The following is a 72,089-nucleotide window of genomic DNA, read 5'->3' on the forward strand; positions in this document are numbered from 1 at the left end:
TTCCAAATATTCCTGCCTAGCCAGCAAAATACTGGAAGGTTCATAGTCTCTGTCCCTGTTTTCTTACCAAGACTTGGCAAATGATGGGTCTTTCTATAAAGTCAAAAATTAAAAACCAACCTGACTTTTAGGACCTGAGGAGTAGGGAAGGGGTTGTTGGCTAGAAAATTAATTTCTTTTAGATTCCTTGAGTTATAAACATGCCACATAAAGTTAGCTATAAGTATGTCACAGTTTTGTACAGAACAACAGTAGGAAGCTAGCAGAATATACAACAGTTGAACTACATTATGGGCTTCACTAGTTTTCCAGACATAAATGAGAGCTTTTTTTATGCTTTAAATAACTCCCGATTATTTTAGAGAACAGCCATTTCTTAAAGTTTGAACTGTTTCAGATTTGTTTATTTTTCTTAATTAAAATAATACAATGCATATTTTTAAACAAAACAGCTTCTTTTACAAAACTCACTGCTTGTGAAATGGCACACATTATTAGATTCACCCAAAATATATCACAGGAATTACCTTGTATTTGGCAATAGCTATATTGCTGGCTCTTTCAGCCTGATAATCGTGAAAGGCAACATCAAATAATACAAGCTATCTTTCTATCAATATATCCCTTCCTTTATGTTGAAGATTAGAATTAGAAAAAGAAGAATCAGACTTCACAGTCTCCCAGCTAGTACATTAAGAACTCAGCAGCTTTTTTAGCACATGGAAACCATAGAGGAAGCAGGAATTTTCCAGAACTTGGAAGACTTGTGTAAAGCCTCCTGACCTCTGATCTACTCTACCTAGAAAAATAGGAGATGACTGTCAGGAAGCTGGAGAGAAACTCCAGTCTGTGTACTTACCATTTTTATTGAGGAGTTGATGACGCTCGGCACACAACGACCCTGAAGATGCTGTAACTCTGACAGTGAGTGTGCAAGTTAGCTTTGCAGCCTGTACTTCCTTTTTCGAACTGTGTGGTCTGTCCAGTTTTCACACGTTGATATGTCAGATAGTATTTGCATGTTATCTCAGTCCTCAGAGCATTTGTATAACTGGACAGGTTTATTCAGATACTACACCTTTGTAATATGAGAATAAGTATAGGTAAAGTTTTGAAGTCTAAAAGACTTCATATATATGTGCGTGTGTGTATATATATATAATTATATACAGTTTATGTCAATCTAGATTTATGTGTTATGTCTTATTAATTCAATTTATTTTTGGTATTATTTATTAGCTTATAAGGTGATTTACACTGGTACAGCAGATATTTTATAAGAGCCTGGTACCTGAGCTCAAGTAGTTGATTCCTAACAATTCTACAAACACTTCTCTGAATACGTTCTGTGTCCTATTATTTTTACACTTTTATTATTTTTGTTTTGGGCTACAATGGCAGTGTGAAAGTCTTACTCCTGCTTCTGTGCTCACTAGTAATCCTGGCAATACCAGGGACCATATGCAGTACTGGGAATTCAACCTGGGTTGGTATTTAAGGCAAGCATCTTAACCCCTATAGTATCTTTCTAGTTTAATATAAATTTTATTTATTTATTTATTTATTTATTTATTTATTTATTTATTTATTTATTTATATTTTTCCAATCTGGACTTGACTTTAGTCTGATATTAAAGTAAATTCTTTTTTTTTTTTTTTTTTGGCCACATCCAGCAGCACTCAGGGGTTACTCTTGACTCTGTGCTCAGAAATCACTCCTGGCAAGTTCAAGGGACCATATGGGATGCCAGAAATCAAACCCACATTCATCCTGGGTCAGCTGAGTGCAAGACAAATGTTCTACCTTTGTGCTACCACTCCAGCCCTGATACTAAAGTAAATTAAAAGGCAGAAGTTCACCTGTTGACTGTTTCAAAAGAGAAGTAAATTGATTTAGTAAATTTTGGCTTAGAAATTTTTTTCCCCACTACCGGCTTAGAAATTTTTAAACCTTGAAAGTACTGTATAACCCTAACAGAGGGGCTCCAGATTTTTTTTCACAAGGTGCTGAGTTTACACTAATTAATATACTGTTATACAAACTACTGGGGAAATAGATTCCCTATTTATTAAACTGTTTTTCTAAATAAGTATTAGCTACACATATGGGTAGCCATTGGACAGAAAGGGAACTGAGGGACCAGAGCAATAGCACAGCGGGACAGCATTTGCCTTGTAAGCTGCTGACCCAGGACAGACCTGGGTTTGATCCCTGGCATCCCATATGGTCCCCTGAGCACCACCAGGAGTGGTTTCTGAGACAGAACCAGGAGTAACCCCTAAGCACCAAAGGGCAAGCCCCCCCCCCAAAAAAAAAAAAAAGAAGAAAAAAAGAAAAGGAACAGAGAGGGCAAATTTAGGAGATAGAAGTCTTAAAAATGGCTTAAAGTTTATCAATATAGCAGAGAGGTGTGAGCCTTAAACATTGTGCAGTATTTGGTAAAAAGTGCCAAGTGAAAAATATTGAAAGAGAGAGATTAGGGCAAGTACTCTATGGGCAGCAGGACTTTTTAAGATCACAAATTTAGGCTTTAGATTAGAGGCATTCATCAGCTTCAGACTTTTCCACACTGCAGTGGAGATAATCACACTGCATACAGCTTGGGGATAAAGCAGTTTATAAACGAATATACATACTAAAATCACCAGGGATTTTAAATACATACTAAAAATTCTAGCTGCAGACTTAATATAGGGATTACTGTATTGCCATGTTGTCGGCCCTTGTTGGATTCTGATTCCCCAAGCACTGCCAGGAGTACTCCTGAACACAGAGCCACGAATAGTCCCTGAACACTGCCAAGTGTGGCTCAAAAAACAAACAACCACTCAAGCAAACAACAATTTCTCCAGTTCCCAAGCTACACCAGGCCATTAAATAAAAAATCTTTAGAGTTGAGACCCAGGCATCAGTTTGTTTTGAAATTCCCCAGGTGATTTTAAGGTTCAGATATTTTTGAGGGAGGCCACACTCAGTGACGCTCAGGGGTTTCTCCTGGCTATGTGCTCAGAAATCGCTCGTGGTAGGCTTGGTACCCCGGGGATCTAACCCAGGCCCGTTCTGGGTCAGCTGCGTGCGAGGCAAACAATGCCTTACCTCTGTGCTATTGCTCCTGCCCCACAGATTTTTATTTTCTAAAAGGCTAGTAAGTAACTTATACAAGGGAGTTGGTAAAGAGATCACCAGACAAGATTTATAGACATAGTCCTCATCCTCCAACATTGTTCACCACTGAGTTTATCAACATATTTTCACCATATGCTAAATGATAATGACTTATTTTTGGTCATCTTGTGATTTTTTTTGTGTACCAGTAAATCGGATAAAGAATTGTTTAATACAAGTTTAGCAACTTCATGTACTAAAAAATTCTCTGGTTAATATAGCTTTAAATTTCAGTTTATTTTTCTGAATTCCAGTTCAGTTTAAGCTTAGTTTTTGATGTAGGTTAAGATAATTTTTAGGGGGCCGGGCGGTGGCGCTGGAGGTAAGGTGCCTGCCTTGCCTGCGCTAGCCTAGGACGGACCGTGATTCGATCCCTTGGCGTCCCATATGGTCCCCCAAGAAGCCAGGAGCAACTTCTGAGCGCATAGCCAGGAGTAACCCCTGAGCATCACAGGGTGTGGAAAAAAAAAGATAATTTTTAATTATTGAAACAAATTAATCAGTTTTTCAAAATCGTGTTTAAGAGAAGTTCTTTTATGTGCATGTTTTTTTCTTTGTACTTAATAAAGGCAGATAAGGGAAGAGGCTACCAAGCATACTTCATGATCTATCAAATAATATATATATATTTTGTGAGAAATATGAGCACTTTAAAACATATTTAGATATCATATGAGTTCATGTACAGTAAAGTACATTAAGTAGGAAGTTCCCAAACAGGAAGATGAAACAGGAAATGCAGAAAAGATGAAAGACAATATAGAGATAACATTTTTTTGTTTTGTTTTTGTTTTGGGGTCACACTAGGTGGTGCTCAGGTTTTACTCTTGGCTCTTCACACAAAGATCAAAGATCACTTCTGACTGGCCTTGGAAGACCGTATGGAATGCTGGGAATGAAACTCAGGTAGGTTGTAGGCTAGACAAGCACCATGTCCTCTACACAATCTCTTTGGCTCCTATTGATACAATCTTAAGAGGATGTTATATTTTTTTGTGATTTGAGTGCTGCAAATATTCCTGTTTGGAGCGAAGGGAGAATGCAAATGTGGTAATAACTCTTTGAATCTTTGGTCACGCATTGTCTCTTATAAATTTGCATTCTACACAGACCATATTAGGTCAGAATAAGTCAGAGTGAGTTGGCCTCTTGGTACTCACTGAAGACCACAGCTACATGAAGAATGAGTTCTAGACTTGACTGGTGGCTTGCCCATACCAAGTTGACTTTTTTTTTTTTTTTTAGTTTTTGGGCCACACCCGCTGACGCTCAGGGCTTACTCCTGGCTATACCCTCAGGAATCGCTCCCGACTTGGGGGAGACCAGGGCATCAAACCATGATCCATCCTAGGCTAGTGCATGCAAGACAGATGCCTTACAGCTTGTGCCACCACTCTGGCTCCCCAACTTGATTTTTAAAGTATGTTTTACATACTTTAAATGATGATGAAGAGAAATACATACAAAAATATTTAAGGACATGTTATCTACTATTATTTAAAACACTACCAATGTTGTATATATCAAGGGGTTTGTTTGCTTGTTTGTTTTTTGTTTGTTTTGTTTTGGGGCCACACCTGGCAGCACTCAAGGGTAACTCCTGGCTCTGCACTCAGGAATCACTTCTGGTGGACTCGGGGAACCATAGGATGCCAGGAATTGAACCTGGGCTGGTTCAAGGTAATTGTGCAAGGTAATGCCCTCCCCACTGTGCAATCACTCTGGCTCCCTATATATTAAGTTTTAAAGCAAATTCAAAATGAGTTAACAACCCCATCAAAAAATAAGGGGAAGATATAAAGAGAAAGTTTTGCCAAAAAAAGAGATGGCCAAAAAGCATATGAAAAATGCTCTGCATACTTTATCACTAGGGATACACAAATTAAAAACCATAATAGGGTATCAAATCACACCAGTGATAATGGCAAACATCACAAAAAACAAAAGCCACCAGTGTTGCTATGAGAGTGAAGAAAAAGGGACCTTCATTCACTGCTGGTGGGCATGTTGACTGGTCCACCTTTTGGGAGAACAATATGGGCACTTCTCTAAAACTAGGACTTGGACCATTTCTTGGCATCTACCCCAAGGGCCCAAAAAGTCTAGTCACAAAAGACATTTGAACTCCCATGTTCACAATAGGCAAATCTGGATAGAATCCAAGTGCCCAAGATGACTGGATAAAGAATCTATGGTACACGGACACAATGGGATACTATTCAACTTAAAAAATTTGCTGCTTCATGGAGAGTGTCTTGGTAAGTAAAGTTAGTTATGAGAAGGACAGATACAGAATAATCATCTGTGTCACAAGAAGGATGGGGCACTGGGCCAGTGGTGGAGTTGAAGTAGGCTCTATGGTGAAGATTGTGGTGGTGGAATCTCTTATGTATGAAATCCTGCAAATAACAGATTGCTAAGCAACAGTGCCTAAAATAACAAATTTCTAGTATAGTGGGTGAGAAAAGCTTTATATGCAAAGATCCATAAAGGAAGAAACATATGATCAACTATGTTAAACACTCAACATATATCACTGGACAGGACCCCTGAGGAAAAAAATAAAAGATGAAGATGAGCTCTCACCTCTTCCAGGATTCTCACCTCTTTCAGCAGAGCAAGTACTGTTTGCTTGCTGCTCTCTTCCTGAACAACTGCATCATGAAATGAAGCACTTTGATATGTTTGCATTTAAGGTTCTCCTATTACCTTGAGCTTGGCAGCCCAACTATATCTGATACTCCTCCAGGATGAATTACTTTTCCTATTTCCTTCTATATATAAGATAGTTGTTTTGAGGCTGGAAAGGTGGTACAGTGTATAGTACACTTGCCTTGCATACAGTTGACCCAGGTTCAATATAAGGCTTCGCAGATGGTGTCCCTCACTCTCCTGAAATGATTAAGTGAAGAGCAATGAGTAACCCTAAATACTGCTGAGTGTAACCTAAAAATAAAAAGATAGTCATTTTTATTTTAAATATTTTTGGTTTTGGACCACACTTGGATGTACTCAAGAATTACTCTTGGCTCTGAGCTCAGGAATCCCTCCTGGTAAGATTTGGGAACCATTTAGGGTTCCAGGGATCAGCCTGGATGGATTTCTCACTCAAGGTAAATGATATGGCATGTGTGGGGTGATTTTACATAATCTCTCTCCAGACTCCAGTTTTAATTTTTAAAATCCTTTTTAAAATCCATTTTTTATGTCCTGATTATTTTCTTTATCTTTCCTTCCTTCCTCTTTCTTTTTCTTTCTTTTTTCCTTTCTTTTCTTCTTTCCTTTCTTTTTTCTTTTTCAGAACTTGATAGTCACAGTAAACACTTCGAACACTAATTCTATGTGGATATAGCCTCTCTTGCAGCCCTTTGTTTTGGGGGAGAAACCTTTACTCAAATATTGCCAGAGATGAGGAGATGATGGATACATTGATGCTCTTTGATGATAGAATTAAAGCACAAACATGTTAAGTGATCATGAAAGTTTCCATACCAGGACATTGGTCAGCTCAAACATACTTGTCTCTTTTTATCAACATGCATTTGAAGTGTTCGGCAAAGAACAACTCAAACTCACAAAATAGATTTGTAGAAATATCAGGAAATTCTAGTCTCCCTGTTGGGCTAGATATGAACTAGCTAAATGAAAAGAAGCCGGAGGAAAGTAGGATAAGAATAAACAGGCTCAAAAAAGTTGTGCAGGAGGAAACAGGCAGTTCCTTGATAATGGCTTATTTCTCCTTCACTTTTTGTTTGGAAGACAAATGCATTTTTTCTTGTCTTATATTTTTAATAAAAGGATGTAAATGATCTAGAAGGAATAATTTGCCAACTTCAGTTAAAAAAAACAAACAAACAGATAGAGAGCTTTATATTAAAACTCAAGAAGGACAGGAAACCATTGGATTTTAGAGTTTAATCCAATCCCAGAAAAATATTTAGTAAAATCTAAAAGAATTGCTGAAATTGTTAGAGAAATATGACCAAGAAGCAGGTAGCTTCCTAGAAGTCTGAGGGAGACACCTCAGTTTTACTCTGCATGCAGACACGATCTGGCTATGTCCAGATCTGGACAAGCCTGGAATTCAGTTCACTGAGCTTTTATACACTACGTATGGGCTATGTGCTTTCTAGGGAAGCAATTTTCATTCAACATATGTAATTGTTCCTAACACACACAATAATTAGTGCAATCCTTGATTAGTACTATTTGCTTCAAGTTCCACACAGACATTTACTAATTATTTCTGTGTTCCTGTTCCTGCTCACACAACTTGATCAGACTCATTCAATTGTTCTGTTCCTATCAGACCTATGCATTCATCCTTGCCCAACTCATAGAATGGGTCACTTAGAGGTCCTGCCATTAAATTTCCCACATCAAAATAGAAAACTGGAGATAAAAATTCAATCTTAAGCCCATGCTTAAATCTTTTATCAAAGCAATTAACTTGGAGAGCAGATGTTAATAGGAACATTTAAAGGTTAGAGAAGAACCTATGTTATATTTTAATTTACCTCTTACTTTCTTTGGTTGTTTGTTTTGGTTATGATTTATACCTTACTCTCTCCAAACTTCTATAGGATCTATGGAAGAGGGGCTGAAAGGGAGAGACATTGGAGTCCTTGGGGAGAGAGAGGTGTGTACACTGGGGATGGGTGTGGTCTTGGAAGTAAGTTTGTGAGAAATCACTTATTGTAAACCACAAAACCTCAATTAGTTAAAAACAAAAAGGGACTAGAGGATCTAGAGAATCTTACTATTTTTGTCTCATGGCTTTGCTATTCTCTATTCATGATTTCTCATCTCTATAGTTGTTATATATTTTTCTCAGGGGTAGAGTCCAAATTGCAATCCTTTTATCTCACTGGTCTCTGAGATAAAAAGATCTAACTGACATTACACAAATAAAAACCAGTGGATTCGTCATTATTCATGAAAACTTGTGAATAATAATTTGTACTGTATTAAAGAAAAAATAGATCCTATCTGATGGATGAATTTTATTTTGTCACTGCCATATTCATTTGTTCATTATTTCTAGTTTCCTTCCTAAGGGGAAGTTTAGGCCAAAAATGTGGGAAAATAATCATTGTCTTGAAATTTATAGACTCAGAAAAGGCAAAGATGACAAAGATGGCAAAGATGGATGGTTCCATTAATCTATGAGAACTTTTTATCCACCCAACAATATATTTATTTTCCTCACCTATTGTCTGTTTTCTATTCCTCTTTCAGTGGAGCAAAAAAGTGGATGAAAACTTACTTTTCTTCTTTTGTTATTTTTAGGTAAAATTTCAAATGCATTTCAAATAATTTTAAAATAAACTTAAATATTTCATATTTATTTTTTCTGTTGTTGCCTTAATTTTTGGGGGGGCCACACCCAGCGGTGCTCAGGGGTTACTCCTGGCTGTCTGCTCAGAAATAGCTCCTGGCAGGCACGGGGGACCATATGGGACACCAGGATTCGAACCAACCACCTTTGGTCCTGGATTGGCTGCTTGCAAGGCAAACACCGCTGTGCTATCTCTCCGGGCCCTGCATTATCTTGTTTTTCCATTTGAATAATTATTCCAACTTTGTTATTTAGAATATTTAAAAATATTTTCTTAAGTCTATGTAAATACAGAATTATTTAAGACCTAATTTAAAATTAACCATATCTATGTGTAACCTAGTGACAATTTTCTTTTTTGGTTATATGACACACTTGTTTAGATTTTCAATTTTATACTAGCTTTTGGAACTTAATGCTACTTAGTAGAACTCTAAGGAGACCTTGGCATTATTTATAATGTAGCTATGAAAAATTTGTTATAGGAAGCCTCTTTGTAAAATATTTCAGTGTCATCCTTTTTTCTTTTGTTTTTATCAGTTTATTTGATTTACTGGGTACCATGTTAAAAACAATCACTGATCAACAGATAAAAGTGAAAAAATCGTTATACCATACCAAAAGAATTAAGTTGAAGCCTAAATTAATACCACATATAAAAGGTAAATTAAAGGGCAGAGTGATAGTACAGCTGTAGGGCATTTGCCTTAAAATTGGTCAATCTGGGTTTATCCTGGGCATTCCATAGGCTTTTCCAAGCCTGCCAGGAATGATTTCTGAGTGCACAGTCAGGAGTATCCCCTGAGCACCTTCAGGTGTGACCCCAAAACAAACAAATAAACAAAACATGTAAAAAATAAAATATAGTGGCAAGTTAATTTGTGAAAATTATTGTATCTTCGATCCCATGCTGGTATGCTTCAAGGATGGAGAAACCCTGAATCTCTTAAACCACAGGAATTCCCTTTCTTCCCCAATGCTTCCTGTGCCTATGCAAAAAAAAAAAAAAAAAAGTGGGGAGAACGCCAAACCCTACCACTCCAGCACCCATACTTTTTCTTGTTTTGTTTTGATTTGTTAATTTTTTACTTTATTTTCCTTCTCTTCTTTTCTTCCACTTTCTCATTCTTTTTCACTCTTGTGGTTATTATTTAGAGATTTTTATTTTTATTTGCTGGGTCCATTCTTTTTCTTTCTTTTTTCATTTTTTTTTTTTTTTTTTTTTTGGTTTTTGGGTCACACCTGGCTGTCTGCTCAGAAATAGCTCCTGGCAGGCACGGGGGAACATATGGGACACCATATGGGACACCAGGATTTGAACCAACCACCTTTGGTCCTGAACTGGCTGCTTGCAAGGCAAACGCCGCTGTGCTATCTCTTCGAGCCCCCATTTTTCTTTTCTTTATTTTTTTTCTCTCTTCTTTCTTTTTTTGGTAGTTGCCACCAAATTTTTTTCTCCCCTTTTTCTTACCCTTTTTATCTCCAATGACAGTGGAATAACAACAAGCTGTAAAGTGGAGACCAGTTGCACTAGCATACTGGGGGGTAGAGGAGGGAGATATGGGATGCATACTGGGAACCGAGGCAGAGGGAGGACAGCACTGGTGCTGGGAATGCCCCTCATTCATTGTCACTATGTACCATAAATGATGCAGTGAAAGATTTGTAATGCACTTGGTCATAATAAAAATTAAAAAAAAGAAAAAAAAGAATAAACTAATATGAAGAAGAAAAAAAAAGAAAATTATTGTATCTTCAATGAAGTCATTAATACAGTGGCAGAAGGTTTAGTAAGCTCTTGTTGTTAGCTGTCTATTCTCTTAAATTGGTGTGTTCCTATAGAGATAACAGCATCAAACAAACAATGTTGTCCAGAAATTCAAAGCACTATTTCTGATATTGAAGCTTTAGTGGAGTATGTTTTCAGCTGCTAGCTCTCCTAGCATTAGGAGAATGGGGGTAGGTGGCAGCACTCATTCCAAAATAATGTTCTGATGACATCAGCTTAAACACTGGTAAACCTGGAGTTTAGTCAGATTGTATCTCCATGGAGGGTTGTAGAGGAGTAGTGAAGCAGGGCTATAGACAAAGCAGTGATTTTGGGTGATGGATGCAGTAGGCATGGCTTCAGCAGGATGGGAGCTTGGCCCACCCTGTCCTCCCAAGATTGCCAGCTTTCTGCTACTTGGCCAGTGTACCCATGAATTGTCATGGCTTGGTTTATATCTCTTTCAAGAAAAGAGTGAGTCTATAGAGCTGGCCTGGGATGAACATTGCCATAATATGATTCTTAAAACAAAAGATAAATCAAATCAAAGATAGAAATAACACATGAACCAGATATGGTTAACTATCTAATAGAATTTAAAGCGTGGTCTCAAAAAGGTAACTATAAATTCAGGACATCATTCCTAACAGCAAAAATGTCATAGGAATTCAAGTGTCCATTAACAGAGGCTTGTCTAAAAATATGGTACACATACACAATTAAATATTAGTCAACTTTTAAAAAAACAAAACTATTTTTAATAGTTTGGGGTGCTGATCCTGGTGCCATGTGTTGTGGCAGATTGAACCAGGACTTTGCATATCTAAGGCACATATCTAAGGTCTTATCTTTTACCCATAATGAAATTCTTGAGGATGTTTTACAAAGTGAAATAAATCATATGCAGAATGACCAGTGTTCTATTAATCCATTTATACAAAGTATCTAAAACAGTCAAATTCATTGAGATAAGAAACTAGAATAGTGACCAGATCTAGGAAGTAGGGAATAAAGAGCTATTGTTTTAATAGGTACAGAGTTTCAGTTTAGGATAATAAAGTTCTAGATAAGGATAGTGAGGATAGTTGTACAATAATAGACTGTACTTAATGTTACAGAATTTTACCATTAAGTATGGTTCAAGTGGTAGATTAAATGCAATGTATAAAATTACTTCTCTAAAAATCCTTAATGAACAAATTGATTTATTTAGAAATGAGTACTATGCCTCTGGTATTAGCCTCAATTTTTAAAAAGGATCTTTCAGCCATTGAACGTTACAAATATTATAAGAAAATTTGAAAGACTTTTAATGCATAGCTATACACAAAATCAATAGTAAGAGTTACTATTTGTTGTCTCTTAGGTTCCAAAGTCAGTATCAACCTGGAAATTCTGTGATGTAGATAGATCTAATTATTTCTAAAGATATTTCGGGTTTAGTAACTTGCGTATTGTTTAGTGACTTGTTTGGCATATGGTCACCATTCACTTCTCTTGAACTAGTCAACAATATCCACAGAAGAGGTTAATGAAGTGAGGAGGGAGAGATAGTCCAGGGATAAAGAGTTAGATATTTGTCCTGCAATTTACTTATGTGGGTATGTGAGAGTGAGACACTTTATTTTTACATAAATCAAGCTAAGCTTAATCTTTTACCCACTATTCACTGGGACTGTTTTTCATACACAATAATTGGGAATCAATTTTAGCACAGCTGCTGAGGAACTATAGCAACAATCTTAGTTGTTAATTAATGATTATTTATAATAAACTATTAATTCATTTATACAAGATATCGAAAATTGTCAAATTCATAGAGAATAGATAATTTATAGATAATAAAAAGCAGAATTGTGACCAGGTCTGAGTAACTAGGAATAAAGAGCTATTGCTTAACAGGTACAGAGTTTCGTTTTGGATGTTTTGGATAATAAAGTTTTAGAGATGGATAATGATGATAGTCTTACAAGAATGTGAATGTACTTAATGCTACCAGCAGGATAGCAGGATCCTGTACCAACAAGAGCTGACATTGTGAAGCTATAACAACAATTTACTTGATAATCTTCATGTACTACTGCATACACCATCATTGGGTCTTGGGAAGACAATGGCACATGAGGATGCTGATCCCTACAGACAGCATGAGGATGCTGATCCTTACCACAAATGTTTATAAATCAGCAGATATGGCTTTACTTTATCTCAGGTGATTAGTGGAATGAATAAGAAATCTAAATTTTAAGCATAAAAAAGGAAAAAAAATTAGTTGTCCTCCAATTAGTACCAAGGGAACATGAATGCTCATCCAACTTCTCCAATTCTTTAGTAAATGCTAGGTTAGTGTAATGTTCTGAACATAGCTCTGAAGGTTAGGTACTTGAGAGGACTAATTTCTCCACATGCCATGCCCTTGAATCTGTGCTATGCCCCCCCTTTAAGACCACATGGTAGTGGGTGGCAGTTACATTGCACTCAGATTAAACTACCACATTTTATCTTGGGAATCTACTTTCTTCCAATGACAATTAGGCTGCGGCATTTAATGGCAAGCAACCAAGACATCTCATCTCTCTCAATTTCCCCCAATGTCTACTATTTTCTTCTTATTTTGGTCTTCACACTTTCTTCTCAATGCAGATACCTGTAGGGCAGTTTCTGGTGTCTCAATGGTGCACCCTGCTGGAAATGCTTTGGGAAATACGCTAATGTGGGAGGAAGTATGAGAAACTTTGCTAGAAGGGACCTTGATAAATCTCTGAGCTGATCCTGAAACTTCTGCTCAAGGCTCAGCTCTTTATGACAGTTGCCACCTGCAAGGGTGCAGAGACTTCTCAGTGGTTAATGTGAGGAATCCCTCTTGAGCAGATGCCTTCTATCAAAAGCTCAACAGTGAGTAGTCAAAGAGCAAAGTACAGTATTTGGTTGTCATAAATACTAATTCTTTCTGAATTCTGAGAACAGGGAACAGGAATGGTCTAGAATGCCTTGGCTATTACATTTTTAAGAATTATTTATTATATTTAATATATTTTAACATTTTGTTAAAATAATTATATATATTTTAATCATTATTATTTAAAACATATTAAATGATATATCTATATATTTTATTTTTGGGCCACACCCGGTGATGCTCAGGGCTTACTCTTGGCTATGCGCTCAGAAATCACTCCTGACTTGGGGAACCATATGGTTTCACCAGAGATCGAACCCAGGTTCATCCTGGGTCAGCCATGTGCAAGGCAAATGCCCTACCACTGCGCTATCACTCCTACATTGAAGTGATATATATTTAATAAAATAAAAGTGCCAGGTGTATGAAGTTTTACAACTCTATCTTCATATCATAGCTCACATAAAATTCATCATGGAGAGATAGAATAGTGTAGTAAGGCACTTGCTCTGCATGCAGCTGACCTGGGTTTAATTCCTGACACCACATATGGTTCCCTGAGCACAGCTAGGGGTATGCGCTGAGTGCATGTAGTTGTGACCCCAAAGATAACATACAAAGAAAAATATTTTACTCTGGATCCATCCAATGATTTTATTTGTGGTTCAAAGAAATTTGTAAATTAGTTAAATTTCTTCTTTTTAAACTATTTGTCAATAAACCATTTATTGCTGCCTCATCAATCATGTGCATTCTTGATAATTGTTGGGAAGTGAGAAAATGTATTTAAAATTTATTTATAAATTCATGAAATGGTTAGTATCAAGAAAAATAATCAGTGGAGTGATGATAATGTTGACTTTTAGTTATAGGTTTAGTATGTTTCCTTTTGCATTTTGGGCCTTTATTTTTTTGATGGTTATCAAACTTTTTCAAAAATCCTCAAGCTTTAAGTACCACACTTTCTAATTAATAAAAATACATGGTCCATATCATATTTCTAGCCAGCTTCCTATATATGCAGATTTACCTTAGATAATTTATAAAGCTCAAAGACAATAGAAATAAAGAGAAGAACAGGTCTTCTGTAGGAAGCCACTGGGGCAGGGGTGGGGGGAGGGTGGGGATAAATCAGGAACGCTCAGTCAATAAAAGAGGGAAAAGTGCCATAGAGGCAGGCAGCAGGGTAGAATAGAAACTAGGGACATTGGCGGAGAGGAGTGGACACTGGTGGGGGATTAGTGTTGGAGCCTTGTATGCTTTAAATTTAATCATAAATATCTTTGTAATATTGTAATTCATAATGATTTAATAAGTAAAAAATAAATTTATAAAACTAGAGATGACACTGGATGTAGGATATTGCCAAACTTTTTTCCTTAGTGAAAAATAGAGGCAGTTTCATATGATTTAAATAAATAGAAATAAATAGCTTTTGGTTGTAAACACACTTTTTTCTTGGAGATAGTGTTGAGCTGGAGAGCTAAAACTAACGAGAGAAGAGTGTTGTGCCTGTGGTAGGTGCTCAGGATTTGCCAAATGAACGCTGAATGCATGCACGTATAGACGAATGACCAAACAAGACGCAATTATGCAAACAAGAGCAAATTCGTACAGACCAGACTTGTGGTAATGGAAATAGCGGAGCATATTAATCATACAAAACACTTTGGCACTGACTTTAAAGCCTTTTAACTAACATTCTCTTTTTAATTTAATTTTGTTTTGTTAGAGAGAGATTGGCATTGCCTGTGGGAGAAAGCAGTGCTGGCATATTTCACTGCTGACTCTCCTCATTAGGGCAGAACAAATGAAAACATCATAGGAGCTTAAAGAGGAAAAGAAACATTCTGGATCAAGGAGAAAGACGACTTCAGATACTGGTAAGGTTTTTAGAAGACGCTTTTCTTTTTTGGCAGTGAGCATTATCTCAAGGGGCAGGATTATATATAGGTTGATCCAGGAGTCTTTTTTTTCTTTTATTGGATTCCAAGAAAGCCAACAACTCTATTCTCCATTTGGCTGCAAATTCTAGGAAAAAAAAAAACAACAAAGGATGGTAAAATCTTAACAATGACTAAAACGTCAGCTTTGGATCTATCTACCCATCTTCTGTTCCTCCCCTTTTGTGCTGCACCATGTCGTGCCAGACAGAACAAGGTGCTGGGAACAATATGAAATCTAAGATAGAAAATAATTTGAAATAGAGGAGCCAATCATTTTATGTAGATGGAGTACAAAGATTTAGTGCTGGAGAAGCAACTGAAAAAGGTGCTAAGGGAACACAGATATAGAATGGATTTCTGGCAAGACTGAAAGAGTGTTAACTTATGAGATATCTCTTGGCCCATTTCCATAATAAAAGTTTGCAACTTTGACTGCAGAGTAGGTTGGCAGAGTATTAGGAAAGAAAACAACAGAGAGAAGAAGAAATAGAAAAAGGAATGGAAGAAAGAAAGGAGGAAGGAAGGAAAAGGAGGTAGGATTACAAGTTAAGCACGATCCACTACAGAGACTGTGGACTGCTTAACTTGGGATAGACAAGTGATTTACTTTGGTTTAGGTTTTTGCTCTAAAAAAAAGATAATCAAGTAGAACTAATAAACAATCAGGCTGAGAACCCTTGTTTAAGAAGAAACAGAAACACCCAAGTGAAAGAGAAAAGTGGAAGTAGAATTGGTTGAAGAAGAAAAAAAGTTGTAGAACACATTAGTTTTAGCTAGTTGTATATAAAGAAAGATGATGTGTGTAGTTTCAGTTTTAAGATGGGCATAGGTCAGAGAAGATGAAACTGGACATTCTGCAGAAAATTGAATGCCCAGCAGTTTCCTTATCCAGATTGATGATGGTCTAAGGTCTAGGTAAAACCTTTTCGCATTTAATAACAAGATTAATTTATTTTTTTTGTAAAAAAGTAAAAGTAATATCTGAGAATATTAGCTGTGAAATGCAGTGCAAACTATTTTCTTAATTGTTAGTAAAATTAAAACTGCAAAATTTAATAGATTAGGGGCTGGAGAGATAGCATGGAGGTAAGGTGTTTGCCTTCCATGCAGAAGAATGGTGATTTGAATCCCAGCATCCCATATGGTCCCCTGAGCCTGCCAGGAGCGATTTCTGAGCATAGAGCCAGGATTAACCCCTGAGTGCTGCCGGATGTGACTCAAAAAAAAAAAAAAAGATTATTTGTGGAAAGTTGAAAAACATCAAAGCTTGTGCTCAAGAGATTGCACAGTAGTAGGGCATTTGCCTTGCACGTAGCTGATTCAGGACCGACAGTGGTTTGAATCTTGGAATCCCATATTGTCCCCTGGGTCTGCCAGGAGCGATTTCTGAGCGCAAAGTCAGAAGTGACCCCTGAGCTCGGCTGGGTGTCACCCAAAAGTAAAAAATAAATTAAATTAAATAAAAAACATCAAAATCAATATCAAGTAGTTTTATTGTTACATGGGAAATTCTATGTTCAAGTTCAAAACTACAGACTGAAAAGTGTACACTAACTTAAGGGAAGCAATAATATATGAACAATGTGGTTGAGAGAGAAGTGGCAATGGGCTTTTTGTTTTTTGTGGAAAGAGATAGATTACAAACTACCCTTTGCTGTATCTGTTGTCTACAAAGGGCATCTAATGTCCTTATATATACCATGTGCACTCACATAGTACGTTCTCATACTATGAATACATACATATATATGCATATACATGTGTATAGATATGCATATGTATGAGTAAATATGTGTTTGGCATCTGTTAATTCTGGAAATTTTTGGACAACATATAATGTAACATAATGTCCAAACATGTATATTTTAAATAATACTTATAAATCTCTCTTTTCACATAAATATTTTCCAACAATTACAATTTATTGCTTTTTATAGTTTGGTTAAATATTAAGGTTGATATAATGGCTGCACACCAAATGATATATAAGGGGTGATGTGTCCCCTTTCACTGCTCATTTCATTTTTAACCTCTAGTTACATGGATATTCTAGCAGTTTGGTAAAAATCAATTCCTTAATAAATTTTCACTGTAAGTAACTCCATGCAACGCTTCAAAAAAGACATTGATGACATCAACTAAGTAGTTCTTACCTGAGGAGTGTATTGTTTGCTTTTTTCACAGGCCAGTCCCTCAAATTCAGCTGAACAGAGACACTGGCACTGACCATCCATTAGTATCACGGTGCCTGCATTCTGGCATTGTTGGCATTTTCTTACATCAAATTCATAGACATAGTCTTTAATGGCTCTTTCCAAATTTTCTTTCTTTTGGTGGGCATCTTTCATTTTCACTGGGATCAGATTATAAATAGGAGATAGCTTCAAGAAAGCAAAATATTCAAATGATTCAGATTGCAAGAAAGCAAAGTAAAATATCTCCTGGATATAGAAAATAACTAAGAAAGCAAACAAGCAAACAGACAAAGAAAACAAAACAAAGCTCTGGTAGATTTTTTATTACTGATAAAGCTTGGAAATATGCTTCACTTAATTATTTGCACGTAGATTCATTACTTCAACAAAGACTTATTGTATGATTATTATTTTGATCAGGTCAGATATAATGTTAGCATTTTAGGGGCAGGGAATTACATGTATCAGTGGTGTGAGCTGTTTCCTGTGCTGGGTACACAGCCCTTTGATACATCTTCCTGGTCCTATAATTTTAGTGATTAAGACTAAACTAGTGGTGACTCAGAGCCAGTTGGGGAGGGTCATCTTGATGGTGGTGGTGGAGTACAGAAACTTTGTACCTCAATACTGTAAACTTTAATACAATTGCAATATTTCCTAAACTATATAAAAAATAGTAAGTCAGAACTAGAAACTTCTTGTTTTTTTTTTTTTTTGGGTTTTCGGGTCACACCAGGCAGCGCTCAGGGGTTACTCCTGGCTTTATGCTCAGAAATCGCCCCTGGCAGGCACAGGGAATCATATGGGATGCCGGGATTCAAACCATTGTCCTTCTGCATGAAAGGCAAATGCCTTACTTCCATGCTATCTCTCTGGCCTCAAAACTTTTTCTTTTAAAGACTACACTAGTGGGCAGCAGAGTAAGCTCAATGGACTGAGTGCAGTTTTGTGTGTAAAAGGCCCAAGTTTGACTCCAAATTCACCTGGTCTCTTCAGTGCCACACAGTCTCCTTCCAGGAGTACCAATGCGCACCCCCCAGACAATTGACTTTACTAAATCTAGTTATAATAAAATAAATCTTGTGACTAAATATAGTTACAATAAAAGAGATGGATATTCAAATTATCTTATTTATTTTAAATTATTTTAAAATGAAGACTATGATATGTGCTATAATAGGACAGAGGCTTATAATAACTTTAAAAATAAACAGTGTTTAGATATTTGGCAGGTTAATTTATTGTCGAATTATTCTGTGAATTGATCGGCACACCTTATCTCCCATTTTAAAATGTGGCTGGGTTTGCTGTTTCTTTTCAAAGAGGAGATCTGTGTACAAGTCTTATCTAGACTATTCCTAAGGAGACTCATGGTGTGCTACATTTGAACCCTCTCACTGGCCCCCAAAAGTTCGTTCATTCATTCTTTCACTAGTTCATTCGTTCATTCTTTCGTTTGTTCCTTCCTTCCTCCCCTTCCTTCCCCGTCCCTCTTTCCCTCCCTCTTCCTCTCACTCCTCTTCCCTCCCTTCCTCCCTTCATTTCTTCCTTCTGCAATGCCAGTCTTAAACCCAATTTATAACATGCAAGGCATACACTTTATGTTAAGTCACATTCCTGTTGGTATTTTTTCTTTTGAAAATCTAATCATTGAAAAATATTATTTTTGTTTGGGCCACACCAAGCAGAGTTCTGGGCTTACTTGTGATTTTGCACACAAGGATCACTCTTGGTGGGTCTTAGGAGACCCTTTGGGATGCTGGGGATGAAGCCCATATCAGTTCTATGAGCAATGCAAGTATACTACCTATATAGTTCTTCTGGCATAAAAATGTAAGTGCCTAGACAATTTGGTACTACTGTGGAACAATGGTTTCTAGCCACTGCTCCAGAGACTGGTGCTGGCTTAAAAATGTGAAAAAGTTTGAGAGTCATTGCCTGAGAACATCTAAAAGTGACACCAACCATATGTAAAAATCTTGATTTTAGGGGCCAGAGTGATAGCACAGCAGTGGGGCTTTTGCCTTGCATGCAGCTGAACCAGAATAGATGATGGTTCAAATCCTGGCATCTCATATGGGCCCCCGTGCCTGCTAGGAGCTATTTCTGTGTGCAGAGCCAGGAGTAACCCCTGAGTGACGCTGGGAGTGACCCAAAAAACAAACAAACAATCAAAATATTGATTTTAATATGGTTGACCATGCCTGGAACTGGACAAAGATTGCCTTTTCAATACGTTATTATATAAAACAATCTATTCTATTAAAAAATATCTAATATGATTGAACCTAAAAAGCAAGGTAAAAAGACAATGAGGATTATATGTAGGAAAGTATTTTCCAGATTTACGGGTAGTGGTGAAAGACCAACTCAGATGCAGAAGTACTATCTATAATAATATACAACCAACTGCATCAAAATAGAAATTTGCATTCCATGTGATGCAGTGAGAAGGCCTAAAAGAGAATTGCCGTGATATTCTTATCCAAATGCCTGACTTCAACCTACTCTTACTTTGACACAATAACATAAGTACTCCTAAAAAGATTCCAGGTTAAAAAGGTAAGTTTGAGGAATTGTTACAGACTGGAGATTAATACCACATGATGACTCAATGTAATGTGGGCTTCTGAAAAGACGAGCCAACAACAACAACGAACAACATCAAGGGAAGTACTGGTGACATTAATATAGGTCTGTGACTCCATTTATGCTCATTTTCTGATTTTGGTAAGTGCCCTGCAGTCATGTAGGTTGTTAACATTTAGGGGCTGTGAGATGCAGGCTATTTGTGAACTTAGTACTATTTTTGCAATTTTACTGTCACTATTTATAAACTTTTACTCTAAAACTAAAATATTTTTAAATCAAAAGTAAGAGAGGACAACTGTTATAAAAATTACATTAAGAGGGCAAAAGTCATTATGAGCTATGCTATATTTATTCGGAAAAAGGAAACATATTGCCAACATTCCCATATTGTCACAAACAACGTAACTACTTTGTGGAGTTACTTAGATTGAAGACAAGAAATTCATCTTGTTTTACTCTTTAAAGAAAAGCCAAGGCCAGATCGTTTATGATACAGAAATAGAAGGTCATAGAGAAAACATAATTGGGATGAAAAGCATAAAGAGTTTTCAAAGAGATAAAGATGAAGGCCATGAAATGGCATTGGTTTCAGAGGATCCTCAAACTTTGAAGCCAAAAATCTCATAAGAAGACAAAGAACAATAAAATTTTACCCCTTGTTTTCCCAAACAGACACAGCTTCTATTTGTGTATTTTGAACCTCTATTAAGTTTATTTTTTTATTTTATATTCCCTCTTTATCGGGGAAGGAGGTCACACTCAGTGTTCAGGGGTTAGTCCTGGCTTTGCACTCAAGAATCACTCCTGGAAGGCTTGGGGGATCATATGGGATGCTGAGGATGGAACCTGGGTCGGCAGTAGGCATGGCATATGTCCTACCCACTATGCTATCACTCTGCCTCCTCAATATTTCCTCTTAACTTTCTACCCTGTCCTATAAAAATAAAATTAAAAAAACAAATAAACTATATATACATATATATATACATATACATATATACATACATATATATGTATATATATATGTATATTAGTTCCGGGTGATGCTCTGGGATTACTCCTGGCAGTGCTCAGGGGACCATATGGGATGCTGGAGATATAACCTTGGTTAACAGCATGTAAGACAAATGCTGTACCCACTGTGCCATCACTCTGGACCATAAATAAACAATATTACTTAATATTGGTTGAATTTAAATATTAGAGTTGTGAATTAATTCAATTCTATGTGTCAAATGTAGTTTTCTTTTGAGTGCTTGCATCTTTTTCAGATGTAGTTAACTATTCATTTGATATATGATTATATTTAATGAGGAAAATATTTAAAAAAAAACACCTATTTGATTATGCTGAGTGAAATAAATCAGAAGGAGAGAGATAAACACAGAATATTCGCACTCATCTGTGGGATTTAAGAAAAATAAAAGAGTGTGGCAATAATACCCAGAGACAATAGAGATGAGGGCTGGAAGGACCAGCCCATGATATCCCAAAGACTAAAAATGCAGTTAGAGAAATAACTACATGAGCAATTACCATGACAATGATAGAGAAATACAATGCCTATCTTGAAAACAGGCAGGAGATAGGGGAGGAGGGAAATGGGGATATTGGTGGTGGGAAAGTTGCAATAGTGAAAGGGGGTGCATTTTATGGCTGAAATTCAGTTATGAACATATTAGTAACCATCGTGCTTAAATAAAGAAATTTATTTTTTTTTAAAAACCCCACTGATTTGAAAATAAATTTTCTTACTTTTTGATTTATGAGCACAGGAGCATCGCTTAAGGAAGTGGCCCATTTTACAAAGTCGTTCACATCAACTTCCTTGGCTCCTCTGAGAAGCTTCTCTTTCAGTTCAATTGCATATTTGCCTGTTCCTCCTTTTATCAGCAAAACAACATCATCTATGAGGCCTTCACGACTGATGTTTACTGAGAAAAGAGAATGAATGAATCACATCTCTTGATATTTTTGTTGTTGTTTTGGGGCCACACCAGGCGGCGCTCAGGGGCTACTCCTAGGTCTGCATTCAAAAATCACCCCTGGCAGGCACTGGGGACTATATAAGATGCCGGGATTTGAACCACCATCAGTCCTGAGTTGGCAGCGTGCAAGGCAAACACCTTACCACTGTGCTATCTCTCCAGCCCCATATCTTGATAATTTTAAACATATTTTACATGTTTTCGACATTTTTAAAAATGTAAAATATTATTTTGCATTAAAATATGATATATTAATAATTAAAATATAACTGAAAAAAGTAAAAGTATAATGACAGAAATACTAGATAAGTTTGTTTGCATTGTTACTATTTCATGCATTGTATATAATGCAAAATAATTACCACAATTAGTTAATTGCTTATTGACATGGTCTTTGCCTCCCATAATAACCATACTGTTTGTTATAGTTGTTATGACAACATATATATTTTACTTTCAAAGAAAATTTCAAGCATTTAATAGAGTATTAACTAAAACATTTGTTAAACCATGTATTAAATGTTGCTCATAAATTTATATCTAGGGAAGCCTCAGCAGGCAGCATGGGGAGCGGCGTGACTTCATGCCGCAGACTTTTTGGCCAAGCTTAGGGAAAGATGTAGGGAAAGATGTAGGCTGCCCCCCACAGCCTTCTTTCCCTTCTTCCCAAACCCCAGGGCTTTCCCTGGCCACCTGTTCAGGGTGCCAGCAAGGTGGGTGCTGGGGAGGAGTTTAAAGGGGACCCCATGCCTCACCCAGCCTTCATCCTGCACAAGTGGGTTATGCCTGAGGAAGTCAATGGTAACTTTCCTTCCCACTACCAGGGGTCTCAAACTCCGTACAACATTTTGTGACCCTGCCCTAGAGGAATCTTTATTTGTTTTGTTTTGCTTTGTTTTATTTGTTTGGGTCACCCCCCCCAATGTTCAAGGCTTACTACTGACTTTGCACTCAAGGATCACCCCGACTTTGCCTCCTGCGGCCCCCAGGTAAATTGAGTTTGAGACCCCTGCGACTAGTCCCTATTCTCAAACCATGCGGGGACAATTGCCCCCGCTCGAAAAGTTTATACAGATAACAGAATATCATAGAGTTTAATCCACTTTGCATTATACAGAATGTAATATACTGTCCTTCCCCCTTTGGGTCACCACCTTTAGGCAAATTTCTAGTACTTTATACACTCATCCCACCACCTATTACCCCACATTTAACCCTTTATACCATCAGTTCTTGGCTCCTCACAAGCAAATCATTATTCCTACTCAAGCTAGCTGCCAAACAGCTCCCAAAGTGGAAAAATAGAGTCTCAGACTTAGAAGAAACCAATACTCTGGTGCTATTGATCTACTTTCAGTGGCCTCCTTTCCTCCACCTCCCTTTATTTCATATATGTACTTGCTACCTTACTGGATTTCTGAGAAGTCCCCACTCAAAGACATTTCCTGATATGGAATGCTGGGAGCAATTTTGAAGACTCCAGAAGACCAACTCACAAGCCAAAGTCATGTCCCAGACTTAACATTCCCCCGACTATTTCCAAAGAGATAAAATGGACATGTATATCTATCTCCCTTGAGTATCTTAAGTGTATTCCCTTATAACTCTTATTGAATATTCTCTTATATAGTGACAATTTCACCCCCCCTTTTTTATTTTGTGATTTGTTTAATAGGGAATTCTGTCAGAAGAGCCTCTCTGTTTAGAGTTCATGTTAGAGCCAAATTACTAGGATTGTTGGACTTGTTCCCTTGGCCCCGTATGCATCAATAATACCTTGTGGCATTGTCCCTCTTTTGCACATTAAAATGGGAAAATATTGCATATGCAAATAAGTTTTTATCTAATAGAGATGGGAACACAAATTTTGTAATGCAGTGGGTCCTTACACCCTGAACATAATGACCTGGCTCAGGCCTCATAGGAATAAGCATTGCCCATACACCCCTGAACCATGGATACCATCTACAGAAACATCCACAATTGTCTATAACATTACTAGGAAGCAAACCTCTACCAAGGAAGACCTTACCACAGCCCTGGCATGAACTTACTCAAAAGAGGGTTCTCTTAACAACCAGATGACATAGTAACAGCAACAACCTGCTTGCAGGGCAGGGTTCTCCGTATTGCCCACTAATGGCATTGCCCACTAAAGTCATCCTGACTTCGATGAAGAAGATGCACAGACACCAGAATCTTTAACTACAGAAACCTGACACCAACAACAGCAAATCTGCAAAAAAATTTTACCAGGACCACAGAGAATGACTCAGGGGTTGGACAGCCTAATATCCTGGAGCCCTGATTTGGTCTTATGCCAGAAAATTTCAGAGGTAAAGTCTCCTTGTAGTTAGGCCAAGGCTTTTCCCTTCCATTACCCCCACATTTTGCTGGGCCTATGCAAAGAACAATTGCCATCCACACCATTTTTACTGTATGTTTTTAACTCTTGTCCTTAAAAAAAAAAAAAAGAGCTTACTAAACTTCCTGCTAGTGCTTTAATGAGTTCATTGGTAATTCAATAATTTTCAAAAATGTACTTGCCACTGAACATTTTCTTTCCTTTCTCTCCTATCTCCTTAGTTTTTCTTTCAATTTTCTTTTTTTTTTTTTTTTTTATCCCCTTCCCCCTTCTTTCAATTTTCTATTTCTTTTTTTTTAAATCATGTTGCTTTTGGTCTTCCTAATACAACTGTATTATGGTCAGTTATGTCAACTGTGATGCATTTTCATTAATAAATAAAAATATTAAATGAAAATAAAATTATATATAAAAATTTACTTCTAACTTTTTTTTTGTTTTCTTTTGGGCCACACCCGGTGACACTCAGGGGTTACTCCTGGCTATGAGCTCAGAAATCACGCCTGGCTTGGGGGACTGTATAGGACACTGGGGGATCAAACCTAGGTCTGTCCTAGGCTAGCGCAGGCAAGGCAGGCACCTTATCTCTAGCGACACCACGCAGGCCCCTACTTCTAACTTTGTAAAGATAACTCTCATTAGTAATCAATTGTAAACTGCAGTAATATTTCTAATATAGTTAATTCAGCTAACTTGAAATAGAAAGTTTATCTCATTTACATTTGGGGAACTAAGCATTACTTCTGTACATACCACAAAAATTTTAAATTGCAGTTTACTTTCATGTTATTATAATTATAATGAAAAATAATTATGTTTTGAATAGGTTTCTTTTTAGACTTCTTGAATGTAAATGATCAAAGTATAAAGGCTGGGGATGTAACTCAGAAGCAAAATATACACCTTGCATGCATGGACCTAGGCTTGATCATGAGCATCTCTCTCTTTTTCCCGCCTACTGCCCACACAGAGAAAGAGAAAAGAAAAGAAAAAGAAGAGTTGGAAATAACGTACAGTGGTTAATGGGATTTCTTGCAATACAATCAATCTGGGTTCAGTTCCCAGTACCACATATGGGTCTCCAGTTCCATCAAGAGTGATCATTGAGGGGCCGGAGAGATAGCATAGAGGTAAGGCATTTGCCTTTCATGCAGATGGATGGTGGTTCAAATCCTGGCATCCCATATGGTCCCCCGTGCCTGCCAGGGGTGACTTCTGAGCATAGAGCCAGGAGGAACCCCTGAGCAAAGCCGGGTGTGATCCAAAAACAAAAAAAAGTTTAAAGGCATCGAGTTTAAAGGCAGAATGAAGAAAGTACCAAGCAGCCTGCTGTGACCCAAAATCCAAAATAAGAAAAAAAATTAATTAACTAGGAATGTGACTCAGTGGTAGGCCAACTGTTTTGCATATATGAGACCTGGATTTAGTTCCTGCAACTCTGCAGTAAAATAAAGAAATTAAAGTGATACAAATCATAAGGCCAAAACCAAAGTTTCATTCCACTATAAATTCTTACATATCTCTTTCTTTCTCTTTCTTCATACAAAACATTTAAAGTTTTTGTGTGACTACTTTATGTATTTTCAGAACTAAAAAGGAATTTCAAGATAGTTTTGTCAGATTTTCCTAGTTTTATGAATGAGAAAATAGGAGACTAAGATGAAATTACTAACATGAAACTATGCAGTTAACTTAAGAATAAAGTATTAAAATCATGACATTTAACCACATTTCATTTTTTTTTCACTTCATAGGTGGTTTATAATAATGACTGATGGTTTGTATGTTTTTTTTTTTAAAATACCAACATGCACACTTTATTGCCACTAACAGCTGATTATTTAAAGGTGATTCTCAGGGGTTGAAGAGATAAACAGGACGTAAGGCACTTATCTTACACATTGCTAACTTGGGTTCAAACTATTTTAAATACATATGGTCCCTTAGAACTACCAGAAGGGGTTCTTGGGTCCTTGAGCACAGAGTTAAGAGTAATGCCTGAGAATTGCCAGGTATGGCCACAAAACTATGACTGAAACTGAAACATAAGGTGGTTCTCAAATATCTGCATTTCTGAAATTGCTTTCAGATATGTCTGATCAGAATAAAAATTGAGAGTACAGAACTACCTCATTTTTGCAAATTTGTTGAAGACAAACATTAGAAATATTTATATATGCTTATGATAAAAATATTATGCACTGATTAAATGGTAGTATAGATTAGGGAGTTGAAGTCAAACTATATCTTTTACTATTGGTCTACACTCTTTGCCACACAAAATATACTCATCTGAAGTGAATGGCTTGCCCAACACAACACATTGTACAACAGGAGTACCAGTGACTACATTCTTGTCTATAGATCCTAAGAAGATACCTTATGATAAAGTGAGTTTTAAGCACTTTTAGTTTGTTTTCAATGAAGATAGTTGACAATAAATAGTGTACATAAAGAAAGAACTAAGCTCTTACTGACCTGTTGCCTTGACCGATTTTGACTTGGGGAGCCATGTCCTACTTACCAGCGTTACCTTCACCATCCTTTAGACAAGAGCTTCGGCTAATATTTCCTGAGATTTCAACTTTACTAGCCACAGTAAAGTCTGCATTAAATCCAAGGCACTTCTGTATATCTCTTAGTTCAATACCTGTTTAATGTATTTAGTTGAAAATGATTAGATACTATCAATCTCACACATAAATTCCAGTTTTGCTATTTTGTAAGAAATATATTTTGCATGCCTAGATAGCATTACTAAACTCAAGAACAAAGTTTTGTCTGCTTTGTTTTATCCATATATTAATATTGAATAGTATCCTCCTTGACTTTACTTACTAACTTGATTGTAAATGACCTGTACATTTACTTCATATTTAAGAAGACATAGAGGACAAAAGAGATAGCATAGCAGTTAAGGTGTTTGCGTTGTATGCAGCTGACCCAGATTTAATCCTCAGCTCCATATATGGTTGCCCAAGTCCTGCCAAATGTGTTTCCTTAACACAGACCTCCTAGGAGAAAGCCCTGACTGAGCACTGCCAAATGTAGCCTCCAAACAAAACTAAACCAAACCAAAGTTAATAGGTCATTGGTAAAGTAGAGTGGTTTTTGTAAAATCCTTTACTTATGATACCACAGAAAGGAGGAGATAATATCTAATAAGGATTAAACCCTTATATACACCAACCAAAGGTTTTGTTCATATGATTTTTTATATTGTCTTTATGAGGTAAATTCTGTTATTATCCTCATTTTAAATAAGAATATAAAACCACAGAGCAATTAAATAACCTGGTAATGGTGTCCAGTTAATAATTTTAAACCTAGTGCTATCTGGCTATTAAACACTTCTCTCTATTAATTTTATAATATTTGATTGGATTAATTATTATCCTTGGTGCTATTTTAAAGATTCAGTTTATTAGTTTGCATTATGCAGTTAATTCAATATTTGGATATATATATTATATATATATGAATTTTGTTTTGGACCTATAAATGTTATTTAGTCTTAGAAACTAGTGAAAGTGTGAATGCTCCTGCATTAAGAAAAATCTTGGGGGGACGGCGAGGTGGCGCTAGAGGTAAGGTGTCTGCCTTGCAAGGGCTAGCCAAGGAAGGACTGTGGTTTGATCCCCTGGCATCCCATATGGTCCCCCCCAAGCCAGGGGCAATTTCTGAGCACTTAGCCAGGAGTAATCCCTGAGCATCAAATGGGTGTGGCCCGAAAAACCAAAAAAAAAAAAAAAAAAAAAAAAGGAAAGAAAAGAAAAAAAAAAGAAAAATCTTGGGCCAGAGAGATAAGCATGGAGGTAGAGCATTTGCTTTGCATGTTGAAGGACGGTGGTTCAAATCACGGCATGCCATATGGTCTCCCAAGCCTGCCAGGAGTGATTTCTGAGCATAGAGCCAGGAGTAACCCCCGCGCACAGCTGAATGTGACCCCAAAACCAAAAAAAAGAAAAAGAAAAAAAAAGAAAAAAAGAAAAATCTTAACATTTACTCAAGTAAATAATTTATTATCTGTTTTTCTGATTTAATGAGGGAATGATTTTTTTTTTTTTTTGGTTTTTGGTTCACACCCGGCAGTGCTCAGGGGTTATTCCTGGCTCCAGGCTCAGAAATTGCTCCTGGCAGGCACGGGGGACCATATGGGATGCCGGGATTCGAACCGATGACCTCCTGCATGAAAGGCAAATGCTTTACCTCCATGCTATCTCTCCGGCCCCGGGAATGATTTTTTAAGAGTAAATATCACTGTCATTAGTTTATCGACCATGCCAGTTATTTCTTTTATTTATATTTTTCAAATGTCTTTCTATTTTTTCTCTCTACTTCAAACCTCCTTCCCTGTTCCTTTTCTTTCTCCCTCTCCCCCACTTACCTCTCTCATGCAGACACACAGACACACACACAAACTTGTTACAGAAGCCAAAATATTTAATAAAGATTCCAGGATTTAACAGTATTTAAAATCAAGTATTTAAGAGCATTTAGGTGTTTAAAGAATTTTTTTTGGCCACACCCGGTGACACTCAGGGGTTACTCCTGGCTGTGCACTCAGAAATCACTCCTGGCTTGAGGGACCATATGGGACCGTCGATGGAATAGAACTGAGGTCCGTCCTAGGCTAGTATGGGTCAGGCAGGTGCCTTACCACTTGCACCACTGCTCTGGACCCTTAAAGAATCTTTTGAAACCACAATTATTAAGAGTTTGTGAATGTCAGATAAAATTTCCCATGAGAAGGGAAGAAGGAGGAAAAAAGGAAGATAATGGTAGAAATCTAGAATTCTTTATTTCCAGATTTCACCCAAAAAAGCATGAGGATTTAAAATTTGAAAATGGGGGTGAAAAGAGCTAAATGATTCTTAAAGCTTTGACACTGACTCACTGAGGGAAGAGGTCTCTATGTCCAGAGTCTGGACACCTCAGATTGAGTGACTGATTATTCTTTTCGAAGATACTGAGATCTACTCAGATTAGGCCAGAAAGTAGGGAAGTTTAACTGAACAGGCCTGTCTAAGATGAAAAGTGTAAAAATTTTCCCTATAAATAAAGATGTAAAGTTTTTCTCTAATTTTCACAAATAAGTTATATATTATAGGATTCTTTGTGTTTTGATCACCCTTGTAAAGCCTTTCATTTCTAATTTTTACATTACTCAAGCTACAGTTCTTTTGGGTTGTTATCCATCCCTCAGGCTGTTATATATTGCCTACCAGTTAGGACTCATCAAAACTTCACCATTCTAGCTCACAGGACAGTGCCCCCACAGAGAAGGGTAAACCCAGCAAAAGCACATTCCACTTCTCTGGATCATGTTTATGCCTGTCCTAGACAAGACTGGAATCAGGGCAAGTGGTCCTGATTATTTCATGCTTGTTCCATCCACCAAATGCTTAACAGTGTGAGACTTTTAAATGACAGCACACTTTCCATTTTTTACCTTAACATAATAAGGGGCTATAGAGAAAGACAGAAAAAGTTTTGACATATATATTATTTACATATAATATATAATGTATATATATATAGTCTGAGAAAAATACTCCAGAACTAGAAGAGAAGATATAGACTATATTCTCTTCAAAGAATAGTGATAAAAACTTATAAAATAAATAATGAAAACATATTAATAGAAATTTACACCTACATTATTCTTAAAAAGCTTAATAAATGTTTTAGGGCAAGGTAATGTAGCACATACACCTGTCTAGTACATATAAAAGATATTGGCAAGATATCAAGGCCCTCTTTCCAGTGATTTTTGTTTGTTTGGGGGGCATACCCAAAACAAGGTGCTCAAGGCTCACTCCTGGTCCTGTATTCAAGAAACATTCCTGGTGGGATCAGGGTACAAAATGGAGTGCTGGAGAAAAAATCTGGTCAGCTACATGCAAGACAAATGTCCTGACTGTTGCACTATCTCTCCTCCACTCTCTTTCCAGTGGTTTTACACGTGGCCAAGAACCTACTGAATCTACTGAACAATTGTCTTCTTAGGATTAGAATTATCATATATGAAGTCAAGCTAAAATTCTATCTTAAATTTAATATGCTATACTCTTAGATACTCACATTACTTCTTCCTTGAAAACTCAGAACAATATTACCCTTTCAATATTGAAAAAATGCTTCGGAAGAACACTGCTATGAATATCAACAAACCAGTCTACTGATAGATGCTAGGCTATGTAACTTATTTGTTTCTACCTTCTACCAATTTCTAATCAGCATTTAAAAGCAGCATCGCATCACCAAACAATATTGCTATAATACAATTTATATTTGCAGCTATTTTTTCTAAATGTTGCTGAACATCCAAATCATCAGTAAAGGTGGAAGTCAATTTGCCACTTGATAGAATCTTAGATGCAAAGGTCAGGAAGAGAATTCTCTCTAAAGAGCAAGTCACAGGATTGTTCTAAAGCCTTCAATCATTGAAAAAGTTCAGTAGTATAAATAAAGGTTAAATATTATCAAAAGTTAGACACTCTCTTTCTAGATATACCTTTCCTTTTCATGGCAACTTTATCCAAAACATATACTAATTCATATTGCCCTCCAAGAGATCCAGAACTACTGTAGTGGGTTCCATAGATTTCCAAAAATGCAAAATATTCTCCCTTTTCATATGTAGCTGGAAGAGCTTTTACATCATCCAAGAAAGTTGTTGTCAGCATGACATCTCGATTTCTCATCACAAATCTTCCCAGATGAACTACCCCTTTCACATGCATAAATCTTTTATCCTTTATTAGAAAACAGAAGAATAGATATGAGTTTACTACTATAATATCAAATTAAAAACAAGTGTCATTTAGAATTTCCATAGGCAGTAGTAGTTTTCAGAAATAACCAAATAATTCTTTAGCCCAATAGATAGGACTAAACTTAAAAAGTACCACCTAGAGGCCAGAGAGATAGGTCAGGGGTCAAAGTGCTTTCCTTGCATGTGGCCAATTCTGGTCCTATTCTTGGCACTGTGTATGGCTCCCTGATCATTGCCAGGGGAGACCACTGAGCACAATTAGGAGTAAGCCCTAAACACTGCTGAAAGTGACCCCAAAGTCCCTCTGCTCACTAATACGAACAATACCAAAATCATTTTGGAGAACTATTGGGGAGTTTCTTTTATTTTTTATTTTTATTTTTTGGTTTTTGGGCTACACCCGGTGACACTCAGGGGTTACTCCTGGCTCTACACTCAGAAATTACTCCTGTCTTGGGGGATCATATGGGATGTCAGAGATCTAACTGAGGTCCATCCTGGGGTCCGTCCTGGGTCAGTCGCTTGCAAGGCAAACACCCTACTGCTGTGCCACCACTCTGAACCTGGGGAGTTTCTTATAAAGTATATACACATCTGCCTTACAGCAAGCAATTCCACTTCATATTTTCCTTAAATAAATGAAGAAATTGACTACACACACATACAACATATACAAGATTTTAAAACAATTTTAGTTATGATACTTAAATGATATCTTATCTAAGTGATATGATATAGGTAGCTTGCAAGGCAAATGACCCACTACTGTGCTATCACTCTGGCCCCCAGAAGATTTAAAAATTACTCAAAGAAATTTACATAAAATTAATAAATATTGTAATGTATTCTCAAAAATATTAACTTGCTAAGTAATATAACAAACTAACAGCATATAACAGTATAAATAAATATCAAAAATATTATGCTGCATGAAAGCATATATGTTGTATTATTACTTTTGTATAAAATTCCTGAAGCAGAAGAACAAAGCTATGGACAGAGAAATCCAGTCAGTAATTATCTCTTGGTGGCAGAGAACATACTGCAAAAGATTTCAGAGAATTTTTTTTTGGGGGCTACACTTGGCAGCTCTCAGGGGTTACTCCTGGTTTTGTTCTCGGAAATCGCTCCTGGCAGGCTCAGGAGACCATAGGGGATGCAGAGGATCAAACCTGGTCTGTCCTAGGTCGGCAGCATGCAAGGCAAATGCCCTACCACTGTGCTATCACTCCAGTCCCCAGAGAATTTTTTTGTTTGTTTTTGTTTTGTTTTGTTTTTTGGGCCACACCCGTTTGATGCTCAGGGGTTACTCCTAGCTAAGAGCTCAGAAATCGCCCCTGGCTTGGGGGGACCATATGAGGGGAATCGAACCGTGGTCCTTCCTTGGCTAGCGCTTGCAAGGCACACACATTACCTCTAGCGCCACCTCCTGCCCCATCCCAGAGAATTTTTGATGTAAAGTTTTACACCATGTTTGAGAAGGTAGATTCAATAGTCAGAACTCATGTGTATATTTGCTTAAATAGGCATATTATTATTCTAACGGACACCTCACTAATTAATCTAAAATGCTATCTAGAGAAGGAAATGGAGACATTAACTATGAGGCCTAATCTTCTTATTTTGCAAATGAATCGTTATTTGCTTCAAACCACACAATGGAGAACTGACAGCATTAGTACTAACAACCAAGACTTAGGTCTCTTTTACTTCCACCATGCCCTCTCAACTAACTCGGGACAGGACAGATTAAATTTTAAGACTTTAAATCAATGTATTAAACAACAATTAAATTAAATGCTTTCAGGCATGACATTAAATCTTGAAGCAGAAAAAAATGAAGCAGTGACAAGAACCTCATTTCTGTCATTCATTTCTGCTTCAACAAAAGTTAAAATGCAATTGGCATTGATTTTGTAGATCAGTCATTCTTTTGAGATATTCCTATCATAGCTTTGTTGAACACATATTGATTACCTGGGAGTTAAAAGCTTTCTAAGCAGCTTAAATCCTTTCTTTTTAAGACATGTGTCTCATTTACAAGGCCTATCTAATCATTATGCCAGCCAAATATGTAATTTCAAATATGCCTCTTCCGGTTTCTCTTCTTTAATTTTTGTTCAAGTCTTATTTCCTCAACAAAGGCTGAGCTTCCTTTTATAGGAAGGCTGAGCATACCTAATGGTGCTCAGGGACAATTCCTGGGTTTGTGCTCAGGAATGACCCCTGGCACTGTTTATAGGACCCTATATACTGTGCAGACTTAAACTGAGGTTGGCTAACTACAAGGTTACCTTCTGTAATACCTCTTGAGTTTGAGCTTCCTTTTTAATACTGTCACCACCCAAAGCTTCAATTTTTCTTGTTATCTTATTTCATTTTATTTTATTGTACTTATTACTTCAAAAGACAATATGACTTCGTTTTTTGATATTAAGATTTTTGGATTTTGGGCTGCAGAGATAGCACAGTGGTAGGGCGTTCTTGCATTCAGCCAATCCATGATGGATGGTGGTTCAAATACCAGCATCCAATATGGTCCCCTGTGCCTGCCAGGAACAATTTCTGTGTGCAGAACCAAGGAGTAACCCTGAGCACCACCAAGTGTGACTCAAAAACCAAACAAAAACCAAAACAAAAAAACCCAAGATTTTCATTTTTATCTCTGTTTCCCTACTAAATTTTCAGGTCCTCATGGAATGTTTCCCTAATATATTTTATCAGGGAGATAATAGATAGACTAGCAGTGACTGATCACATAGTAAAATCACAAATATTTTTGACTAATGTCCAAATATTATATATATAAGCTAGGTGTACATACATGTGAATATAAAGACAATATATATATATACACATAGAATAATTATAAAATTAGCAATAATATATGCACTGAGAGAATTATTATTATTATTTACTTTTTTAATTTGTACCACACCTGGCTTAGTTTTGGATTCTATTCTTGGAGGAAATCAAATGACTATATGTTGTTGTACGTGGTATATGGGTCTTTAGCATGCAGAGTATATACTGTAGGCCTTTGGGCTAGTTCCTTGACTTTTCGCTTTTTGTTTCTTGAATGACACTCAACTATACTTAGAGCTTTTTCAGTTCTAAGTTCAGGAGACATGGTGCATGGAAGCAAACTCAGGCCACTGAATGCAAAATGTGCTCTAGCCCTTTGAGCTATTTTCCTGGTATTGAGTTAAATTGGTGTGTTCTTAGTTAAAGTGGACTTGAGTTAACCTGTATTGTCTTAAACTGGGAAAAGAGTATGCTTCCATGTCTGCATTACTCTAGAGATACCCTCTGTGATAAGTAGTCATTATTCTAATACAATATGAAGGATCATACTCAAATTCTCCTTTGTAATTATAAAGATCCTATAAACAGAACAATTTGTTACTAATTCTGAGTAAAAATAAAACCTAGAATTATTTTCTTCAGTTATCATTCTTCTTGTCTTTCTATCTAGGTGTCTACGGAGGGTTTGTTGAGTGTTCTTTTCTTCCTTATGATCTTCAACAGCTCTATACATTTAAATTTTAAAAAGAGAGGGTAGGTTAGTTTGGAATATTCATTTATAGTCTTTAGATTAAGAGTTTAGTCTTACCTTTTGAGAAGAATATGACATTAGCATCCTGTAAGTTTCATTTTTAGAATATGAAAATCGAAATTTACTTTGCAAACTGAAAGGATTTGTAAAGTTGGTTTCTGGAAGAGAGTCTTCAGAGTTAGAAAGCTTTTGAATTGCTTCAGTAGGTGTGAATTTTACAGTTAAACCTGCATTAAAATTTGATATCTTATCTCTGATGAGCATTTTGAATGATTGAACTTGTTCTTCATAATACTCAGTCCTGAAATTTTTATCAGCTTTGGTCTAAAATAAAATAACAAGGTACATTTAAAATATATCCAGAGTAAATAATGAGAAACAAAAAATCAAGAAATTATTTGAAATGTGCAAAGGAATTAAGAGCGAAGGCAATAAAGCCAAAGTTGGGTTTGACTCCAGCATATGAGGAGTCATTGAGGTCATCCTTTAATAATCTCTTTTAATTGACTTTATCACTAATTCTAATATGAACCTTTGTGTAAGAAGTAGTTTCACCACACTGATACAAACTAAATGATGGATGAAGATTTCATGAGGTAATGCATAGAAAGGACAGAAAAGAGCAAGTTTTCAAAAGTTAACATATTAATAATTGAAACTCATAATAGATGCATATTATACATTATTTTCGCATATTTTTTAAATAAATTCATATATACATATGTGTAAATAATTTCTTTTAAAAAATAATTGCTGTGGGCTGAAGCTATAGAACAGTGGCTGATCCGGGATAACCCGTGTTCAATCCTCAGCGCCCCATATGGTCCTCTAAGCGCCAGTAGGTGTGGCTCCAAAACCAGTAAACAAACAAACAAAATAATTGTAAGCTTCAATAATTCTTGGCCATAACTTTTGACTTTTAAAATGGCCAGTTAACTTGATCTACAGAGTGAGCACTAATTAAGTTTGTATCTGTAGCTAAGTCTCTTATTATTTATGTTTTTTAAAAAGAATTGCCAAGAGATGGTTCACTGGATAAGGCACTTACTTACCTAGCACAAGGCTACCAACCACCAATTCCCATCCGGCACCACTCTATCAGGCCTTTAATTGGCACCAAAGAATTATTCAAGTCTATAATTCCCTGTAACCCTGCTTTAAAATAAAAAAGCTCAGAAATGAAACTCATTTGGGTCATTTGAACTGGTATAAAATTATTTACACCTTCATTACTACCACTTTGTATGACCATTAGTTTGCTATAAAAATATTGCGCTTGATTATGTGATGTTACTCGTATCTCCCTGGGGGTTGCAGTAACATACATCTAGGCCTTATCCAGGACTTTGATCCTCTGCACAGCTTACATCTCCTTACCTCAGCATTACTAGGTGTAGCCCGAGTAACACTAATCACTGCTGGGCCCTAATAATAGGAGTTACTGAGCCCTATCATTGACTCGCTGAACCTGGGAGAGTAGTGCCAGTGTGATCATTGAATCACTGCCTGGGGGAGTAATGCCAGGAGAGGCCCCAGGGCTTTTAAAGCAGTGTTTGGGAGCCTCTATCCAAAACAAAATAAGAACAAAACAAGTCAAGTATGTATTTTCTTCTGAGGATGCTTACTTCATACGTCAGAGTTGCCACATTCCAAGGTTTCCGGTAGTACGTCAAAGTATTTCCATCTCGAACTCGGTCACACATACCATGGTAGTACTCATTGTCAAAAGGGGTAGAGAGTGGATCCATCCCTAAAATATTGATGCTGAAAATGAAGAGAGAAACATCAGATATGAAGCTAGCAGGAGCTCATGCAAGAGAATGCTCTGTAGTTAGGGAGAGAGGCAGGTACATGCGGATCATGTCCTCAATGCCCAGCACACTCACACTCACTCAGACACACACACACAAACACACACACACACACACACACATGCGCGCGCACGCAGAAAGCAGGTACATGAGGATCATGTCCTCAATGTCCAGCACACACACACACACACACACACACACACACACACACACACACGCACGCACGCACGCACGCACACCACCATCAGGAGAACCTATTCATTTGGACTTGTTTCTGGCACAAAGCATGTTCTTTTTAGCTATGTGGGGAGCTGTTGAAAGCACAATGAAAAAAATGCATTAAGATAGGAGAAAGGGACCCTTTGGTTCCCCAAAACTAAATTTCATTGCTGTAACTCTTAGCTATCTCTCTTGAGTGGACTAAGAGCCAATGTTGTTATACCAACCACTGTAACCTGGGAACACAGCATCTCAAGGGGGCAGCATAACAACATATGCACCCAATTTTCAATATGAATAAATCTGGGGCTCTTTTCCTTCCCATTCTCGCTACACTTCAGCCCTTTCCTTTATCAGTCTGACAATTTATCAAGAACCACATTCCTCTAAGTTTATATTATTTTTTAATACTTACCAAGAGAAATACAAACATTTCAGCATTCCTGCAAGGCATTTTCAAAAGTTCTACATTTTTTCTTGCAAAAAATGTTTTTATTTGGCAACTTTTGATTCAGAATCAAGAATTTTGTTTAGCTTCAGGAATGTAAAATTTGATTCATAGGTTTAAAAATAATATGAGAAAGAAGAAGTTCATTCTTGTGAAGCTGATTTTTAAAGAATGGAGATATAATTAGATTCAAGTTAGGGAGCTAGATAAACAAACACCAAGTAAAAAAAAATGTCCAGGGGAAAATACAGGTGTGTCACATGAGTACCAAATTTACAAGAGGAAAAGATTGCTCTACCATGGTGACCAAAAGAGTTTTTGAATTAGTATTTGGTAGGTATAGGGACCAAACTTAGCAGAGCTTGATACAGCCAGATTGGTTATGTTCGGAGTCACCAGAGTTACATAAAACACTGTACTGTAGTTACTCTAAGTAAAATGTATTATACAGATATCTCACAGTAAAATGAGTTAAATTTCTTTTTAATTAATTGATTAGTCCCTATATCTATTGAAGAGTATTACTTGTTGCTAGAGAGATGTAGTACTTGGCATTAATTTTATTCCTGTTTCTCATTTTTCTAGACATTTCATTGACATAAATAAATATATAAAAATAAAATAATTTTAAAGTGTTTCTTTTTGTTGTTGTTCATTTGTTTTTTTGGTTTTTGGGTCACACCGGCAGTGCTCAGGGACTACTCCTGGCTCTACGCTCAAAAATCGCCCCAGACAGGCTCAGGGGATCACATGGGATGCCAGGATTTGAAACACCGACTTTCTGGTTGCAAGGCAAGTGCCTTATCTCCATGCTATGTCTCTGGCCCCCCAAAATAAAATAATTTTTATAGTGATATTACTCTATTCTTTGATCTGAGTTTCATATCAAAAGACAGCCACCTACTGAAGGATTTTAAGGGCTGGAGCGATAACTCAGTGGGTAGGGCATTAGCCTTGCTTGTGGCTGACTTGGGTTTGATCCCTGGCACTCCATATGGTTCCTTAACAGTGCCAGGAGTGATTTCTGAGCTCAGAACTATGAGTAACCATTTAGAGCTATCGGGCATGGCCCCCAAACAAACAAAAAGTTTTTTATAGTCTTCTATCACAATTGATTAGGAAATCCTTCAATATGGTTGGTAAAAAGTTGGAGACTGCTTTAAGTACGAGTGTTAGAGTATAATTGTGTACCAACATTTGGAATTCCAGTGAATGAAATGGAGTGAAGATGAGTGAAGATGGAGTGAAGATGGCGAGATGGGTGAAGGGTATACTCTTAAAGAGTGGGAGTTGAATGAACATAAGGAATAATTAAGAAAGGAAAATGGGCTTCAAAACTTGAATGCCATGAAGCCATCAGGCTCATAGGTTTTGTTAAAATTATATACATTGCTATTAAGGATTTACTGTTAATTTGGTGATGGAATAGTCATACTAGCTATAATTTTAAAACTTGCCAATTCCCTACAGGAAACTTTTTTTGAAAAAATCCCAGTTTGACAGTTCTTATTTTGCAGAACAGCAAATTGACCTGTTGGCTGAATCTATCTGGAAAGTTACAATGCAATTGATCCACAGTCTAAGCACAGTAAGGAAGAAATGTTTCAGAATTTTGACTTGGTTCCACTACTAGAGAGACAGCCAGTCTAGTCTAGAATGAGCCAATTTTTTTCCCCTTTTTGATCCAAGAAACTTGAAAACTTCTCATGGATGGAATGTCATCACTTGGGAAATAAAAAGCATGTGTTCTTTGGCAAAACACAGTGATGCATGTTTTTACACCTGCATCTAGAACCCACAGACACTTCCAATTTACCAGGTGAATGGAAGATAAAGCTGCTGCCACAGAAGTGGAGTTATGCTTCAATCACACAGCAGGGCATTCCCTGCAGAGTGTACACCATTGCAGCTGGTTTGCATTTAAGCTTTTTCAATGAATGCAAGATGGGTTGAGGATTTCCCTAACCACTCCTGGAGATTCTCAGAATCTACAGCATAAGTAATTGAAACATTTATAAGACAATTGAAAAATCTGAGGTAAAAATTTAAATGACAGAGTAAGTCAAATGGAAAAGAGCTTAATTTAATGACCAGAAGTGCTTGCGACTTTTATATTTAAGAGAATCTGCATGTGACTATGGAGGTATGACAGACTAAATTTTGTAGAAGCAGTTTTTAGGATGTTGCTGTAATTAGGATGCAACTCAATAACTTTTTTAAATTAATATCTTTATTTAAACACCTTGACTACAAACATGATTGTAATAGGGTTTCAGTCATGTAAATAACACCCCCTTCACCAGTGCAACATTCCCACCACCAATGTCCTGAATCTCCATCCTCCCCACACCACCCCCACCTGTACTCTAGACAGGCTTTCTACTTTCTTCCTTCATTCACATTGTTATGATAGTTCTAATGTAGTTATTTCTCTAACTGCACTCATCACTCTTTGTGTTGAGCTTCATGTTGTGAGCTGGACCTTTTAGTCCTCCTTTCTTTGTCTCTGAGGATTATTGAAAACATGTCTTGGGGCCGGGCGGTCTAGAGGTAAGGTGCCTGCCTTGCCTGCGCTAGCCTAGGACGGACCGCGGTTCGATCTCCTGGCATCCCATATGGTCCCCCAAGCCAGGAGTGACTTCTGAGCGCATAGCCAGGAGTAACCCCTGAGCGTCACCGGGTGTGGCCCCCCCCCCAAAAAAAGAAAACATGTCTTTTATTTTTCTTAAAAACCATAGATGAGTGAAACTATTCTGCACCTATCTCTCTCCCTCTGACTTATTTCACTCAGCATAATAGATTCCATGTACATCCATTATAGGAAAATTTCATCTCTCTTGACAGCTGCATAATATTGCATTGTATATATGTACCACAGTTTCTGTAGCCACTCATCTGTTGAAGGGCATCTTGGTTGTTTCCAAAATGTGACTATTGTAAATAGCTCTGCAATGAATATAGGTGTGAGAAAGGGATTTTTGTATTGTATTTTTGTATTCCTAGGATATATTCCTAGGAGGGTGTGCAACTTTATAACTTCTACTTCAATATAGGTCCTTGATCTCTTAGTGATGAAGATGTACAGTACATAAATATGTAATATTTGTGGTACTAAAGAATGCTTTCTATATAATAAAGCCTCCTATGCTCTTAAATCCATTATTTGAATAATAAATAGGAGTCTCCTCTATTGTTTTGAAGTTATGATATTGATTTATGGGGTCTGCATTAATATGGGGTAAGTGATATAGGTAAGAGAGAAAGATAAGTTGTGCTAGTGGAAAAAGAAAAGCTTAATTTAGTTAAATAAATGTGGGCTTTAGTACTGCTAGAAATTAATGTGCCAAGGTCTTATTTCTTTCATTTAGTTTTTGCCTGTACAACAAAAACATCCCTGGCCATAAAAAATTTTACAGGTTCTTGTGAGCTCCTATAAAGAAGGACTATAAATATAATTGTAAAATGCGCATAGAAAGGGCCAAAACATGCAAATGAAAGTTGTCAGAAAACTTCATTAAAAAGTAGAAATGGATTATTATTCATTTAATGGGGAATTTAATAAAATGTTGATGGATTAATTCTATCAGAATCTACTTCAATTTCCACTCAATCCAGCTGACTGTTCCTCCTTCACTGTGCTTAACCCACTTTCCCTCTTCCTGAGGGCTCAGCTTAGCAAATTCTCTAAACCCATCCTGTCTTTGGAAAGGATGAGGGATTTCAAGAGTCCTGGACATTATGAACATTATGATATGTTCTCACAAACGATTCTAACTAATACATTTTTCTGAACAAATAAAACCAATACATTAGGATGATTATTTTCAATTAAGTGGGTCAAAAGTTGGGCATAAGACATCTTTCCCGGTGAGTGCTGCCTGTATGTGTCTGTCTCCTGTCCTGTCGCCTGAGCCTCTTGGGAGTGGGCTGTAAAGAGGCTCCAGAAAGCTTGCTCTCCCAGAGGCTCATTCAAGGACAGGAACACCAAGGAACTGCTTCATAATGTGAAAACCAGCAATAAACCGTACTTTGCAGAAGTCAGGTCCCCTGTTTGTGATGTCAGGCTGGGAAAATCTACAAAACTACGCCTGCCCAGTGGGGCCTGACCATGAGAAATTGTGAATGCTGCCTGTGTGTGTCTGTCTCTTGTCCTGTTGCCTGAACCTCTTGGGAGTGGGCCAAAAAGAGGCTCCAGCAGAGCACGGCTGCTCCACTTCACTATGCGGCCGTGCACACATTCTAAGGAAAGAACACCATTGAAACAAGAAGAAAAAAATCACACTAAGAGCTGTGCTGGATTACTGAAGCCTAGCATTTCTCCCCAGAATGTCTTCTCTGTTGTATGCTTGGGCCTAAGATTTGATCCTGCGTGAGGCTTCATCCACGGAGGACACCCCTTCTTTGGAGGCAAGTCAACCCACCCATAAAGGGCAGAGCCAGAGGAGCATGTCCACGTATATCATTTAGCCAATGAATACCACCACAACACATAGAAAAACCCACAATACAAGTGTAACAATGGGGAAACAACGCAGGCCAGCATCAGACATTGAGAATGAAGATGACAGTTCTGATGACCAGAAAATGACCAACCAACTAATCAATCCCTCAGATAAGGAGTTTAGACAAGCAATATGGAAGATGCTCAAAGAACTCAAAGAAACCATGGATCTAGTTGAACACCAAGAAAGTATGAAGACAGAAATCACAAAACTCCAAACTGAAATAACAGGTCAAATAACATGCCTGAAAAACTCAGTAAACGAACTGAATGACAAAATGGGTAAGCTCTACACCAGGGTAACAGAAGCTGAGAATAGAATTGGTGCTGTGGAAGATGAGATAAATAACAGCTTCATATAGCAGGAGCGATTGGAAAAAAAACTTAAAGCAAATTAACAGACAATGGATAAATTAGTCAAAGAATGGAAACAGATGAAAATAGAAGTTTATGATAAGATCAACAGAAACAACTTAAGAATCATTGGAGTCCCAGAAACCCAGGAAGAAAATTTCCAGGAAGAATCAATGGTCAAGAACATCACTAAAGAGAAACTCCCAGAGCTAAAGAATATATGCGATCAAATCCTGCATGCCCGAAGAGTACCAACTAAAAGAGACCCCATAAAAAACACCCCAAGACACATCCTAGTCACAATGACGAATCCCACAGATAGAGACAGAATTCTGAAAACGGCAAGATCAAAAAGGGAAATTACATTCAAGGGAGCATCCTTGAGATTTACAGCAGACCTGTCACCAGAAACACTCAAAGCCAGAAAGCAGTGGTGGGACATAGTGACAAAACTCAATGAAATGAATGCTTCACCTAGAATACTGTACCCAGCAAAACTCACTTTCTGGTTTGATGGAAGAATACATGGTTTCACAGACAAAAAACAGCTCAGAAACTTTACAGACTCAAAACCAGTCTTAAGAGAAAAACTGAAAGACCTAATTTAAGACAAGACTGACCAAAAGACACACCAAATTTCGATATAAAGATGGCATTAAATTCCAAGACAATTCTTTCTCTCAATGTCAGTGGACTAAATGCACCAGTTAAGAGACACAGAGTGGCTAAATGAATCAGAAAACTCAATCCAACCTTCTGCTGCATACAAGAAATGCATCTGAATATTCAGAACAAACATAGACTCAAAATAAAAGGCTGGAGGAAAATTATCCAAGCAAACAACACCCATAAAAAAGCTGGAGTGGCCATACTAATATCAGATAATGCAAACTTTATACTCAGGAAGGTTGTAAGGGACAAAGATGGACATTTTATATTTATCAAGGGGTATGTAGAGCAGGAAGAAATAACTCTCCTAAACATATATGCACTGAATGAGGGGCCAGCAAAATATTTAATACAATTGTTGACAAATCTGAAAAACAATATGAGTAACAACACAATAATTATGGGGGACCTCAACATGGCTTTGTCAACACTGGATAGGTCAACCAGACTGAAACCAAACAAGAATATACTAAACCTAAGGAGAGAAATGGAAGAAAGAGGCCTAGTAGATATATATAGAACACTCCATCCCCAGAAACCTGAATACACATTCTTCTCCAATGTACATGGGACATTCACCAGGATAGACTACATGCTGGCACATAAAACATACCTCCATAATATCAAGAGGATAGAAATCTTGAAGGCTACTACCTTCGCTGACCACAAGGCTCTGAAATTATATGTGAATTCTAAAGGGACACAGAAAAAACTTTAACACCTGGAAGTTAAACAGCCTCATACTTAATAACCAGTGGGTCTGAGATGAAATCAAAGAGGAAATCAAAACTTCCCTGGAAACAATTTAAAATAAAGACACAAACTATCAGAACTTGTGGGACACAGCAAAAGCAGTACTGAGAAGAAATTTTATAGCTTTGCAAGCACACATCAGGAAGGAAGAAGGGGCATACCTGAATAGCTTAATGACGCAACTCATAGAATTAGAAAGTGCTCAACAAAAGGACCCAAAAATAGGGAGACAGAAGGAAATAACAAAGCTGAGAGCAGAAATCAATGAAGTGGAAACCCAAAAAACAATCCGAAAGATCAACGAAAGCAGAAGTTGGTTCTTTGAAAAAATAAACAAGATTGATAGACCACTGGCAAAACTAACAAAGAAAGAGAGAGAAACTTGATAACTTGTATTAGGAATGAAAAAGGAGAGATCACTACTGATATGGCAGAGATTCAAAGGGTAATTAGAATCTACTTTGAGAAACTCTATGCCACTAACAATGAGAACCTGGAAAAAATAGATAAATTCTTGGACTCTTATAATCTTCCACAGTTGAATGAAGAGGATGTAGTATATATAAACACCCTCATCACTATTGATGAAATTAAAACAGTAATCCAATGTCTGCCCAAACACAAAAGCCCAGGCCCAATGGATTCACTAATGAATTCTTTCAAACTTTCCAAAAGGAACTACTACCAATCCTGGCAAGACTCATGAAATCAAAAAAACAGAAACACTTCCAAATAGCTTTTATGAAGCCAACATCACCTTGATACCTAAACCAGACAGAGATGCTATGAAAAAAGAAAATTACAGACCAATATCGCTGATGAATGCAGATGCAAAGATCCTCAACAAAATCCTGGCAAATAGGATTCAATGCCTCATTAAGAAGATCATCCACTATGCGTAAGTAGGTTTCATCCCAGGAATGCAAGGATGGTTTAACATCCGTAAATCTATCAACATAATACACAACATCAACAAGAAGAAAAATAAAAATCACATGATCATATCAATAGATTCAGAGAAAGCATTTGATAAGGTCCAACACCCATTCTTGATCACAACTCTCAGCAAGATGGGAATGAAAGGAACCTTTCTCAATATAGTTAAGGCCATCTACCACAAGCCAGTGGCAAATATTATCCTCAATGTAGAAAAACTAAAAGTCTTCCCTCTTAATTCTGGCACAAGGCAAGGCTGTTCTCTCTCAACACTCCTATTTAACATAGCACTGGAAGTCCTTGCTATAGCGATCAGGCAAGAAAAAGATATTAAGGGAATCCAAATAGTAAAGGAAGAAGTCAAACTCTTGCTTATTGAAGATGACATGATACTCTACTTAGAAAACCCTAAAGACTCTACCAAAAAGCTTCTAGAAACAATAGACTCATATAGCAAGGTGGCAGGCTACAAAATTAACAGACAAAATCTATGGCCTTTCTATACACCAATAGTACTAAGGAAGAAATGGACATTAAAAAAATAACCCCATTCACAATAGTGCCACACAAACTCAAATATCTTGGTATCAACTTGACTAAAAACATGAAGGACTTATACAAAGAAAACTATAAAACTTTGCTCCAAGAAATAAAGAGGACACATCATTCAGAGTCTTTGCCCCAATCGGTATCAGTTGTATTCCTACTTCTCTGAGCCTCTACACTTCACCCCTATAATTATAACCACCAAAACCCTCTCCAGAAATCACCAACTGAGTGATTACGCTGGGTGGAAACTACTTCTGGTCGGGAACTATAACCTTAGTCTCTTCAGACCTTTGCTCTTCCCTTTATTTCAGCCCACCTACTTTCTTCTCTTTCTCCCTATTTTCAAATCAATAGCCCTGGGTCTGAAATTGTTTCCAGATTCTTAGTTTTTGTCCAATCTGATGCCAGTTGACAGTATTTTAGAAAACTGTTATTTTTATAAGTTAAAACATTCATATACTTATTTATCTACCAATACTAACCAAGAATCATACACTGAGATTATAAAGATAAAGAGCACATTGCATTGCCAGGAATTGAACACTGGACGAGGAAATAGTATTGTTTCTAGAGGTAATAATCTGCCAACAAATTCATCCAAGTACCTTTTTTGTTTGTTTGTTTGTTTGTTTGTTTTTTGGCCATACTCAGTGACTCTCGGGGGTTATTCCTGGCTCCACACTTAGAAATCGCTCTTGGTAGGCTTGGGGGCCTATATGGGATGCTGCAGATTGAACCTGGGTCCATCCCGGATTGGCAACATGCTAGGCAAATAGTGCTATCAAACTGTGCTATCACTCCAGCCCCCACCCAAGTATCTTTATAGGAAACATCTCAGAAAGGGCCAGACCAATAGTCAACGATGCATAAGGTGCTTACATTGCACTCAGCTGACCTGAGTTTGATTCCCAGAACCTCATATAGTCAATTGAGCCCTGATAGGAGTAATTTCTGAGTATAGAACCAGGAGTAAGCAAGCCCTTACCATAGCAGGGTGTGGTCCCGAAACAAACAAGCAAGTAAACAAAAATATGAGAGAGAGAGAGAGAGAGAGAGAGAGAGAGAGAGAGAGAGAGAGAGAGAGAGAATAACTGGTGGGACTCTGATATATATATATCCCTAGAAAATTCCCTGTCTATGAAACAGAACAAAATAGCACTTCAGTCTTAAGTTATCTTCCTAACTCCAAAAGTACAGATCTCTGAAAATAGTCTCTATACAACCCTGAGCTTTAAATGACTTGAGATGTCTCATTTATGTTCACCTGTTCTGGCTACCTAGGGTTTTATGGTAAACAAGGGAAAATTTGGTACTCAGCAGAGCCAACATTTCAATTCATTGACATCTGGCATCAGAATTATATTCTATTTTATATGGGTGAATCCCAGAATGCTGGAATCTCTTGAGGACTAATGACCAGGTATAAATGCAAGAGACATTTCAATGGAAATTCAAATATTTAACCAAATTCTTAGAACTACTTCTGGCAACTCCATTTCAAATGTTAATGAGTCACACCAACATTGTGATGGTTTTCCAGAATTTAGTAAATGAGATGATATTGAAAGTAAAAATCACATCTCGATTGTCCAAGTGAGGTCATCTATACCACACTGTTTGCCCACACTCCCAAAATACTTATTCAGCACTTACCTTTCAAGCTCAAAGGCAATTCAAACAAAACAGACCCAGAAGCTACTCTTTGTATCAGCTCACATACTCTACCCTGCTGACAAGGCAGGGGGAGTTGGAGGTCCTTTTTAAGTGTCTTCTCCTTGCAATGTTCAAGTGGTGAGGCCAGAGTGATAACATAGCAGGTTGGGCATTTATCCTGCACCGGGCTGATCTAGGTTTGATTCCTGGAACCCAATATTGTTCCTTGAGCACCATCAGGATTGACTCCTGAATGCAGAGATAGGAGTCAGCCCTGAGCACCACCAGATGTGACCCCCTCCCGAACTCCCTGCTCAAGGAAAATAGAATCAGTCAAGTGGACTACAGACCCAAAGCCTGCTGTCCTTGCCAGCTCTGACTCTTCCACTATCTTGCCACGGCAGGGGGGCCGAGGATCCTTTTCACAATCATCTTCATCTGAAAAATCTCCACAGTCATTGTCGTCATTACACAGAAGGCGCTTCTTTATACACCTGCCTGCAATCACAATCAAGAAAAAAATGTGTGTCTCATATCCAGCAGTCTCTTTCTTTCTGAAATACTCAATCACAATTTGATTCTGCAGTGAGAGAACATATACATTCAACTTCTTTGTAGAGAATAGAGTAAACAGGGAAGCCTTTTACATTTGGTGGTGGGTCTTGGGGGGGGGGGATATCCATCAGTAATCAGGGGTTACTCTTGGCCATGGTTGGGGGACCACAAGCAGTGCCAGAGAATGGATTGGGTCAGCAGCCAGGAAGGAAGTCAGATTGTATCCAATATTATTATTTCTCCAGCTCTTCCTTTTCACTCTGAAATCTTGGAAATAGTGTGTGTATCTTTGCAGCAGGTTTCTTTTCACACAGTGCTCACACTTGCCCACAATGAAAGAAAGCATAAGGATTACCTGTATTGCACTTGAAGTCATTCCCACAATCTTCCTCTTCCTCTTCACAGGCCCGAGTGGGTACACATTGCTTTCTGTCTCCCACGGCATCAAGACACCTTTGCCCATTAAATTGTCCAAAGGCCTCAATGCTCCGTGAACGAAACTGTACAAATTAGTGAAAGTATTAGATATATTAATGCCATGCAGCAAGATCCCAAACTGTATCGACACTATTGCAATCCTCCAAACCTTAAGTCAATGCAGAAAGTATATAAAAAGCTGGGAAGCCACTTAGACACAATATGCTCCCATAATTGGCACATGTATGTTTCAGCCCCCACATACAGTGCCTGCACACACATGCTACCCACATCTCCCCTCTTGATATTTATCCTTTTATCCTTTTATGCTGGGATGTATATTGGCCCTCTCTTGGGTACTTTATTCTCTTTCTCTTTCTTTTCCTCTTTTTTCTCTTCCTCAGAACCTCCAAATAAAACCTATTTTTACTTCAAAAATATGCTCCCATGACACTCATGTATTAGTAGACAGTGTGGCATTTAGATTTTTCAGGTTTTTTTTTAGCATATTCATTGAGATATCTGTTATTCTTGTTTTCTCAATTTAGAACTTAGTTGGGTTGCTTCCTATCTCATGATCATTTTTCTCGATACTGGCATTAGAGTTTCTTTTTGGGGACTCAGGGGTGAGGAATGCTTACCATTTGTTTGAGGCAAGGGTTGCATTCTGACCATGCGCTCCAGGGGCTCATTATGCAATTTATGGGCACTGGAGTGCCGCTGTTTCCTTCTGTGGCATAACTAAAAGAGTAAAACATGTCAACCTCTGATGACAATTTTATGCACTTGCTTTCAAAATGTCTTCACAAACTTTGCCTCTTCCAAATCATAGTACTAATTCTTTTACTCTAGTTCTCATTTGATACTTGATCACATACCATTTTGTATTTTTTAACAGCTTATCTTTGTTATTGCTCAAGTCCCAAATTACATTGTTTATTTTTCAGTCTGAGAACAATGGTGCTGATGGGAAAAACAAGCAAGCAATCTTGTTAAGTGTTTCACGTTAATCGGCTTTAAAATTTGAACTAGCTTATGAAGTAATTAAAGTTAGAAATCTTGTTTCAGCTGCTATGTGGATGAATGGAGAGAGTATGAGGGTCAGTGGAGGACAGAGGAAAGGGACAGATCTAGAATGACTTCACTCATATGTGAGCTGTAAAGAAACACAGTAAGGGAATAACAAATGGTCAAAAGTAACAAGTCTAAGAAATGCTCTATCAAACTGATGTCATCACTGTATAGGGTTTAGTAAGGTATACAGTTTATATATGTATATATATATATGCTAAAGTCTTAATTTAGTGTAATATATACTATGTATAGTATATATGGGAGATATAGTTGGGGGCATTTGGTGGAGATGGTGTGTTGAACATTGTGTGCATGAAGTTCTATCATTAATGGTATTATAAAGCATAGCACCTAAAATTTTAAAAAGAAAAAAAAAAGAAATCTTATTTTGCTTTGCTTCCCAACACCGCCCCCACACCAACGAAGTCTGGCAAAGCCAGAATGGCCTGGCTCTCTTGCAAATTTAATTAAGCCAGCTGGCACCACCATTTCTATAAGAATCACCTCATAAATCAAGTTTTCCACCCCTGCATTTTGTATGTCTTCTACTGGAAGTATTACCACTTCATGACTTATTTCTCATCTTTTTGAGTTTCAACATCATATATTTTGGCACTTTTGGTCTTCTCTCCCACTCCAAAGTCAATGCTGAGAAGTATTTTTTTGGTCATTTAACTGGCCTTTCTCTCTCAATAGACCATTGGATAATTCCAGTTACAACATTGTTTTTCTCTCACACAGTGACAAGAGAAGCCAATTCCTAGCAGCTTCTATTTGAGGCCAATTGAATATCTTTCCCATTATTAAATAGTACCTGCTATTTCTCTTTCATTTGTCATATACCATGTCCCAAAATATTTGACATTAATTATACATAAGCAAGTGAAAGAACAAACAAAATAACTCTCTGAATTTTACATTTTTTCCTGGCATCCCATGTCCCTTCTATTATTCACAATAATACTTCCTGCTGTAATCATTTTCTGAATATATATGTATATATATACATAATATGTTGCAATCTTACAACCCTACAAATCCCTTTATGAACACATTGTCTTAAATATGTTCATTTTTGAGCCATGTTTCTGGGAAAATTAGTTTGCACTCTGTTTTGTTTCTTACTTACTTTGCTGCTCTCTGCTACAAACTGATGTCTTCACCCCAAGCCAATGATTATTACATTTGGTTCTTTTCACTCCTTACTGTTATCTTCCCAGCAGTCAAAACGGTTGGCCATTCTCACTGTTTAAAACATTCTCTTCCCTGCAATGATCAATAATATTCTTCTTTTCTTTCTTTTGTATCTTCTGCTCATTTTTCCTGTTTACTGTAATAGATTCTAAAATGCTGTTTTCCCTCAGTGTCCCATCCTTTGAATTCTTCTTATCCTCTACACTTGGCCCAGAGCTTTGGCATCCAATTATATGCTAATGACATCTGAGATAAGGCTAAGTCCAAACAACTCTCCTGAACTTTAAACACTTAGAAATTATTCTCAACTGAGCTTATGCACTTGGATGCCTTTATGGCCCATTGAGAAATTTGTAGCATTCCCAAGCAAATGTAGTCTTCCCAAAAACGGTTCCTACTCCTGCATTTATTGTCTTAGGAATTTATGCAATCATGCTAAACAGAGGCTTTAGGGTAATTTGTGTTATCCTGAATTACCTATGTTCATCTCTCACTTAAATTTGTTGATCATAGCATGGTAAGTGACTCACAAATCTGCAAACCTTTCATGTTTTCCAGATATTTCTCTGACATACCCACATTGCCTCTTTCTTAGATGACAATAATTTCCTTCTAGTTTAGATGGTAAGGACTAGAGATATTTTTAGAAAATATAAACTTGATCATATGTATTCCATTCTGGAAACCTTTTAGTAACCACCCATTGTTCTTAAGATAAAGTCCAGATTTTTAAGTATTTATAGATATAGGCAGAATAATGATTCCCAAAGATGCCTCTGACTCAATAACTCAAATATGTGATTATTTTACCTTCTACAGCAGAAGAGACTATCAGACAGATATTATTTATAGATGATTATATTCCATTATCTAGGTGGGTCTATTCCAATTACTTGAGTTCTTAAAGGTAAAAATATGCTTCAGAATTATGTGAAAAATGAAGAAACAGAAGAAATTCCAAGCATGGAAAAAAGACTCCCGCCCACTGTTGCTGGCTCTAAAGATGGAAGGACGCCAGGAGCCAAGGAATGCAGCAGCCACTAAAAGCTGGAATAGGCAAGAAATTAATTTTCCTCTGAACTTCTAAAAAGTTCAGTCTTGTATTTATGGTCCTGCTGCCCCCGCCTTAATTTTTGCCCCAGTGAGATCTTCAGACTGCTGACCTGTAGATCTGGAAGATAAATTTGCATTGTTTTCAATGACTGATGTGTAGAAAATTTTTACAGTTGTAGTAGAAAACTAATATACACAATTGAGAACATTCTGATTGGCCTATCTCATTCCTAATTCCCCCACTTTATGTACTTCATCCAATACCAGCCACATTAATCTTGAATTCCTAGGCTAAATAATCTTTCCCCATCTTGTCAGATTATTCAACTCAATTTTTTTTGGGGGGGTCACACCCGGCAGCGCTCAGGGATTACTCCTGGCTCTATGCTCAGAAATTGCTCCCGGCAGGCTCGGGGGACCATAAGGGATGCCAGAATTCTAAACCACTGATCTTCTGCATGCAAAGCAAACACCTTACCTCCATGCTATCTCTCTGGCCCCTATTCAACTCATTTTTTTTCTTCTTCTTCATCACATTAAAATTCATCATCCCTAATCTCTTCATGTTATTTATTCTTTTTTTCTTTTTTTTGGTTTTGAGCTAAACCTGGCAGTATTCAGGGATTCTTCCTGGCTCTGTACTCAAGGATCATGCCTGGCAGTGTTTAGTCCATATGAAATGCCAGGGATCAAATTGGAGTAGATGTGAATATAAGGCAAATACCTTTGTGTTCTCTCTCCAGTCCATTATTTACTTTTCTATGTAAATATTCTTGTCATATCCTGTTATTTCCCACATCATAAGCACCTTTATATTGTTTTATTCTATTTTATTTATTTACATATAAGGATTAATTTATCAAATATTTAGCATTTTCTAGGCATAGAGAATATAATAGCATGCGAAAGAGTAAAATAAAATAAAAAATAGAGTACAATCCCCAACTAATAGAATTCTTTTTAGGAGCTTTTGGGGGCATACTTGGAAGTATTGAGGGGTTAATCCCGGCTCTGGACTCAGAAATAGCTCCTGGCAGGCTCAGGGAATGCCAGGGATTGAACCCTGGTCTGTTCCAGGTTGGCCACATAGAAGGCAAAATCTTACCACTGTGCTGTTGTTCTGAACCCACTAATAGAATTCTTTAATTTACTGATAAGAATATTAGTGAAGGACCACAGTGATAGTACAGTAGGTGGGTCAATTGCCTTGCACTCGGTTGGCCTGGGTTTGGTCCCTGAAACCCCATATGATCCCTTGAGCCTGCCAAGATTTATCCCTGAATACAAAGCCACGAGTAAGCCCTGAGCATCACCCTAACCCTAAAAACAAAGCAAAACAAAACAAAAATATCAGTGAACTAAGACAATTTTCAATCTTGCTCAGCCTGTATGTTAAGTATCTGAAACACAGTAGGTACTTTGCTAATGTTTTCTAAATGCAAAAAAAGGAAGTCTTTAACAATGTGTGCCTAATTGGTTTATATTTCTCTAGGTTATGGTTTCCTATTGAGCCACCTACATCATATTTGTACAACTCTTTATTTGATAAGGCAAGCTTTGAGGCATGATTTTTCTAAGCCTAGTTACTGCCTACCCACAACATTTATAAAACCAGGAGTCCTGTAAGAGAGTCCATTACCTAAAATGACAAGTTAAAAATGTATGCCAGATACTTTGAAGTAAAATAAAGCAATATTTACTAGAAATATTAGAGAAAATAACATGATATAACAGTGCAATAAAGTACAACCCAAAGATTAAGGAAGATGATCAGTGAATTTAGCTCCTTTCAAATTCAACAAATCTATTTCTGTCCCCTTGATTAAGTAGGCAGTTTCTATTTTTTAGCTTAAGGACTTTGTATGTAGAACACTCCCTACCTGTCTTTTACTCTACTGAGCTATTAGGCTTAGTGAAGGAGTATTTGTAAAGCACTTTCTGGATACTTAAATGAAGTGCCTTTGTCAAGAAAAACCTATCCAAAAATGTTCCAATCTCTGCTGCAAATTCTCTAGACCAAAGTGTTGTATATCAACACAGCAGGAGGTCTAACTCTGGGCCAGCAATGCATTAAATGAAGAGTCATTGATGTATGCCTGACTTCAACACTCTGTTAGAAAGAGATGTTCCTAATTTTAGGGAAAAAAGTCAACCCCAGACACTGCTCATAGTCCAGAATACTTTGTCATAAATCTGGGCAGGAAAACAATTGCTGTGGAAATGAATACTTTTTGTCAATAAATAAGACCACATGACTCCTTGGAGTGGAAAAATTTAAGCTAACTAGGATTGCATTTATTTTTTTTCTTTTCTTGGTGGTGGTGGTGGGTGGTAGTGGTGGTGGTGGTGGTGGAGGATTGCATTCTTAATCCATGTTTCTGTGCCTTTGTTTAGTTTATGCAATTCATGAAAACAAAAGATAATATAAAAATCGTGTTCAACATTGATTTTTTGAGGACGTTTCTTGATTTCTTGTTTTAGTGAAAACCTTATATGTCTATCTTTATGATAGGTATGCTCTGTTGTTAGGAATTATTCTATTAACTAGGTGACTTACCATCTTGGCCTACATTCTAGTGAGATGTACTAAATGAATAATCAAAAGTATAATATGTGGTATAAATTTAGAGATATGAAATATTCCTAAGGAGAACCAGTTGCAACTCTAATTTTTTGGGTCTTCCCAGTTCAGGTGAAGGCAGATGAGTAAAGATATCATCATGTTGGCTCCAACCTCATTCACTATCTGACAGCATTTGTGTGGGACCCATTAAAAAGTTAAATGGAATCCAGTCTTCTCCAAAATTCAGAAATTGAAGAAATAAGTGATATTATTTTAGTTGATAGAGTGACTGAAAGTGGTTTTCTGCAATTAAAAAATGACTAGAACTGGAACAATATTTAACTATCTGCCTGAATGTATTTAGAGAGAAGCGTTGTAAGTTTCTAAAAGAAGAATGCTCAGTCATGGGGAAATTAGTGCAAAAATTTAGAGGTAAGATGTTGGAGGCATAACAGGTATATCAAATTAGACTGAGTGAAGAGAAGAGTGGCAGATATGCTTTGAGAAATGGGCAGGACACAGCTCAGTCCTTAAAGCCTTGTGAGAAGTTTACATTTGGTTCTGAGCTTCATGGGACTCTCTGGAACAGGACTTAATGCTTAGGATACTGCAACTTAGATTTATGTTTTTCAAAATATTGCTCTGCTGGATATCAAACTGAACATTGTGTGTGTATGTGTGTGTGTAGACAACAATGAATGCATGACAGAAATGAGAGATTTAATACTATCACTACTTTATATTCTATGCAAGTGGAATTAACATATTAAGAGTCAGTTTGGTTCTCTCATTTTTTTCCGAATAGTTTAGTGAAGAGTGATGCTGTTTGAGGATGAAGTCATTAATGGATGATTTCTCCAGATGGAGAGAGAAATAGAATTTCAAAAGGAAATATTAACTAAATAATTGGGCAGTGAACTTAGGGAAGAGGTGGGTACCCTATCCAATTTGAATGTGGTTATAATCATACCTTGAGACTGAATGTGAAGGAGCATGCCCAGGAAAGGTATTTATATTTACATGGCCTGTTTCCTTTCATGGGAAAAAAGTCACTCAGAACCCCTAAAAAAATCTACATTCTTCCAAGTGGGCAAACAAAAGTGTTCTCCAATTGCACCTCCAATTAAGGTTCTCCATAGTTCTTCAATTGAGGCTACTATGTACATCCCCATTATTTCTGCACACACCCTCCAGGGGACAATATCTCCCACTTTGGAAAAGAGGGCACTGGGTAGGGAAAAGTACAAATACATGCATATGATAGTGTTTAAGCATGTGAGATAATTCATGAGCTGACTCAATGAAATAGGCAAATCAGAATGTTTGCAATCACCATTTCTCACCTATGAAATTGGTAACTATCAGAAACTTGGCCTAGAAGTCTGCTGGTTTGACTAAGGGGAAAGGCACCACATACTCTGCTGGTAGAGTAAACAATAATACTAACTCCACTGGGCCATGGGGAAATTTGAGCAGTTACAAAAGTGACTTTTGACCCTGTAATGTCAGTTCTGGGAATTCCTGAGACACAGTTATCCACTGGCAAAAAAGGTCATATAAATAAGGCTCCTCATTGCAACACTTTGTAGAACTGAATGTTGGAAATAACCCTTATGTTCAACAATAAGAGAGGGGTTCTCTGAATTCTATATAGGTACATAATAGAAAATTGTGTGTAGGGGGTGTGTGTGGCGGGGGATAGGGAAGTTCTTTCCATAGGAGTGTACAAGAGTTTCTAAGGCATATTGCAAAGAGTAAATGAGAAAAAAAAAGCCTTACAAGATAGTGAGTAAAAGAAAAGGTCAAGATTTGATTCTAGGGGCCGGTGAGGTGGCGCTAGAGGTAAGGTGTCTGCCTTGCAAGTGCTAGCCAAGGAAGGACCGCGGTTCGATCCCCGGCGTCCCATACGTCCCATATGGTCCCCCCAAGCCAGGGGCAATTTCTGAGCGCTTAGCCAGGGGTAACCCCTGAGCATCAAATGGTTGTGGCCCGAAAAACCAAAAAAAATTTGATTCTAGATAACTGCTTTATCTACATTAAAAAATCATGAAAGGACACACAGAAACTTTAAAGGTGACTATCAAGGAACTTAAGGGTGGGAGGTGGACTAATACTCCAAATACTTTTCACATCAAACACAAATATCATGAAAATTATGAGTGTGGAAAACAAGACTCTTAAGTGTAACCCTTGTATTTTTTGATCCTTGGACCATATAAATATCTTATTACTTAATAAACGAAAAGTAAAAAATAATGATACTTGCATTCACAGAGCCCTCAGGCAGTCTGCTTTTAAGCACATTGTATTTATTAGCTCAGGGATTTCTCACAGCTGGTCACATTTTTATGCCCATTTTAAAAATGAGGAACAGGTTTAAAGGAAGAAAGGAATTTGCCAGGGTTGCTAGCTAGTCAGTTGTGGACCCTGGAATCAGACTCAGGGCACCTGTCTCCAGAAAACACCTTCGACTAACTCAGTGATTTTTAACATTTATTGCTGCTTGAGAGGCACAAAAGGTGAGATCCCTTCCTGATCTTTCTCAGGGGTACACTTATATTTGGAAATGAGTCATCTCCAGACCTCCGCTGCTCCCTCCGGTGGCAGTACTATTGCTGTGGCTTAAGATGAAATGCCTGTAGCCAGGTAACATGCTCTAAGGCTCTAGGTGAGACCCTACCCCTTTTTCTTCTAAACCAGAATGCCTAGAAAATTGTGGCTGACCTGGGTTCAATCCCCTGCATCCCATATGGTCCCCTTGAGAACTGCCAGGAGTAATTCCTGAGTGCAGAGCTAAGAGAAACCCCTGGATATTTTTGGGCCACTAGGTGGCAAGGGCAAAGGTGGTATGTTACACTTATTAGATTTGTTGTTTACCAAATAATCATAGATATAATTATTTCACTGACACAGATTTAACTGTGTTCCTACAAAATTATGAAGTTCTAGCTCATTTCTTTCAGGATATGACTTTTCAGAGGTTGTAGATATAAAATGAAGTTATTAGAATAGTCTTAATCCAACCTGACTGGTGTCCTAAAAAATGGGGAACATTTAGATCCAGGCTAATAAACCCAGAGGGAAGATGATGTTAAATTGACTGTGAGATGGAAGATGACAGAGGTGGTGATGAGTGCAATCTCATAGCCAACCAGGAATGCCAAGGATAGTTGGCCTCTACCAGACATTTGGACTGATCGTACCCAGAGACTCAGAGGAAGTATGGCTCTGCCAACACCTCAGCTTTGGATTCCAGAACTGTGAGACATTCATTTTCTTCTGTTTAAAATCCCCCAATTTGTAATACTAAGAAACTAATACAACCACCCTCTTATAGATGAAGGCAATGCAAGGTACAGAGAGCTTGAACAATTTGCTCCAATTACATGGTTGGTTAGAAAGGAATGGCACCCTGACCTGAGCTCAGGGAGCCTCACTCCAGAAGAGCACTTAATTCCATCAAAGCCTCTCAGCTATTAAAATACAATGAAATCTATTTGGTGACAGCATGGACTGAACTCAAGGTGATTAGGCTGTGTAAAATCAAACAGAAGGTGAAAGCAAATGTCAGATGACCTCAATTTATCAAGAAGTAAGCAAAAAATACTTACAAAATATTACAGATATAAATCACACTTTGAGAAATGTACAGTGCCAGGGCAAGGTAGTAGGTAGAAGGGTGGGTTACAGTATGAGGTCCTAGAATGTTGGTCAAAGTTGTGATGTTTTACATACATACATTCAAGAGTGAAACTATCCCCCATCTTACATATATAAGAAAATGGTAAACCCATAACATTAAAAAAAAGAAATAAATTTGATCCTTGCCAGCATTTGAACATATCATGCTTACGTTTAAAAAGGAAACTTAAACAATAATTTGTGAACTTCAATTCTTTGGCAGGACTATGTGTCTCACTTCTTGATCAACCCGAACATTCTGTTTTGACCCCAACCTTGTATTAAAGGACAGAATCTGGAGTGGTCAGAGCAGGACAACCTCATTCCCACCACACCCCCAAGTTGGCAGGCACATGAAGTCCAAACCAGTTTAGTAATACAGCTGCTCAGAGCTGAGGGTGGGGGGTAAGTCAGGGAGCTCTCGTCCTCCCGGAAACAGCTGAATGTGGCCAGGACCCAGGGGGTACAGGCATCAAAGCGGTGGATGCCTTTTCCACAACCTCTCATTTTTAATCAGCAGGAATCCCAATCCAGGAATGTGGACTGTTTAAATTATTATTTTTTTAACGTAAGAAAGAGTCAGAGCAAGTACAGAGGGCTAAAATAATTTTCAGTAACCGCCTTCCCAAGTTCCCACTGCATCTGATGCTCAGTAAATGGAAATGTTTGCAGAATCGAGCCATGTTTCTTAGGTCACATTGTCTTCAACATGACTGGTGGCAAACTGCAGGTGTAGAAATATCGAAAATCTCTGATCTACCTCCTCTGTGGACTAGTATGGGGAGTAGGTGTAGGCTTGCATGTATGAAAGCTGAGGGAGGCAATTTAGGATAATGTAGAAAGAAGTGATGGGAAGAGCCTTGTCAGGAAGTTGGCCTTTTGTGTAGCTCCTCTTCTTAGACAGAGACAAGCAATGTACAAAGGGTGATCTTTTGGGGGGAATATTCACCTCCATTATAGCAGAGAGGAAGGAAAAATGGGCTTGATATAGACTCTATATTGCAAAACAGAGAATTGGCTAATCCAACTGTAAACATGACTAGTGGGGAATTGGGTATAGATCTCAGTTTTCTGCATAAAGGAATAATTCATGTTTGGGTGAATATTTCTCCCAATGATGGAACCATGTCATAAGAATTTGTGTTTTCCCCAACTCTGGGAACATTGTAGATAATGAGAGTCAGCACAAGTCTCTAGTTTATTTATTCTAAAGCTGGTCCTCACCTAGAATTTGTGTTTCCAATTAGGATTCCCAAAAAGGAGATTTTGTTGAAAGAACAGCCAATAGTTCTGTACTTTGAGGATTTTTTAAAATTTAATTTAATTTTAGGAACCATAATTTACAATACCATTATGTGTCTGGTTTTGTGCATACAAGATTCCAGCACAATATCCCCCACCAGAGTGTCAGCATTGTCCCAATGTCCCCTCTCCTATCTTCGCCTCAAACCCCACACCATGAAGATTTTTAAATGGAAGAAATAGAACCATAAACATAGGGACAAAGTAGTGCTTCTAGACACATCTTAGGATAGTGATGAAAAGCAAAATGGTTCATCTTCGTTTGATCTGGGGACAAAAGGAGATGTAGCCAATAGTTGAGGACACAGTACATTAAAATAGAGTACCGAAAAGTTAATTTTCTTAATTTTCAATTTCCCGGATGTTAGATATTGAAAAGCCAGGCTTAACATAAGTGCTCTGTAAAAAGCTAGTTTTATCTCCTAATCTAGACCACTTAAAGGACATTTTAGGACTTAGAGAGATAACACCAGGGATAAAGTGCTTGTCTTGTATGTGATCAACCCTGTTCAATCCCTGGCACCAAGTATATTCCCTGAGAATACACAGGGTCAGAAATAGCTCCTGAGCATTTCTAGATATGATTCCCGACCAAAATAAATAAGAAATGTTTCAGTCTAAATATTTAATCTATTTTTAAAAAATAATTTTATTTGACCTTTTCTTAAAAGAAAGAGTAGATGATTTTCTCAGAAAAGACTGACATGTTTCATACTTTCTTTTATCCTTCTTCCAAGTTTACATTCTGAGGCTTCATTGCAAAGAGAATTAAAACGTTCACTCAAATTTTCTCCTAAGAAGCAGACCTTGAAATATCACCCCCCACAGTGAAGTTCCAGAAACAAACAGAAAAGCGACTCACCTAGGGGTAGTATCGGCTGCCAGGACACTTATTTCTAAAATGAAAATGGCAAAGGCAAAACTCTGGCTGGCAGACATGTTGCTCTAGCTTTTCAGCTCAGAGTGGAACGGCCCGAGTTGGCCAAGCGACGATTTGTCAGGGGCCAGAGGACTGGTGAACAATTACTGTTTGCTTTTGATGAGGATTTCTGTCAACTTGAGCTTTAGGAAGCCCAATCAAAGAAGAGCTATTATGCAATTTCTTGGCTTACTCTCTTTTATATTGACAAGTCTATGAATTTCACATTGGCTCAAATTAGCTGCAGTACTGTGCTTAAAATGAAAACAAAGAAAGAACAAATCCTTGATCCCAGGAGTTCTCATTTTGGAAGAATGTGAGAGAATGAAGAAGCCTGTCATTTGGTAAGCTGAGGCCTGTGGATGACTCTCAGAGATGCAGATTCAAGATGGTAAATAAACTGAACTGTCTGAACAAGGAGACCTAGAAAGAGATGCTCAAAACTCCAAATGAGCTGTGGGCATTATTTTCACATAGGCAAGACAAATGGTAAAACACATTTATACATTTGCTTTTTCTGATTATTTTAAAGAATCCAGGATATGTGGCCAGAGAGACAGTAAAGTGGATAAGCATTTATCTTTAATGCAGGTTACCAGCTTTGATTCCTGATACTGCATATAGTCCCTCGAGCACCACCGGGAGAGATCCCTGAGTAGAGATAAGAGTAAATTCGTGGCCTCCAAAACCCCCAAACAACAAATCTAGGATAACTCCAAAGTTATAAGATAGGATAAGAATCTAGAATAACTCCTTAAGGTATTTATAATATCCTTCAGTATGAATTATTCTCCCTGTCTCCTAAACTTACCTAGAAACAAGATAAATTCAGAAATGAAGCAATTTTCTCCAACTTGTCAGAAAATATTTCCTTTTTGTCCTTTCATGCATTCCTGGAATATGGAAAGAGTAAGGTAATTTAAAAATTTTTTTATTATAGCACTGTGACTTAAAAAGCTGTTCATAATACAGTTGATTCACGCATTAAATGTTCCAAGACCAGTCCCACCACCAGTGTGATCTTCCCTCCACCAATGTCCCAGGTTTCCACCGGTACTTCGGCCTCCCCTCTTGCAAGCACAGATAAATTTATTTCAGATCACTTCATACAACACAAAGACAAATGGAATTATCAAAACTTATATCAATAAAGTCAAGTTGATAGTTCTTTTTATATAAAAACGATGTTACTAAAATCACTGCCTGAGAATCTTACATGCTGGTTAGAGCTAGTCGAGCCTTTTGTGCTTAGACTCATTGAGCTTGGTGGTCTTCACTGCAATTTTCCCATCAGATTTTTCTGTGATCCTACTGGACTGATAGTACTGCAAAATTTGGAGATGTCGTGCAACTGTGTGGTTCAGGAGTTGGGAGGCTGGATGATTTGTGGTTTGGCAATTTGAAGAGGTTCAGTTGTGCAGTTGGGCCATTTCTAAGACTGAAGGTCTGGCTTCAGGCTATTGTGCCTTCAGGCAGAAAAAGGAATTTGCCCTCCACCTTCCTGAGAGATTCCCCAGCTTTTTTTTTTTTTTTTTTTTTTTTTTTGGTTTTTGGGCCACACTCGGCAATGCTCAGGGGTTACTCCTGGCTGTCTGCTCAGAAATAGCTCCTGGCAGACACGGGGGACCTTATGGGACACCAGGATTCGAACCAACCACCATTGGTCCTGATCGGCTGCTTGCAAGGCAAATGCCGCTGTGCTATCTCTCTGGGCCCGAGATTCCCCAGATTTGTCGATTGGGGCTGGTCTAAAAGATAAGATTTGGGGCTATCATTTCTTTTGGAGATCAGTTGTGGATCTGGGCCATTTTTCTGCTGCTAAGATAGTGGGTCAAGGAAGGTAATTTTTTGAAATACTGGAAAATGTAAATATCACAGCTGCTCTAGAAATTCAGGCTGCACGACAAATTGGCCAGGGATGGTTAGACCAAGTATTGGTGCTCTCCTATGTTCCCTCTGACTCCAGTTTAATGCAGTCAGGATGAGACCCTGCCTCAATCTTTAACTCCTGCCACATTACTGAAATGTATGGTCAGATTGAGAATGATCACCTGGAAAAAAAAGCGTGTCTCTGACATCATAAAACTTTATTTTAATTTGCTGGCACAGGACTGCAGGACTCTTCATGAGAATTTCTTAATTACAAATGAGCAATTTTGAAAGTAGCAAGTCAAAGACAGATAAAACTGAAGGTATTATGAAGAAATAAAAATATGAGGTGCCAGAGAGATAGCACAGTGGTAGGGCATTTGCCTTGCATGCTGCTGACACCAAAGGGTTTGATTCCTGGCTTCCCATATGGTCCCCCAGCCTGCCAGGGGTGCAGATTTCTGAGTAAAGAGCCCAGAGTAACCCCTGAGCACTGCTGTGTGTGGCCCCCAAATCAATCAATCAATAAATCAATCAAGAAGTAAAGTTTTAAAAATATATGTTTTTTTGGTATTGGTTCACCTTTCCACAAATATAAGACTTACCATCTTTTCTTGTTTTCTCATTTTTTTTAGAAGAGAGCTTGAGGCTTCTGAATGGTCTAGTTTCAAAGATTCTTGAGCACGATAGATTTATCTGGATGTGTAGGTCATGTAGAATTGGCACATCACAAGTTGATTTGAATGTCTAAGGCAACTCTTACAAAGACAACATCAGTGAATTAATTTATCTCCAAAGAACACATCTTGGGAGGTTAAGGTAGTTTACTCCAAGTGGACTGGATCTAGAGACTGCAGTCTGAATCTGTCAAATCTCATGGAGCAATACTGTAGACTTTTACTGGGCCTCTCTGAACCCTGCCAGGTACCTCTGGGAAAGACTTGGAAGCATGAAGAATGGAATTATGTCTTCTGCTATTTAGAATTAATGCTAATGGGGCCCTGAGAGATAGCACAGCAGTGTTTGCCTTGCAAGCAGCCAATCCAGGACCTAAGGTGGTTGGTTCAAATCCCGGTGTCTCATATGGTCCCCTGTGCCTGCCAGGAGCTATTTCTGAGCAGACAGCCAGGAGTAACCCCTGAGCACTGCAGGGTGTGACCCAAAAACCACACACACAAACACAAAAAAAGAATTAATGCTAATGGAGTATGATTTGTGAAAATTGACTTGATAATTAAGCATCACAGGCATTGAAGAAGCACTTCTCTCCTTGGAGACCAGAATGGTACAGGAACTGAAAAGGGCAGTTTCTTGTCTTACTGACTTGAATGATATATTGCTTTGTAGACATTTTATTTATTTTCTCTCCATGGTTCGGGTTAATTTAATATAGCAAAATAAAGAAAGCATCAACGTATAATAACAATAATTTATAAATTACATCATCATGTATAAAATAGACAAATTAACATTATGTTAACATTTTTGCAGTGTTATTAAGTCTTCCTTGTCTTTAATATCTATCATGCAATCAACATATTTTGAAACAAGATTTATATTTTGGCACATATCTAGGGAAAATAAAACATCATGATATATTAGACTAGAGGAGTGAAATAAATAACAGTTTTATTTATATAACATTTAATGACTTCCAGAGGACAGAATGAATAAATGCTTTTGGAACTTCTGTAATGTGTCAGATTCTCCATCTTTCTCTTTAGAAAATTTATAGATAGAGGCCTAGAGAGCTTGTGTTGTAGAATCTCATTTAATCATCAGCATGGTCTATTTATTTCTTAGTTGAGGAAACAGGAGCACTGAGGTTACATCATCTGTTCATCAATACCCCTACCCCTTCACTCTCCACCCCACTCTTTACCCCTCCATTCTTCACCCCCAAATAATGACTACCTGGAGATAAATTTGGTATGTATGGGTCCACCTCTCAGGTTTTTTCCTAAGCACATGATCAGTTCTGCTATTAATTGAATTATGTAATGCTGATAGTATACTTTGTTAGAAAATCTTTGATTACCTTGTTTCAGGTCCTAGAGGGCAAGCTTTTAATTTCAGTCTTACAAATAAGAGTTAAAGAAATACCCAAGGCTACACATAGTAAGTGGAAAAAATGGGATTTGAAACATCAAATTCTAATTATAGTTTTTTTTTTCTCCTCTGCTATGACCATCGCAGGCTTTAATTTTTTTTATTAGGAGGAGATTTTAAATATATAAACTTTGAGGCTGGAGCAATAGCACAACAGTAGGGCATTTGCCTTTTATGTGGCCGACCCTGTAGGGCCTGCGTTTGATTCTCAGCATCCAATATTGTCCCCTGAAACTGCCAGAAATGATTTCTGAGTTTAGAACCAAGTAACACTTGAGTGCCACCAGGTGTGGCCCCAAAATCAATATATATGTATACGAATATTTATTATTATTATTGTTGTCATGATGATGATGATTATTATTTTGAAAATCCTGCTTCAGAGGTTTCTCCTGTAATCTGGGAGCTTCCCCGCCTTACCCTTTCTTTGTTTTTTGTTTTTGGTCACAGCGGCAGTGCTCAGGGGTTACTCCTGACTCTATGCTCAGAAATCGCTCCTGGCAAGCTTGGGGGACCACATGATATGCCGGGTCGAACCACCGTCCTTCTGCATGCAAGACAAACACCCTACCTCCATGCTATTTCTCCGGCCCCGCCTTATCCTTTCTTTCCTTTCTGCTTCTCTGAAGTCTTCTATGAATTAGGTCATTTACTTTTCTAAACTTTGCTTTTCATTTTGATGCTTAAAAACATAATTCTCATAATTCTCAAAGTCTGTGCCTACTACAAATTTTGGTGAAAGCCAGCCAGGAATTTGCTGCCTTCTAGGTAAACTGGCCAAATTCAGTTTCTGTTTCTTCTCCCAACCCATTCTCTTTCCTTCCTGTCTTCCAAGTAGCCCAGCAGGAAGCAGCAAACACTACATGAGCTGGTCCTCTGCTCTCCTTCTACTAACTAACTCCTTGTCTGGAGATAAAGAGGGGACCTAATAAAGGGGGAACCTTTCTCAAGGCGACTCTTGGGGAGATCTGAAGCTTCCTCATCTCTAGGTACTTACTGTCTATGGTGCTTAGATATTGGCAAATGGTCATTTTACTCTCCTTACTCAGAATATTTCCTCTGCATTTTGTTTTCAGAGTCCTCATGTTCCCAGAAAGACGATTTGAAGTGTTGAGGACATTCTTCCAAGAATTCATGAAGGTCCTGGGTACCTCTGAGAAACCTTGAGTCCAGAATGGGTGGGACTGCTTGATCTTCCTTTTCTTTAGTTACACTCTGACCTTTTCTGATTTATAGTCTGATCTTTAAGTCTGTTCACTCAGGTGAAGCTTAAAGCTGTGGTCCATTTTTTTTTTGGTTTTTGGGTCACACTCGGCGGTGCTCAGGGATTACTCCTGGCTGTCTGCTCAGAAATAGCTCCTGGCAGGCACGGGGGACCATATGGAACACCAGGATTCGAACCAACCACCTTTGGTCCTGGATCGGCTGCTTGCAAGGCAAACTCCGCTGTGCTATCTCTCCGGGCCTTGTGGCCCATTTTTTTAATGGACCACCAGCTGTGGTCTGCTGACCATCTTTTGTTCTTTCCCACTATGCAGAAAGAATAAAAAAAGAGAGAGAGAAAGAAAGGAATGAAGAAAGAAGGAAGAGAGAAAGAACAAAGAAAGAAATAAAAAAGAAAGGTGAAAGAATGAATAAAAGAATGAGAGAACAAGAGAAAGAAAGGAGGGAGAGAGGTAGAGAAAGAAGGAAACAAAAAAGAAGGAAGGAAAAAATTTCCTTTTTTTTGGGAACTTTTTTGGGAACTTTTATTTGGGAACTTGGTGGTTATGCTTATTTCACATTTATAAGAGGTTTTTTTTTTTTTTTTTTTTTTTTTTCCCCCATTGGGGGAGGTATTGGGGCCATTTGTGATCTGTTCTCAGGGTCACTCCTGGTGCTGCTCCTGGGACCATATGCAGTGACTGGTATTGAATTAGGATGTGCTACTAGAATTACTATCTTTCCAGCACCTCCACCTGTTTTTTTTATAGTTCAAAAGTAAATGAGAATAAATAATACTCAAATTTGTAAAAATGTTGAATGTAACTTCTATTTGATTCTTGTAAACTGATGGAAAATTTAAGTATATTAGTAGTAAAGCCACCGATTCTCTTAATGTCTAGTGACCTCAAGTTGAGAAACACAGTATCATTCCATAACAATTTTAAGTAAATTTCTATTGCAAGGACTTCTAATACTTTGTTGAGTGGAGACAATGGCCATCCTTGCCGAGTGCCTGACCTCAGTGGAAATTTTCAGTTTTTTTGCTATTAAGGATAATGTTGGCTATGAGCTTTTTATAGATAGCTGTTATTGTCTTGAAGAAGGTTCCTCCCATACATATTTTGCTTAGGGTCTTAATCATGAATGGGTGTTGGGTCTTATTGAATTCTTCCTCTGCATCAGTTGATATGATTATATGATTTTTTAAATGAAAAACTTTTCTTAAATTTATTTTTTATTTTTTATATCTTTATTTAAGCACCATGATTACAAACATGTTTGTAGTTGGGCTCAGTCATAAAAAGAAGACTGCCCTTCACCAGTGCAATATTCCCACCACAAATGCTCCCCATCTTCCTCCTCCCCCAATCCCTGCCTGTATTTGAGACAGACATTCTACTTCTCTCACTCATTAACATTGTCATGATAGTTGATAATGTTGTCATTTTTCTAACTGCACTCACCACTCTTTGTGGTGAGCTTAAAATTATTATTATTATTATTATTATTATTATTATTATTATTATTTTGTTTTTGGGTCACACCTGGCAATGCTCAGGGGTTATTCCTGGCTCTGCACTCAGAAGTTGCTCCTGGCAGGCTCGGGGGACCATATGGGATGCTGGGAATCGAACTGGTGTCCCTCCAGTGTTGGATGCATAGAGGGCATTTGCCATGACATTGGATTATTTATCTTATTCTTTCAAAAAGCCAGCTCCTGCTTTCATCAATTCTTTGAATTGTTTTCTTTGTTTCTATATCATTTACTTCTGCTCTAAATTTTATTATTTCTTTTTTCTGCTTCTGTTTCAGTTCCTTTATTGTTGGTTTTCCATATATTTAAGGTGTACCTCAAATACTTAGGCCTGTATTGCTATTAGTTTTCCCCAATTACTGCTTTGGCTGGTAATCTGTTTCTTCATTATCATTAGTCTTAATGGATATCTTTATTTCTTTCTTGATTTACTCTTGGACCCAGCTGTTACTAAGCAGCATGTGGTTTACTTTCTATTTGTTGATTTTTCTCCACATCCGCTTTTCATAATAAATCTTTATCTCTGTAGCATTATTATTTAATAGGATGCTTGGTATGATTCTTATATTTGTGAATTTTTGTAATTAGATTTGTGTCTTAAAATGGGATTGATCCTGGGCCCGGAGCAGTGGCGCAAGTGGTAGGGCATTTGCCTTGCATGTGTTGACCTAGGACAAACAGTTGTTTGATCCCCTGGCATTCCATATGGTCCCCCAAGCCAGGAGCAATTTCTGAGCGCATAACCAGGAGTAACCCCTTAGCCGAGTGTGGCACAAAAAACAAACAAACAAACAAAAAAGGGGGGATCGATCCTAGAGAATGTTCTGTATGAATTTGAGAATAATGCATATACAGCTTTTTGAGGATGAAAGGCCCTTTGTAAATCCATTTGTTCCAGGTCTTCTCGTTTATCATTAAGGGCTCTTACATCCTTCCTAATGTTTTGCCTGGTGGATCTATCCAGTGTCAAGAGTGGTGTCTTGAACTCTCTCACTACTATTACATTTCTGTCCATATGTTTTTCTAGGTTTGTGAGCAAAAGCTTTACATACATTGCTGACTGTATATTTGTGTGCATATGTTGGTTAGAGTTAATACTCCTTTTTTTTTGTTTTGTTTGCTGGTTTGTTTTTGGCCATACTCAGCAGTGATCAGGGGTACTTCTGGCTCTGCAGGGTAATATGGCAGGGTTGGGGGCCATATGGAATGCTGGGGATTGAACCTAGGTTAACCATGTGTAGGGCAAATGTTCTATTGGCTGTACTATTGCTCTGGTCCCAAGAGATTTAGTACTTCTTGGTCTATTTTTCCCCTGATCAATAAGTAGTGTCCATCTTGTCTCTAAATGCTTTCTTGACTTTGAATATAATTTGATCTGATTTTTGTATGGCTGCCTCAGATTACTTTTTTAGTAGCTTGTATAATTATTTTCCATTCTTTTAATCTGAATGTGTATCTATCCTGAGATTTTATGTGTGTTTCCTGCAAGCAGCAAATGGTTGGGGTTTGTTTCCTAATCCAATCTGCTACACTGTGCCCTTTGATGGGAGAATTTAGTCAATTGATATTTAAGAAATCTATTAACAGAAGGGGCTGTTGTGTCATTATATTGTGTAGGGTTGTTGCTATTACAATTGTGTATTTGGTTTATACAGCTGATATTTGAGTAGTTCTTCTAGAGTTGGTTTTGTTAGTACAAATGCAGCAACTTCTTTTTTGTCTGACAATGTTTTTAATCCCTCCCTCACAATATAAATGAAAGGTTTCTTGGGTAGTGGACTCTAGGTTTAAATTTTCTTTCATTCCATAATTTGAATATGTCATTCCACTTTTTTCTTGCATGGATAGTTTCAAATAGAAGATCTGATTTGATTCTTATGTTCTTTCTTTAATACTTCAAGTTTTTATCTCCCTTACTGCTTATTTTTTTCAAAAATATTTTATTGAAACCATAGTGATTTATACAGACCTTCATAGTTGGATTGCAGACATACAATAAATCAGGTCTCCCTTACTGCTTTAAGGAGTCTATTTCTTTCCTTTTTTCTTTTCTTTTCTTTTCTTTTCTTTTTTTTTTTTTTTTTTGCCATTTGGCTTACTATTTATATTAGTGTTGTTCTGTTACGGTTTATTTTGTTTGTCATTCTTTTTTGCCTCTTGGATTTGTACAATGATCTCTTTCCAGAGAGTGGAAAAGTTCTCACTACTTGTTCTTCCCCTTTTTCTTTCTCTCCCCTTCTGGTATTCCTACAATTCTAAGATTATTTCTCTTGTTTTTTTTTTCATTAAATACCTTATATTTTTCTATTATTTTGTCTTTCCTTTCTCTTGTGACTTTAACAATGCTTGCTTGCAATTTGTCCTTTATAAGTTTATTTATATGGTTCTCCACTGGTGTGTGATTCTGCTACTATGGCTTTCTAACACATTCTTTTATTCCTTCAATTCCAATTGTAAGAATTCTCTCAACTTCAGAAAAAATTCTTTGAGGCAGTTGAATTGCTCATCTATTGGTTGCTAATTTTAATGACTAGTGTCTCCTTGATTTCTGTTGGTAAGACATCAAATGTTGATTTTAGGTTCTCCTCTATAAGGCTCAGGCATTTTGATGGGCTTGGAGATTTGCCTAGATTTCCTCTCCATATTTTTTTTTTAGATTTTTTTATTTCTCTCCATATTTTCAATTGCAGTTGTCCTCTGTGGTATCACCATTATTCTTTTTAAAATTAATATCTTTATTTAAATACCTTGATTACAAATATGATTGTAGTTGGATTAGAGTCATGTAAAGAACACCAGTGCAACATTCTCATCATCAATGTCCCAAATCTCCCTCCTCCCACTACCCCACTCCCGCCGGTACTCGAGACAGGCTTTCTACTTCCCTCATTCATTCACATTGTTATAATAGTTCTTGGTGTAGTTATTTTTCTAACTGCACTCACCACTCTTTGGGATGAGTTTTATGTTGTGAGCTGGACTTTTCAGCCCTCATTTATTTTGTCTCTGAGAATTATTGCAAAAATGTCTTTTATTTTTCTTAAAATCCATAGATGAATGAGACTATTCTGCATCTATCTCTCACCCTCTGACTTATTTCACTCAGCATAAAAGATTGCTGTAAGTTCCCATCGTAATCTTTACCTGTATTCCTGTATATGATCCCTAGTAAATTATTATGGGCCTTTGTAGTAAAACAATAATTACCTACCTGTTCTCTCTATGCTGCTGTTTCTGTTGCTTACGGAACCAAATCCCCTCCAGGGTATTTACAATGCTGCTCTGACACCAACATGAGCCAGTCCTAAATTGATAACCTGACAAGGAGGAAATGGAAACAACTTGATCTAAGAGCAAGTTGTCCTCCCTCATCAGCTATCAATAAGACAAAATCAGAAAACTGGTCACCCTTTGATATGTGCAAAAGCCAAGATCGCTATATACTGGTTGTTGCAACCAAGTCTGGACAATACACATCCAGGGACCAACAACAACAACAACAGCAACAAAAAGCTCTAGCCTAGCTTTTGGTATACGATCTGTTCAACAAACAAGAGCTCCAATTCCAGAAGTCTGACTGAGACAACTGCAACTGAACGGGTCTTCCGGAAACATAACGAAAGACTTTATCCCAGGCTCCATTCTAAGAGCAACATAACGACCAAGAACACCAACTACAGAAGATGAATTAAAATGACACTGAAGAAACATAACTGCTAGGACCACAAAGAAAGACTTCATAAACTCCATTCCCTGAGCTGCACAGCCACCAAGATCTCTAGATACAGAAGTCTGATTTTACCATCCAAGACAAAGCAGAAGTCTTCCACACACCACGAAAGCAGCAAGGGGAGAGTAAATGATCATGCAAGGAGTCTAGAGTTAATCCCATGACAGTATACTTCAGGGGTGGAGAAACCCTGTATCTCCTAGGTCAAGGGAATTCCCCATCCCCAATGGTTACTGTGCCTATGCAAGGGGATAAAGAAAAGGAGAAAAAAAAAAGCACAAAACAATAATTTTTCCACATGTTTATTTATCGATTGATCTATTTTTTTGACGTCTTTATTTTGGTGTGGAGATTAAGGTTGATGTCTCCAATATTTTATTTTATTTTGTCTTGTCTTTCTTTTTGCACTCGAGCATGATTTGATTTCAGAACCGAGACTATTGTGTGGTGCCTATCTTTATTGCTGTAGTGCTCACCGGTTATTTAATTCGATAATTTTTTCTGTATTGTTGTGGTGTTTCAATTACCTTTTTCACATCCTCTCTCAAACTGAGGTTGGAAACCTCTAGAGGGACTCCGCCCATTTTCAGCATATTTGACTTTTGACTTCTTTTTTGGTACCACATTCTATTGCTTTTCTTGCCTTCAAACAAAACCACATACCTCGATTTATCTAGCTCTGCCTCTTAAATAGAAGGGGAAACAAGGGAGGGTTCCAGGAGACCAAACAGATATATGATCACTAATAGTAAGCCAGACAAAGAGGGGTCCACCTACTCTAGCATCTAGTGGGTGATGGTGGGGTATATGGGTTGTAGAAAGGGAACTGGAATGGGGGGAGGACATAGTTGGTGATGGGTATTTCCCTGACTCAATGTTAATATGTACCTAAAATACTACTGTGAAAGATATGTAAGCCATTATGAAAAAAAATGTGTTTTTAAGCAGAAAAAATATATTTGAGTAAAAAAAATGTAAAAATACAACTTCAGCACAGTTCAGAAAATGGGCATTTATCATTCCAATTTCAATGGAAACCTTTGCATCTGAGTAGATTAACAATTAGATAATATTTAAGAAGAGAGCTAATTGATAGCCCAGAAATCTAAGTATATTTTAAATAAATCAAAATGAATTAAGAAAAAGATTGCATGTACATCCTTGTATAGGAAAATTTCATAACTTCATCTCTCCTGATGGCTGCATAATATTTCATTGTGTATATGTACCACAGTTTCTTTTTTATAATATTTTTTATTTAAATACCTTGGTTAAAAACATGATTGTGGTTGGGTTTCAGTCATATAAGATGACACCCCCCATCACCAGTGTAACATTCCTATCACCAATGTCCCAAATATTCCTCCTCCCCTCCCCGCCCCCACCTGTACTCTAGATAGGTTTTCTATTTCTCTCATATATTCTCATTGTTAGGATAGTTCGCAATGTAGTTATTTCTCTAACTAAACTCATCACTCTTTGGTACCACAGTTTCTTTAGCTATTCATCTGTTAAAGGGCATCTTGGTTGTTTCAGAGCCTGGCTATTGTAAATAGCACTTCAATAAATACAGATGTGTGAAAGAAATTTTTGTATTGTATTTTTGTGTTCCTAGGGTCTATCCCTAGGAGTGGTATAGCTGGATCATATGGGAGCTCAATTTCCAGTTTTCCATATCACTTTTCATAAAGGTTGGACTAGACGGCATTCCCAACAGCATTGAATAAGAATTCCTTTCACTCCATATCTTCTCCAACACCGCTTGTTTTCATTCTTTGTGATGTGCGCCAATCTCTGTGGCGTGAGATGGTACCTCATAGTTGTTTTGATTTGCATCTCCCTGATGATTAGTGATGTGGAGCATTTTTTCATGTGTCTTTTGGCCATTTGTATTTCTTCTTTGTCAAAGTGTTCATTTCTTCTCCCCATATTTTTTTCTTGTAAAGTTCTGTCAGTGCTTTGTATATATTGGATATATGATGGATTTTGGGTGAATAGTTTCTCCCACTCAGTGGGTGGCTCTTGTATCCTGGGCATTATTTCTTTTTGAGGTGCAGAAGCTTCTAAGCTTAATATATTCCCATCTGTTTATCTCTGCTTTCACTTTTTTGGAGAGTGCTGCTTCCTCCTTAAAGATGCGTTTAGCCTCAATGTCATGGAGTGTTTTACCTATGTATTTTTCTATATACCTTATGGTTTCAAGTCTGATATCAAGGTCTTTAATCCATTTGGATTTTACCTTTGTACATGGTGTTAGCTGGGGGTCTGAGTTCGCTTATTTTGGTTTTTTTGGTCACACCTGGCAGCACTCAGGGGTTACTCCTGGCTCTATGCTCAGAAATTGCTCCTGGCAGGCTCAGAGGACCATATGGAATGCTGGGGTTTGAACCATGTCCTTT

At 37.5% G+C, this 72,089-nt stretch overlaps 1 protein-coding gene across 1 annotated transcript; it reads right to left on the reverse strand.

Annotated features, from left to right (window-relative positions):
• Positions 1-14,851: 14,851 nt before the first annotated feature.
• Positions 14,852-59,324, reverse strand: C9 (complement C9). The gene is made up of 11 exons (XM_049767720.1): positions 59,186-59,324; positions 48,098-48,197; positions 47,395-47,539; positions 46,835-46,982; positions 36,217-36,355; positions 34,649-34,915; positions 30,775-31,015; positions 26,782-26,907; positions 21,660-21,838; positions 17,271-17,498; positions 14,852-15,202 (listed from the first exon to the last, which is right to left on the reverse strand). Exons 1-11 carry the CDS (start codon positions 59,260-59,262, stop codon positions 15,179-15,181), a joined length of 1,674 nt encoding a protein of 557 aa, XP_049623677.1. The 5' UTR covers positions 59,263-59,324; the 3' UTR covers positions 14,852-15,178.
• Between the last annotated feature and the right edge of the window lie 12,765 nt (positions 59,325-72,089).

Source organism: Suncus etruscus, chromosome 2 (assembly GCF_024139225.1).
Source record: "Suncus etruscus isolate mSunEtr1 chromosome 2, mSunEtr1.pri.cur, whole genome shotgun sequence".
Taxonomy (NCBI): Eukaryota; Metazoa; Chordata; class Mammalia; order Eulipotyphla; family Soricidae; genus Suncus; species Suncus etruscus.

Excerpts from the sequence above, each read along its gene's own strand:
- C9 (XM_049767720.1), bottom strand. The coding sequence starts at position 59,262 with ATGTCTGCCAGCCAGAGTTTTGCCTTTGCCATTTTCATTTTAGAAATA. Across the intron at positions 47,540-48,097 it reads ACCCTTGCCTCAAACAAATG|TTTCGTTCACGGAGCATTGA; the intron begins GTAAGCATTCCT and ends TAATTTGTACAG. Across the intron at positions 17,499-21,659 it reads CTGTGCTCATAAATCAAAAA|CTATCTCCTATTTATAATCT; the intron begins GTAAGAAAATTT and ends GCTTTCTTGAAG.